This window comes from Ixodes scapularis, unplaced genomic scaffold, assembly GCF_016920785.2.
Source record: "Ixodes scapularis isolate PalLabHiFi unplaced genomic scaffold, ASM1692078v2 PGA_scaffold8__174_contigs__length_109621045, whole genome shotgun sequence".
Lineage (NCBI taxonomy): Eukaryota > Metazoa > Arthropoda > Arachnida > Ixodida > Ixodidae > Ixodes > Ixodes scapularis.
Genome location: NW_024609883.1, coordinates 29,534,774 through 29,606,862, shown reverse-complemented (window position 1 = coordinate 29,606,862; position 72,089 = coordinate 29,534,774). Strand labels below are relative to the sequence as shown.

At 45.6% G+C, this 72,089-nt stretch overlaps 1 protein-coding gene across 1 annotated transcript; it reads right to left on the bottom strand.

Annotated features, from left to right (window-relative positions):
* Positions 1 to 42,031: 42,031 nt before the first annotated feature.
* LOC120837920 (adiponectin receptor protein) lies at positions 42,032 to 71,088 on the bottom strand. Its single transcript, XM_040207565.3, has 8 exons — positions 70,915 to 71,088; positions 67,449 to 67,681; positions 63,353 to 63,487; positions 52,461 to 52,611; positions 50,830 to 51,010; positions 49,377 to 49,564; positions 44,844 to 45,037; positions 42,032 to 42,287 (listed from the first exon to the last, which is right to left on the bottom strand). Exons 2-8 carry the CDS (start codon positions 67,617 to 67,619, stop codon positions 42,156 to 42,158), a joined length of 1,152 nt encoding a protein of 383 aa, XP_040063499.1. The 5' UTR covers positions 67,620 to 67,681; positions 70,915 to 71,088; the 3' UTR covers positions 42,032 to 42,155.
* Positions 71,089 to 72,089: the final 1,001 nt, after the last annotated feature.

Genomic DNA, 72,089 nt, shown 5'->3' with positions numbered 1-72,089 from the left:
AAATACAGAAGCGGCCAAACTCTCTGGGACTGTACGAGGAAGGAATTCGCAGGCGTGCTCCGAGAGGTAAATGGATTCTCGAAAGGAAATCTCTCTGGGCCTTCAACAGGTTTGAGGTCATGAGGGGCCTGTGGTAGATGGTGGTGGTTCCGGGAATCACATTCGGGAATGGAGTGACTTGCCTGTCATTGGCCGCTCGCAACTTTCTTGATACAAGGCAGTACGAAGCTGGGAGGATGGCCGTCGGGGCCCTGTCGAACAGCCCCAATGAAACAGTCCAGGGAGACCTGGGCTGGTCGGGCTTTGAGGGCAGAGGGACGACGGCTAAGACAGGACACGAGAGATGCCTGGCTCGAATGGACCGCGCCAGATGGGTCACACAATTGGCCCTCCCCTCCTCCTCCTCTTCCCCCCCCCCTTTCATTTACAACGCTTAGAAGAAGAAGAAAAGACGGTGAGTGTGCAGGCGAGCTGGTGGTAGCTAATCATGTCGTATTACACCTGAGACTGCGGTGGAAGAAATTGGAAGAACTTTCAGTAGAAGGAACAGACACAGAGAACGTCTCAAGAAGAAGCCACAGAGAACGTTTCAAGAAGATGCCGCCTATTTGTCGTCGCGATTGGCCAGCGCCGGCCCTCCCGCCTTCCTTGGGGAAGTGGAGGGGCGCCTCAATTGGAGTGAGTGAGGTGTGTGAATTGACCCCGTAAGTGACTACGTCACAACATGGCGTCTGGGTCCAAACAAACCGTTGCTAGGGACTAATGCGTGGGGACTCCAGAACCTCCCCCCCCCCCCCCCCCCCCGGGTCATGGTCCTTACAGAGACGCTGTTTACGTGCCATGTAACGAGCTTCTAGTATTGGCATGTAAACACAATAACGCACACAGCAACAGACACATGCCGAGAAACATACGCTGTAAAATGTACCCCCTAAAATAAACTACTGAAAATTGCGGTATAAAGAAAATTGCGCGGAAAAGCACCCCCCCTCAACAACGTATAAGAAATCCCTCGAGTCCATACTGCGGAGGGCAGCCCTTACACTGTACCGACGATATTCCCCCTCGTCACACCACACTGCCGCCAGAGATGTTTTCACTACCAGACTCCTGCAGCACGCCCAGTGGCGGACTCTGCAAAACCGCAGAGACGTAGCCTCGATCAGGCTCTTCTGCCTAATGATGGGTGCTGGCCACCCTGACGTGCCTTCCCTACCTCGCCTCAACAAGCGAACTGGCCGGCTACAACCTCCACTGTCACGAACTTTGCGCCACAATACATCGTGCCTAATGCGTACTGCAGAAATTTGGAGGTCACTCCCATACCACCTCACAGAGTCAATCCCCTGCAACCGAGACGACATCCACGAGTTGTGTAGGAAAGTTACTCGGACCATAGCATAAGCTGTGTTCCTAATCTTAACCGAGTAACCTGCCTCCTACGTTAGCGGGTAATTGTTAAATACGAGATGTAGACCTTCGATGGTTGTCTAATCGATTTATTCCGATGGAGCCTCCGATTGAGCCTGGCGCAACGTTCCTAGCCTGGCGTTGTCTGCTCGTGCCACGCGGCTCTCAAGCGCTCGGTGCGAGCGCAGCCGATGGTCACGAGCCGATGGGCGCCAGCTTGCCAGCGTATACATAACAGTAATAATATCAAGTGACATCCTGACTAAACGATCCGCGACTCGATTTTGGAACGGCCGGAATAATCACCTGGATACTACGCGTATTGACTTCGTCTTGGGCTACGGCAAAAAGAAAAAAACAGCAATGCACGGGAGAAAATAGCAGACGATTCTTTTGATCTTGAAAAAAGCACTCGAAGAGACGATAATATCAATGACGATGCGGTGTTTTTTTAGGTGGATCCACCAGCTCCTTTTACACACCTTCCTTATGAGCTGTATATTGAGACAAAAATTACTTACTCCTTACAATTGGACATCAAAAGTGTGTTTTTATTAATCAGCGCGAGCGTCCTAAACATATATGCCACGCATTGTAATTTGTACCGATTATGTCTTGCAGAAATTGATTCCACACGGTGTAGTGGTACAGCGCGAAGGTGCTTTCTCAAGAATGATATGAAACTTACGTTCGCTTTGACGCGAATATAATTACAATAAAATCTTCGAAGCCTTTACTGATTTACAAGCGTTATCCTCTCATTACGAACACTCTGGAGGAAACAAAAATACTACCTTATCATTTACTGCGTTCAAACATTTTCAGCCTTGAACGTGAGGATACGGCATTCTTTCCAAGGCCGAGGACGAGAATACGGAGAAGCTCCCGTTTACGCTCGCACACTCATATTAACATGTATACCTTCCCGGGGAAGGTGCACGGTCTGGATGCAATGCAGTCAATTCATACGTAGAAAACAGCGAATCGCAATAACCACACATGCTGCACCTCATCCTTTCTAATTTCAAACGTCCGCCACCAAAACCAACGGAGCAAGCGAGCTTTGACGGCTGTCGGCGCAGAAAGCAGACGACGAACGTATTTACACGATTTGATCCGACGTTACCCACCGATCGAGGAGGGTAGCGTGAGTAATTACTCCGGAGTAAACAATCCGCTTCTGGAATGCGAGTTTTGACGTCATCGAGTAAGCTCGAGTAAGTTTTGGAACGCCACGGTACGAAACCTTTACTCCGGAATCACCTCCCTGCCCCCCCCCCCCCCCCCGCCCCCGCGCGTGTGTGTGTGTGCATGCGTGTGTGTGTGTGTGTGTATTTTCCTTTTCTTTTTTGTCTAGACTAGTCCTCCTCATAGCGCCGTCCGGTTGGTGAAAGGGACACAATATGTGTATGAGCGCATGCCTTTCCCTCCTCACGTGCACACCGAACGGCACCACAAACTTTTAAGTGCAATAAAATACTATCACTACCACTATTACTCTGGCAAGCGCTCGGAGAATAGCCAGCGGCAGCACTTGACATCCAACGCAATCGTCTCGGGACGAGCAAAGCTACGGCGAGGCTGACGTCGAGAGGATGGCCTAGTCGTTCCTCTGAGTCGTTCCAGCCACCGAAGCGGCTGCTTTTGTACGAATTTTGAGTGACGGGTTAATCTTCTATAATCTTGTAGAGGGACATTAGCGACTTCTGCGACACACAAAAGGGATTCTCGGGGAAGAGGGGAGCTCCTCCTTCCCCTCTTCCCTTCTGGTAGCCGGAGGAGAGACAAGCATCGTCGCTACTACAAACGAGGCGTTAAACGTGTTAAAATTCCTTTTCGTGACTTGTTTAACAAGATATTGGTGTGTTCGATGTGATACTGTTCCTTTGAACGCATGTAGACCAAAAAATAAGAGCCAAAATTTCGTTGTAGTATGTCTTTAAATGGATGCTGAACCGAAATCTGGATTCCACAAAACACGGCGGCAAAAGCGTGCAACAGGATGCTACAAACACCATAACATCACTCATACAGCGATATATCCAACGAATAACCGTATTTTTCAACAAAAAAAAAAGGAGGCGCATTTGACAGAAATGTTTACGTCATGTTTCTCCGGGAGAGAGAGAGAGAACGGCCTCGCGTCTTCTCCGCCTCGCCGCCTATAGCCTATAGTTCACATGCAGCGATTTTGGCCCTAGAGCGGCGCGATTTCTGCCGTCGCGGCGCTCGTGCCACTGAATTGCTGGTGCTGGCCAGAGCGCCGCGACGGCAGAAATCGCGCCGCTCTAGGGCCAAAATCGCTGCATGTGAACTAAGCTTATGAGGGGGCAAAGCGAAGAGAAGAGGAAACTAAGTATCGTCACGACACGCGCCTCGTCGGCCTGGTTCAATCTCGATCTCTTTTTCCAAAAATACGGCCGTCCATTTGAGATATCGCCTTACGAGTAGTGTTGTAGGGATTTTAGCGTCCCGCCTACATCTCTTGCATTGCTTTTTTTTTTTTTTTTTTCCTTTGAAATTTAAATTTCGGTTTATCATCCCTTTAAGGTGTGTTCACACGAAGGACTTTGTCCGCGGACTAGTTCCTACGAAAGGCGTGACGTCACCCCTTCTGGGGTATGCAATCGGCCATGTTTCTGGCGAAAACAGCAGGCAAACCAAGGGACATGTCCACGGACCTGAAGAACATGTCTTCGGACCTGATGTATCTTGCGTGTCACGTGGGCGAACGTCACCGAATATGTCCGCGGACCTGTCGGACCACGATTATAGGGGTTTTGAACGCGATGCAATTCTGACTTTTTTCGAGTCCTCTGTGTTCCGCGGACAAGCCCGGGAACCGATTGCGTGGAACTGCTCGTGGAACAATTAGTTGCACGAGCGGTTTTCTCTTTTTTTTTTATATGTCTCTCACGGTTCTCGTACACGTGTGGGCCGTGGCTCATTTTCCAGTACGATTATTACCAGGGTGTCGAACCGAAATGTTTTTCGTTCCGGTTTTCGTCCCGGTTCAGATAAAACGGTTCAGCTCCATTTCAACTCCGGAGTGAAAAAATAAAGGTTCAAACCGGTTCATACTCATACGTTACAAAAGCAGTTGACGGCACCAAAAGATAAACTACTAATTTTTAAAAAAAATGTTACATATAAAAAGGAAACGTTGACATTACTGAATGGAACAAACGAGCTAGTGCTGGGGCACCTCGGGACGTGGGTGATTCTCCAGATGTTTCGCTGGCGCCCTCGTTCGGTTACCTTTCGTGACGTTATTACCTTGTGAACAACAAGTTCGATGGTGTTTGTAACGGATATGGTGGAAGCCTGAAATCATAGCGCTCTCAAAGCAACACTGCCAACACCGTCAAAATTGAAGTCCTTACATTCCTCTTATTTTCGTCGATGAGACATCCTTTGCTGACGTCGTAGTCAGCATTCGGCCAATCGTGGTGGGTCGACCACAGCGACGCTTTCGTTCGCTCACGTCGCCAATAGCACAGTTTAATGTCAGTCAACTGATTGAAGAAGCAGGACGTCGTCAAGGATATTCGGGGAAAGACGGCTCCTCTGAGAGAATTAAATGAAGTTCAGTGCACAAAAGGCTCGCTCCACGCTTACCTGGGTCGTAGGCACTCCCACATCTACTTTGCGCCGATGCCTAGAACTCTGGATGGTGTTCTCTTCTCCCCGCCCAAAAGTGCAACGCATTAGCGTCCCTTGAAAGCCGCCGGCGCCAGCCTCATCCTTTCTTTCCTTGACGAGCGTTTCCAGGGCGTTTTCCGAATAATCTGGAGCCGCCGCACATCCAGAAGAAACGGTAGGATCTTGCTCGCATTGCAGAGCTGTGATTCGCCTCCAAGTCTTTTTCAAGTGCAACGTGGCTCGGTACTTTTGCTCATGGAAGAGAAGAAGGCGGTAGCGGGGATCCATGTACACTGCTGCACAGAAGATATCTTTGTCAGGAAGTTGTCGCTCCGTCTTTTTCATTGAATGAACCAATTCCTTTGTTAACGGCGACGATATCTTGGAAGTGTCCATGGAACATCTCAGCCATGCCCCGTATAAATCTTCTACAGTGAGCTGTTCCTTCTGCAATGTCTTCGTCGCCACTTCTGACGGGTGAAGCGATACTGCGAGCATTTCGACTTCCGCCCATGCGCCTTCAGCCAACCAGGAGCTTTCTTATTTTTAGAGGAACCATCCAGCGAAACCTCTTAGTTCAAGTAGCCTGGTGAGCATATACTGCGTGGACATCCACCGCGTTGGACGCTCAATCACTGTTTTCTTCAACCCTAGCTTCAACGCGAACCAGCCGAACCGCCGAGCCGAGGGCTTCGCAGAAAAGCAAGTAGAAAAAACACTGGCACAGAATTTCTCGCTAAGGTGGACTGCAGCGAACGCTAGCAGCTCGCCCAGCATATCCAGTGCTAAGAGCCCATATTCCCGGTTGAGCAGCGACGCGCGGAACGTGAAGTCTCTTTGTCCAATCATAGCGCTGAATTGCGAGGATGGCACGAAGGATTGGCCGCTGTCCATATTAGGTTGAAGCTGAGCATAACCAACGAGAGTCGTCATGTGTCTGAACGCTCCTGAGAGTGTGGACAGAGTACGGCAACTCGCCTGGCCCGCGTCGGCCTCCCGCCGTTGGTTAAAAGAAACAAAACACAAAAACGCACTTGGAGGGTGGAAAGAAAGCAATGCTCAGAAGAGCTGTGCGTATTGAAGTTTGTGTTCCTGAGGAGAAAACGTTTTGGTCCTTGATGTTTCTGCTACCGGAGATCGAAGCTGTTTTGCTGTTTTCTGTAGCTGTAACGGTTAATTGAATCCCACCTTTCCTTCCCCGCCCTAGACTTTCATTTTGGCCAGATTAATAAATCCGCTCAGTTATTTTAAAAGCAGATTAGATGCGCCAGAGTGTGGCAACTGGTGCAGGTTCTGAAATATCCATCGGCCTTTGTATCGCTTTATTATCTGATCAGTTCTACAATGAACTCAAGGCGTTTAAAGTAAATTGCACACAGCACTACAAAGTTAGACAAAAAAAAAAAACACCCACCAAATCTTGAGCTGAACGTCAAAAAACTGGACAAAGACAGGTATGGACAACACTAGGTGTGTTGTCTATACCGCTCTTTGTCCTTGTTTTTTTGTGTTTTTTTTTTTTCACGTTCAGTTTGAGACGAAAACCCCAGGTCACCGTTTTGCCGTCAAACAGGCTCATTAATTGGTCCCATTTGCTGACGTACAATTTGGATATGTTCTAGTGATAAATTTTCTCTGATTAACCATTTCTGGTCCCCAAGAAAAGGTTGGAACGAATGTGGGCATTTGTTAAAGAAATAGGTAAGACCAGAAATCTTGGATAATTTATAGTTATTGGGCTCATTTCGTTTGACTTCTCGAGACAAACTTTATAAATTATGAAGACAGCCATTATGTAACAACTTGATAATGGAACGTTATAGAGCTTCGCGCTACCTATTTTTCTCGTTCTTAGACTTCCCACATGAATGACACACCGCAAAAATAATTTATCAGTTTTGCCCAGGAACCAAAAAAGGAATATTTCGGTCCGGTTCAACTCCGGTTTGCGTGAAAATAATACTTTGTTGTTGCATTTTTTTTGTTTTGTTTAATATTTAGGTTACTGAGTTTTTCGCCACGCACTTTTCACGTGACCTGACTTCGCGTAGGAACCGAAAACCGCGTGGAGAACATAGCGGTTTTTGCCCCCTGAACGAAAAAAATTATTTCGTTCCGGTTCAACTCCGGTTCGCGCGAAAATAACGGTTTTTTCCGCTTTTCGGTTCACGGTTTGGGTTCGGTTGAATACCCTGATTATTACACGCAAGCTACAGCTGTGGAAGATGCTCCAGGGCTCCTGCGCATAGTGAAAAGAGGAGCCGAAAAGAAAAAAGAAAGAAAACGACTGGAAATTGTTTTCGATTCGAACATGGAGGCCAACAAGGCTTGACGAGTTGTTGTGGCTTGTGCCGTCATACTGGCGGATGAGGAAGTGGCGGAAGCACCTAATACCGACGCAAAAAACATGGATTAAGACGTGGATGTCCAAGAAAAAACTGGTTATACAAAATCTACCCTATCAAGAACTGAAATACGTCCAGCCATCCCAGCCAAAGACATACTTCAACTGACGCTGCGGTTTCTTGCCTCAGCTGTGTGATTATTCTGCTTACTTGTGTCCTTGTTTTAGCATATTTGAGAACTACGCTCGACTTAAAGGGGCAGTCAAGTGGTTTTTGAGTTCGTGTTTTGATAATGACAGCTGAATTTAGACGCCTTAAGTATCCCTAAAAACCAAAAAGTATAGTCATACGGTGATTATTTCTTTAATAAGAATGTAATTGAAGGCCGCCAAACCTCGGATCCATCCGAAAACGAAACCACTCTCATTGGTCGTCGCACGCTTATCAAAAGGATCTCGGGCCAATGGCGTTGGACGACGTTCCGTCGCGCAGTGATCCCGAGGTAGCCGCATCGGCCGAACCGCTTTGTCATTCGAGCTTCGATCATGGCGGAGTTCTCTGCGCTCGAGGACCTGACGCCGTTAGAGGTTGAAGTTCTTCGGCGGACAGCCGACCGGGGATGATTTCCTATGACGCCACTCCGACGTGCGATGTGGACGATAGCAGCGCTTCGGAGTCATGTTCGGGTTCCGAGGACGACGAAACGCAGACCTTTTCGGGCGTTCTTCGATTTGCGGTTGGGGCAAGTCGTAACCAAACCAACGTTTGACATCGCAGCGTTACCTCTGGTACGTGATGTCAAACGATGTCGCCACGCTGACTTTCGCCTCGGGAGAACGGGGGGAAGGCTGGTTCAGACATGTGCAACGAGCGCGTACCTACGACTGCGTTCGTTGCAACCGGAACGACCGCACTGCGCCGCGCGTACACACACCTGTAACCACTACAACAAGCGCAGCGGGTCGCCAGCACGGCGACCGCTTCTGTACGCCGCCGTCAGCTGTGTCAGCGGCCCCTCTAAAAAAGGGGACGCACTGCTACTCAATGCCGTAACAGAATATAGACAGACAGTTTTCTAGTCTAAAGCTTTATTATTTTTTCTTGATAGACTTGCAGGGTACAGCGAATGAAAAAAATAAAAAGATGCAGCGCCGTCTTGGACGATCACGACTCTAATACACGACATTGCAATAGTACAAATACACGCCTTTTCTACGATTATAAAAGACAATGTAATCTTAGCAGCGATATAGCAACGTAGAAATATGATTTCGTGATCAGATAGACGTTGCGAGCGTTCAGGATTGCTAACACTAATCACTTTTCTCCGGTGATGAAAACGTGTGAAAATTCGTATCCTTTATACGGTACGCGCCAGTAATACCTTGAACTTGAGCACACGCATGAAATGCGCCAAATCAGAAATCCGGGCGATGTTCGAGGACACAAATGCTTAGGAAGCACCACTGTAGTCGAAGTAAACAAACACGACGGCACGGGCGTTTCTGCTATCTTGAGAGTGCCGCCACGACATCGCCGCACGAGTAGGTGGATGTTCCCTTCTAGTACGTGCTGGGTTATCATAGCGAAACACGACGAAAATTCACAGTCAAGGATAGCGCTCTTACGCGGAACGATGAGCTTTCACCAGGCCGTCCATTCCGACGATCACCACCGACGCCACGTTTGCGGATAGAAGGAGCCGACCGGCCCGCGGGCCGCGACCGGCACGACCGGCCTGCAACGCGCGGAGATACGTGCGCTTCCGCGCATCCCTGGGGAACGGGAAATTCACCCCCCGCGGAGGAAGGCAAATAGAAAACGTAGTCCCTTGTTTGTGAAACGATAATTGCGCTATCGCGTATTCTAAACTAGAAATATTTTACGTCTTGTGAAATTATCATGCACAACATATTTAAATGAACTGAAAATTGTTTTTTTAGCGAAACTTTAAAAAGACCGCCAAAATTTTCAAACCTACGATAATTTCATTGGTCCTCGCAAGTACAAAAAAGAGTCCGCACGTATTTTATTCCTGCGTGATTAATAGGCGTTTCTGCCTCCTAAAACTGAAGATACTCATTCACTGACACTTCCTTAACACCATCACACCAAAAAGTAGCTTCTCCAAAAACTGCTTGAGTGTCCCTTTAAGCGCGGTTCAAACAGACTCGCAATACGGAACCCGGGAGCCGGAACCAGTACTGACGTAATCACTTCCGGCTCCCGTTTACGGGAGCTGACGTCACGGTTTGATTTGAACGGCGCGTTAGCCGTGTTTCTTGTGTCTTGCGAATTTTCAGGGGAAAGTCAACATTCTTTAAGCAGGCAATTCCGCATTAGCCACCGCGCCGTCAACTGGTTCCTCGTTGAAATTTGCGACACCATTTACAAGATGCTGGGACCAAAATATCTGGTGTCCCCGCGGACGAAATACGAGTGGCTTGCAGTAATGAAGAACTTTTACGAAAGATGGCAATTTCCGTAATGTATTGGAGCTCTGGACGAAAAACATGTCACAATTATCAAACCTCCAAACTCTGAATCTGTGTTTTTTAATTACAAGACCACCTTCAGTATCGTGCTTTTTACTCTTGTGGACGCAGACAGCAGGCTTTTGTACATTGATGTCGGCGCACCTGCGTCTGATGGAGATGTAGGTATTTGGAGGATGACACCACTGCGGAACGCCATCGAGAACGGAACAGCCGGACTGCCGATCTCCATGGACCTGGACCGGTCGGCCTCCCACCCGTCATCGGGGGAGACGACGCCTTTCCCTTGTCTAAAAACTTAGCTAAAGGTGTGTTGCCTACATCGTGTCAGTTCTAAACATCGTTTTCCTTATAGTTTTTTTTTATTATTTAAGATTAAACCGAGCCAGACGGGTAGCAGACAATGCGTTTGGCATTCAGGAAAACCGTTTTAGATTTTTGCACACGACTATTGATGCCGAACCAGGAAGGGCCACCTCATTCGTCAAGGCAGCGTGTGTGCTGCACAACTATTTGCGAGCTGCACCTGTGCTTTTACAAAGTGTGGAGGGAGGACCACCAGCGAAAAAGGACAATCTACTTCGGGCTACGAAGTTCCAAAGGGCGCTCCGGGGCAAGAGCTCTAGACGTGCGTGAGCGCCTACGGAGGTACTTTAATGACTAAGGCGCCGTCGCGTGGCAGAGGGAACAGGCGGTACTTAATCTGCAGATAAATAACAAAATTTAACCTTATTTGCATGTGCAGACAAGTGCGGAAGCAAAGAACGAGGAATACATATATATATAGATACCTTTTCATGGCCTGTATATTGTAACTTCCTTTACTTAACAATCGTTGATGCATGTGTTGGCACTTTGACCACCAAAACTTTTTGTGTTATACTCTAATTGTTCAACTTTATGCGGATATACTTCCAAGACCTAAAACGAAAGAAACACACAAGAGGACGAAACAGACGACACATCTTTGTCGTCTGTTTTGTCTTCTTGTGTGTTTCTTTCGAGTCAATGTAGATCACCAACACGCTCAAGTCTTTAATTACTCCCAAGAATCTTCAATGTTTCCTCATTTTTTTTTTATTTCGTCAGGCTATAATAATGGTCAAAATATAATTAACTGGCTTATTCCAACAAAAACAGCCATCAGTTGCGAATGTAATAAATACAAAAGGCAAAGGACACAAACACTCGTTTGTTTTCAAGTATCCCTTTCACTTACGAATGCGAAATGCTAATTTTGGTTTATCATTCTTTGGTTTAAATAGGGTTCGTCGTTTTAAATCTTACTGTTGGTCTAGGTAACGCTTGACTAGTTCCAATACCTGAATCTGACACCGAATAAAATTGGTTCCGTTCAGGTTTCTCATGTGGCCCGCCACTACTCTTCCGAAATTGTCAGGGTCGTCGCCATTTTTTTAGTTGCGAAACGTTCGGCATATTTAGTTAAAGCTACCGTGCGCTCTTTCCACCCAGAGCTGGAGCAGTCATCTGCATTCTTTTTTCCTTCATCGCACTTTGGACAATTCACAGGAGTGCCAGACGCTTCCGCACTGGGACTCGTTGTTCCGCGCGGTATGTGTGTGGAAGGCGTGCCAAGGACGGGTTCCCTCATCTCGGTCGTAACAGACGCCAATTCTGTCTCACTGTCCATCTGGAAAGGCAAAAGAAATGCGAATGCGTTATGATGGAGGAACTATATGTAAAGCACCGCTTGCACGGCAGAATATCGCTAGTGTCGATAACTTACTGTTCAGAGTATTGAATGAGAAATAAAGAGAGAGAGAGAGACAGAGCTTTAGTAGTGAAGGGAGGAGGGCGATTGGTTGCGTAACCAAGAGATAAATGTCACCATAGTATTGCGGGAGAACCGAGAGTTGTTTTTTAAAGAGATGCCGCAGGTCGGACCCATCGAAGGCTCACCGGCGGTCAGCCGTTTTACTTTCAAAATTTAAGAAAAAAAAAGGCTTACTCAATGGTGGACCCTGTATACACTCCATTTGAGGTCAAAACTGTTGCATGGCCGTGAAACTTGTATGAAACTGCATTGTGGCCAGGACCCAACGCGCGGGCCGTCGGTTGTCAAACCCTAGGATAGTGTCTCGCAGCTTCATCCAGCGACTACCGGCGCTTCAACAGACCTTGGCTAACCCGAGTGAACGAAAAAAATGCTGAAACGTGTAGAGCAAAGCCAAAGCTCGGACGTCAGCCAAGCTAATGGGATTCAGTGAGCTCCATTAACGAACGCTCGCCAATGTTTCATTCGATAGGTCTGAAACATCAAGTCGAACGAATCGGTGAACCCGCCAAACGTTACTCACTCCATTGGGATCCTGATGTTGGTAAGACTCGTTACACTCCCGGGAAAAAACAGGTTTGCTCCGATCCAAGAACAGGAGACTGCGGCAGAACCTCCATCTACCGTTGTACGTGTACTCCGCAGCTTGTCCACTCTTCGTCTTTATAGTCTTTTCCTTCTCTTGTCTGAAGACCGCGTTGCTCATTTTGAAAAAAAAGCCCCTCACCCCCTCTGAAGTATCAGACAACAATAAGCGGTCAAATTCAACTCGGAGTCGACACTAACTAGTCTGCGGTCAATGAACATACCTTCCGTGTAAGGCCCATACTGGGAGTATATAGCGCCGTTCCATATCATTGGCCATTTGTTTCGAGAGCTCTGATTTTATGCCGTTGCTGCGGTACTCGTCGTCTTGAGGGCAGCAAGGCTTTGGAAACTCTTCTACGAGTGATATTAAACATAGCGTCCTTTCATCGCTGAGGGCCTTCATCGTTGTCGTCTTCAATGCCAGGTTCGTCAGACGCTGGCGGGATTGGAATCGACCGTCACGTGCGTTGCGTGGCCGTTCTCTTGTAGCTTGGAACTCACCGAAGCACAGCAAAGACTCTCGGCGCGAGGTGAGAGCGTTGGGAAATACCGATCCTGAACAGTATAGCTCGTGCAGCGAAGGCAGCGAGAAAGGTACGAGCTCGGACTCGCAGTTCTCGCCTTGGTTCACGGCAACCATGGAGTATTAATTCGCATGTGCTCGGACTTGCACAAGTCCGCGGACTTGTCCGTTGTGACGTCGAAGCCACGTGATACCCATATTTCACAGGTCCGCGGACATCGTTCCCGGGATTTGTCCGCCGTGTGAATACACCTTATGAGTTCATCACGGGGCAAAGAATAATATAACTCTTCAACGTCTATACTGAAAGCGCTGCATCCTACTGGGTTATCACTTTTTAGGTATTCAATTACCGACGTTGAGTTAGGAATGCAAAATGGGTCATCTATTTGTAGCGAGTTAAAGGGGCACTGACACCCCAAAGGTCTTATTTTTTTATTGTCTAAAACGATGCAAGTTGTAGTCATAGGCACGCAAAAAAAAAAAATACCGCATCGCAAAAAAAAAAAAAAAAATTACGCGCGCGCGCCATTTTATTTATGGCGTTCTTCTCTCCCGCTTCTGAACTCCTCGCTTCTTTTGATTGTGACGTCACAAATCACGAAATTTGGAAGCCTTGTAGGCGACATTTCTATAAAATTTAATAACGGCAATCGCAAACTATGTTTTTTAACGCATTTGCGAATGCACTACGGCCCTTCTTTTCGGAATACCAAAAGTCGGAGTCCGGTGTGATGTCGCCTCCTGGATTTGTATCCTCCCTCGGAAAACATGGCGGCGCTCGACGCACATTGCAGAGGATGATCGGCGAGTTGGGAAATCGAACGAAGTGGTCTTTTTTAGGTGCCCGACGACCTCTGACTTGGAAAAGGAAATCATCAAACGGTTTGTTTTGACCGCTTGATTGTGACTTGGCCGGGGCAGCCTTTCAGACGTCAAGCGTCGTCTGCTCGCAGCGATAGACAGGCGGCACAGCACGCACGGAGGAAACCAAACCGGTTTTTCCCGGTAAGACGGCGCCCTTATCTCCCGCTCCTCAGAGCCGCTCCTCACCTCCTTGCTTCGGGTCGCGGTGGCAACGGCGCGGTTTGGACAAGTTTGGAACGGAGGCGTGAAAGTCGACTCGCACGACTCCGCAATATTCGACGTCACCGCACTAGCGCGGATCGCGCGGAAAGTTCAAATTCGGCATTTGAAATTTTTTTTTTTTTTTTTACTTCACAAATACTGAATTCCCAAGTTTCGAATTTTGAGGGTTTATGTCCCGGCATGGGTTTTCAATCGTTTCGGATAATAAAAAAAAAATGATTTTGATGTGTCAGTGCCCCTTATTGTAGATATGTCGAAACCGCCTAAAGCCACTCTTGTACGAGCTACCTGGCTACACGCGGTTTCGCTCTAGGGCACCTGAAGCCACCCTAGAGCGATATACCTGGCTTCCATCATACTCTATGGAACATAGTTTTGAAACTTCAAACGACGGGAGGCAGACTGAAGCGAGTGAAAGGGTTGTGAAACTCCCCTTCTGTGGGAGCTCCACAACTGAGGTTGTCAAGTTGTTCAATTTCTCGTGCAACAATTTCTATCTTACTGAAAAAGTCATACTTTGTAACAACTTAATTTTGCAAAAAAATAAAAAAAAATTAAAAATTGGTTTACATGATCCTATTTATTCGTGGAATGAAGTGAGCATGTTAATTATTCCAGACAACAAAATTTCGGTACATCAAAATATCCCTAAGAGCAGCATTCTGACAAAGTCGCCAAACATCAAGTCCACAATCATAAAATCGCTTACTGTATTCTAATGACAACAGGACTGGTTAAGAACCCCCTAGATTTCTCCTCGAGGTTTCTGCCCTTGACGACACTTCGTCGTGCGCCCAGCCAAAGCCCGGAAGAATACGATGAGCGTGCGCTAAAGCTTATGCGCTGCAGGTTCTTAATATCAAAACAGTGACAAATACAATAACATATTAATGTTTAGCGTAATGTGATAATGACTTCTATCAGTTTAGTTTTGATTAGTTTCAGCGCCACACTTTAAACTTACGGTAATGCAAGCACAGTAAACACTTTGTCATGCAAACCGGATTCTGAGTCTCACGAGTAAAAAAGATAAAACGAAACTCCAGGTCCTTTTGGAATGTTCCTGCCACGTGAGAAGCAGGAGGTTGGCACCACAACAGACGTCGCTAACTGTTTCCTAACCAGTTCATCAGCTTATCTTATTCCAAATAGTGTACCTTACCATCAGCGCCTGATTGGTTTAGGGAAGCCGAAACCGTACCCGCGAGATAGGTTGCGTGTGCTGAAGTTATCAGTTATGAAAATCCGTCTTAACTTCTCGGTTTATATCAAGTGTTTTGCATTATGCATAAATACAATGTTTTTCCTCACAATAACAGTGCAATGTCTTTCCTCGCAATAACATATCACAACTCTTTGTTCACCAAATACGGCAATATATTTAGGGTGACCACCCGTCCCGCGACTCGCGGGACTGTCCCGCATTGAGGGCTCGTGTCCCGCGTCCCGCGAGAAATTCCAAGATCTTTAAAATGTCCCGCATTTCACATTGTCGTAGCATTCGACCACGCAAATTGTGGCGCTTCCGAAGGACGGGCCACGGGGTAGCGTGAAGGTCATTAATAAACGTGTGAATCTCGATGGTGTGCCATTTCCTATACAAGCACTGCGGAAAGCGACCATCGTTCTTGCAGGAGACGGACGCGCATGTGCCGTTGCGCCTCTCCCCTTGATGGCAAAATATTGCGAGCGAAAATTGCCCCCTTGGAGTTGAAAAATAATTATTGTAATTATTGGCAAATCATACTGTGCAATGAGAAAGAGTTGTTCCGGAAAACTTTTTTTTTTGTGAAGACGGCCACACAAGGCAAAGACCCTGCAATTCACAAAGGTCGAGAAAACAATATAAGGTTCTGATTTTATACAAGAGCATGCTAGTATAAGACTAAGTATCGTCAGAAAACAATAAGCCGGCAAAAAATTTACTGTGTCTTATTTCGCCTTCATGCATTGGGGTCTGCTGCAGTCGATTTTTATGTTTTCGACTTAGACACACTAATGTCTAAGTTGTATGTCTTAGACATACAACTTAGTCTTACAACTTAGACATACAACCGTAATAAAATATTTTTCATTACAATTGCACACAAAATGTATCACTGCGACTGAAAATAATTTTAGCTTAAGGCCACGGTCCCACTGAATGTGGCAGTTTAGGTACTTTTTGGCAGGTCATTACTCATCTCCTTTTAAATACTGTTTTATGGCATTGATGTCATTCGAAAGGCAATGCAATCCTCTTTCATTTGATATTATGTGTGTGTTGGTGTTTACTGTTCATGCGCATTTGTAGCGTTGCGAATATGATGGCGCGGACCCTAACTTGCTCCGCTAGTTCATGTTTTATGAACGATCCATTAAAGATAACACAGTTCCAATATAGCAGTTTTGTTAAGATGATGTCGGAGCAAAATGTAACGATACACGTTTTTGGTATTTGCACTACTTTGTTTTTTTCATCCCTCCAAATATTGCCCTAAAATTGACATTTTTCAGCTCAAATATGTTTTTAATGACAAGAGCTAGGACAATGAAATTAGCTACAGATGTAGTGCTTATAATTGGTAATGTGCAAAAAAAAATTTAATGTTGTGCAAATTTTGTTTTTTTTTGTTTAGATATTTTATATCAAGCGTAGCACTTTTTTTGTGATTCGAGTCATGGTACTTCAAATGCCGCTGAGGAAATAATTAAACTACGATAATATCTTTTATACCATTTAGATCTACAATGGTTGCCCAAGAGGTGGACGATGGCTTTTTTTCATTTTCAAAGTCATAACGCTCCGGGGGCCCTTCAAACTTCCCTGTTTTTGACGCATATCTTTTTTGGACATCAAACAGATTTATTGGCATCTAATAACATTTATTGTTTGGAATAGATATACATTGCGATGTCTTAGATTCTCAGAATGATCTTGCTTTGGTTTTTTATTAGGTGTACAGCTTAGCTAATTTTAAAAAACAATTAAAACTGTTAGGGTGTTTTGTTGCGCTACCTGGCGGATGGCAGACAAACTGCTGATTTTTAATGTTCAAAAAATTTCCGAGGGCGGCGTTGGCGTCTGTATCATCATCAATCTCAGTGTCTTTTTACCTTCACATCTAAAAAATATATTGGAAGATTTACTATCGATAAATGAATGGTTTAAGTACTGGGTCAGGTTAATAAACCTAATACAAATAATTACACAAGCGTAGCGTGATATAATGTGTTCATCATTCGATATGATTGAAATTAATAAACAATAAAGACGAAGAAGAAAAGAATACACCTGTGTTCACTTCATGCCTAGAGTCACTAAATGAGCTCTAAAGTATCGGCACTCCGTTCCCCAAAATTGTTTTGGGCGCCGCCATTTTGGGTCTTGCTCAGAGCAAACGCAACTGCCGATCATCATGATCCAAAAGTACGACTTCCTCAGCATTCGATGCGGTGTTAGGAAGCTGGTGCAATATTGCAATGCTCTATCGCGGGTTGTTTAAACATTTGTGAGGGACGGAACAGCGTTTCCTGTGATTTTAGATAAAGCTTCAGATAACTGGCCACCATGATTTTAAGCCACAATATGGCCAAGTGTCGTTACTCTGAACCGTAGATAATTAACTGGCACAAGCGGGAACAATGAGGAAGAGGCAGGTGTCAAAAGGTAGTGGCTTGTGGAATCCACGGGGCTTACGTCATGGCCCCTCCAGGTATTACAAGCCTCTTGAACAAGAGCATGAATAGTGCCATTAAATAAGCTACGCGTCAGAGTAGTGACACCTGCCATATTTTGGCTTAATATCATGGTTGCCAGTTATTTGAAGCTTTATCTGAAATCACAAGAAACGCTATTCCGTCCTCCACTTACAACAGTTTGCGACAAAGCATAGCAACATTACATGAGCTTCCTAACACCGAATCTAATGCTGAGGATGTCGCACTTTTGAATCATGACGATCGGCAGTTGCGCCTGCTCTGCTCAAGCACCAGAATGGCGGCGTTCACAATACTGTCGGGGAAGAGAGTGCCGATACTCTAAGCGCAGCTCATTTATTGGCTCTACTTCCCTCAAATCTTCTTTCCCCTGACTGAAACTGAAACTAAATATGAATAATACGCTATTATTATACCTTATTTAGTTATAACCAACTACACATGATGAGAGGAGGAAGCGGCCGGGTAGGAAAAACGCGGGTTTTATGTGCAACCGTTCTTAACGTCTCAAAAGAAAGAACGCGCGAGCTTGCGCTGGTTTAAAAAAATACGATCCAAAGAAAAAAGGCGGCATACTGTGTTCTTTGTGATGGTGCGTCTAATTGCTAATTGTTGTGGGTATGTTTATACAACCGGAAGTTAGTCTGCCTTAGTGGGCGTCTGCTGTCTCAGCTGTAGATGAAGAGTTTAGCCAGTGCGGTACAACCGCAAACCTGGGGTGTTTAACGTGCACCACGCCGTAGTGATACACGACCACACGCCGGTACGATGTTCTTCCAGATCAAAACGGGCAGGGGCGGGGAAAGTTCTGCAGTGCGAGCTTTCGCTCCACGTGCTCCGAGCTGGCGTGCGCTATAGACGCTTTGCAGCAGCTGTGCATGGACGCCGCCATAACTGACCTTCACTTTTTGTTTCCTCTTATTCCGTTTATTTCACTTCATCATTACCATAGCAGGCCAGGTAATTGCCATATTAGATTCAAATGTGTCCTTTTCTAAGGCATCGGCCTTTGTAGAGTATCGTCAACTACCGTTTCAGTTGCTCGGCATCTCGGTAAGACAAGAGAAGGTCAGCAATGGCGGCTGTAATTTGGCGCGTGTGTAAAGCATCTATACTCCGTTTCACCTTATGTTGTACCGCAGAGAAGGCTAGAAGCGCGAGCTCGTAGCGTTGCTAGCTGCTCTTAACATACGAGAGCTTGTGCCGCCGAGGAGCAAGGAGCTCGCGCTTGTACCTTTTACTGCGGTGCATCATAAAGTGAAACAGAGTATAGACCATGCACTCGGCCACCGATCCCCCCCCCCCCCCCCCCCTTTTGTGCGTCTAATTTTTATACAGGTAGAAGTATTTGAAGATCGACGATGGGCGTCGATCGTCTCAAGGTATAATATAACGTAATAACATTATATAAACGATAAACATATTGAAGGACTGAACGACTCAATTTTTTAATTCTTGGATTGTAATAAAGCGGTAGCCTATTGCACTTACTGTTGATGAAGAGCAATATGAGGTGACGAGGTAATAATTAAATGATGAGGCTCTATAAGGACGACGACATTAGTGGGTGTCGAACCACAACGTACATTGTTAGACTTGCTTCAAGTATCGTGTACCCAAAGACCTTTCTTCACCCGCAATAGAATATGGTAGAATCAATGACGATGCTGCTTTACAACTGTATGTGGAACAGGAAAACTGCACTGTGCAGAAGTGCGGCTTATTTGTTAATATGAGAGACGGATTTCTAGCAGCACTCTCTGATTGACTGCTTGGAACAAATGGCTTCGTTGACGTAAAGTGTCCCCGTTCCAAAAGATTCTTGAAGGCTGCTGAAACCGCAAAGGAGTATGAGGCGAAAAATAAGAAAAATGAGCCTGGTGTGAAAGGTCCAAATCACCACTATAGCTTCTACTACCAAATACAAGGGCAGTTACACAATACACAAAGAGGGTTTGTGATTTCTTTATATTTACAAGGGAGGGCATTGATATCCAACGTATTCAGAGGGATGACACCTTCTGGTCAACCAACAAAGAGCCTTTTCTACTCAAGTTTTACATGGAAGGCCCGACTTCCGCTGAAATTCTTCAGGTAGACGAGTTGTCCGACCGAATAAACTGCCCTTACTCCCGATCTGGGAATCTCTCGATCTTCGTTCGTAGGCCATAGTATCATGAGATCGAGGGGTGTGGCTCTTTGTCCGCCGAACATTGCTTCGGCGGGTGTTTTTACCGTATAAGATGAGACCTTCGCGTGCTGCTGGAACAAGAACCTGGCGATTCTTCACTGAGCTGCTTCTTCCGTAAGCTTCAAGGGGGCTTTCTTCGTTTCGCACAACATCTGTTCTGCTTGCCCGTTAGTTGGAGGATGGTATGGTGCACTAAGGTGATGCCTGATGCCGGTTTTCTTCTTTTTTTCTTTTTTTTTTTCAAAAACTTGTTTATTTTATTTGGAGCAAGATTTGGCGCTTTATCAGAGAAAAGTATTTTTGGTAGGGCAAAATTAGGAAAAACAGAGCGTAGAACGACAATGACGCCTTTGGACGTCGTGGCAGGCATCGTGTAAACTTCCAACCACTTAGAGTACGCATCGACAATGACTCCGCAAATGCGGATACGTTTCGCCACCCACCGACTGAATAATGAATCGTTTTCAATTAATTTTTATGATGGCGCTGGACTTGAGGAAGACTTCGAGTCTTTCCACAAAGTTAGTCCGGGTGCCAGCAGTGTTCGAAAAGTCGACAACGTCGGTAGCCACGTGCTGTGCTTCATACTGGACGCTTACCATTCGCTGAGAAGAAACTTGCTCGTTCGTCTGCCACGAGTCGTCCGATATCAGGTCATCACCGCTACTCCATCGCCTGACAGAACAGATCTTCATTGTCCGCATGTCCATAGTTAGGAATCACGTGAACTTACAAATCACCGAACGCTCATAACTTGCCGTCGCTAACGCCGTTCATTCATAGCCTCTTCATTGCAAATAAACGTCTCCCTATTCATTCTGATGGTTTTCATCATAATCCTCCTAAGCTGTACTTACAACATTATGTGTGTCGGTACTTCCGAATATATTGGAACGGCGTTTGTTTTCTGGGAACCCTATAATGTAACAACCTTTACAACATCGTCCGGATCCCGTGAAACACAATATTTTGTGATGTTACTTTTCAGTCGTCATTATAATGATGAGGTAAGTACCCTAAATCGCGGAGCAGTTTACTTGACGTCCGCTTCCACTGGTATTTTGGAAGATTGAGTCTACTGAGCGTGCATTCCTGCAGAAGAAGTTTTCAATGATATAATATTGATACGTCAATCAACAAGTGAGTCCTTCTTGGTAAGATTTATTGCGAAAACCCGTGTCGACCGCCGAACCACATTTATACCCAGCCTGACGTTTTCGCACAGAGGAGTTTGCTAGGCCACGCTACTTGAACCAGTTGAGCACAGCTGGCAGCGGCGCGAGCAAGGCCACGAGGGGAACGTGATGGTGCTCGAGCCATCACTCCGTGAACCGATGTTTCGACCACCCCACTAGGGTGCCTGCATGTCTGTCTGTCTCAGGGTGAAGACATCCATTGTTGCGCTGAATGCCAGCGCGTGACGCTCTCGCGCACTCGGTGCATGACTTGGGCGGTAAAATGGCGTCTATGCATCAGCCAAAGCTACGCGCTCGAGCTGAGTGACACCGGATTGCGCGCACTTCAAAAGGCATGAAAAACAATTGAGCGGAAAAATGGCTGAGATGTCACCACTCAAGCAAAAGCGCGTGTGTATGAAGGCACTCTACATGCTCTACACCCCACGGGTGCGTGTCGCCATCTATTGGTTGAACTAACGCTTTGTTCAAGATGGCTGCCGTGGGACCGCAGCCTTATAGCGAGTTCGTTTCACACGCACTGGCACCGTTCGAGTTCTCTCCCAGAATGCATCGCACTCACAGAGTGTTGCACGGAAAACTGGACTCAAACGAACTCGCCAAATGCACCGAGTGCACAAGGCTGATGCTGCCGCCATCTATGTGGAAGAAAAGGTACCGACTTCAAACCGAAACTAGCGCCTTTCTGTTCCGAGCGATGCGTGGGAATGCGAGAATGCAGTCGCTACCAACGTTTATCTACAAACGTTGGCAACTGCAACCTGTAGTTTATAGTTGCGATGTCTTCAAGCAGCTCGACTTCCGTAGAGATAGTTACAGACGGCGTAAATTTCCGCAACCAGCTGTCCACAAAGCAGCTGGTTGCGATCTTTCAATCCTTATAACCGTTTACACTGAAGAAAACTGATGATGCTGTCCGAGCAGAAGCTTGATCCGTTTGAGCATGGTATTATGCGTGAACCACTGAAAGGGTACGGCTTAAAGCTAGCCTGTTGGAATATCCAGCAAAACTGGGACTTTCGATTTGGATCGTCATTGTGGATTAGATATTAGCCTTGGTGAAGGCGTCGAGAACGAGAGCTCTCGAACAAAATACGACGGGGCAAGTTAGCTGCGTAGGTAAATGTTAAACATGATGATGTTGCCCAATCCTCGGGTAAAGTCACCATCTTTAGCTTTCTCTTACAGTTGAAAACGAGCGTGTTGGTTAATAGATACAAAACTTGAAAGTATAAAACAGAGAGGACGAGGACGGGAACAGGACATATTTTTCATTTAGCAACAACATAGAATGGCACAACGATAAAACCGCCCCCCAAGGGTCTCAAGACCCTTGGGGGGCGGTTTTATCGTTGTGCCATTCTATGTTGTTGCTAAATGAAAGATGTCCTGTTCCCGTCCTCGTCCTCTCTGTTTTATACTTTCAAGTTTTGTAGCTTTCTCTGCTGCTTATTGGGCAGTCAGAGGTTTCTGCTGGGGGAGTTTTATCGAAAAATGTTAAATTTTTCACCCGCACACGGATGGTGATAGACATCTCGGGCGCCGCTGTTGCGTTTGTTCTGAGCATTTCTTTACACACTGGTATATTTCAGCGTTTGTACGGCAACAGAGCGATTTAAAACCTGCAAATAAATCACGGGTTGTCAATTGCTTTCTTCGTGAAATAGCCGACGCTCACAATTCAAGCTCGCGTTTGATTTCGTTGCCCGCGGGACGCGATTTCTATCAGAAAATCTACTCTTTTTTTCCGTTCGGTTCCGCGACACATCGTAGCAAACGAACCCTCGTCGTCTGCTCCCGCTCCTCGCCGGCCCCGCCGGAGCGAGGCATGACGGGATTGCATTTTGGCGCACTCCCGATTTTCTCGGTGCAGCGAGTGCATGCACGCGTGGGGTGTCAGCGCTGAAACGAACTCGGAGAGTGCAACCACTCGTGGAGCGCCGGCCGAAACGAACCCGTTCCACGCTGCGAGTGGGCACGCGTGGGCACGAGTGCCGTGAAACGAACTCGCTATTAATTGCCACCACACAAGTTTAGGTGTATAATATGCTTTCGGGCATCACAGGATATGGGGGTGTGCGTGATGGTGAATTTTTTTAATAAGTTTATCTTGAGTCGTGAAAATACCGTCGTCCTCTTCCTCTTTCCCTCTCCCTCCCTTCCTTCCTTCCTTCCTTCCTCCCTCCCTCCCTCCTCCTCCTCCTCCTCCTCCACCCCCCCCCCCCCGCCCCCCCCGGTCACGGTGTCCCGCATTTCGCCTGCAGGAAGGTGGTCACCCTAAATATATTGTTTGCAGCTCGAGCTAGTATGTTGGCAACAAACATTCCTTTTCAACTTCAAGTTCCCCTGCTGCCCCCTGCTGGGAAAAAGTTGGACCGGATAGACGTATCTCTATGGGATAGACCATTCCATTTAGCGCTCTCTGGGCAGCACCATTTTGTTCGACAGCAGCGCCCTCTCCATACATCCGGGAAATTCAGCGGGTTTGGCGGCGTAAAACGAGAGAGAGGGCACTCGCCCGACTGCGCTAGCAGACGACAAAACGGGAGGTTGCCATTCTCCATCTTTGGGCTGTATCGGCGGGCTGTACGGAACATGGAACTCTCGCTCGTGGCCGCCGTTGTGAAGTGGTTCGCGTTCTTAGAATAGTTATGGCTACTCCAAAATCAGCCTATAGCTCTCTGTCGTTCTATATCGGTAAATTATCAACTGACATATCTTTTTTCCGTTACTTAAATAGCAGTTGAGTCAGCCGGCAGTACTACCCTCAACTACTGCGTGTAATGCGGCAGGAGAGCACGTTTTTATTTATTATTTCAGACATCCACTCATGGTCGCTAAAGGCCTACACCAGTACGAACTTTGTATAACAAAAAAGGTATAGCCACCGGATTCACTTTTCGCCGGAGACCGGCCAGTCTCCGGCGAAAAGTTTTTATTTGCACGCAGATAACAGCGCAATTGGATTCTGTTAGTCTTTTTGATCTAGCATAGTAATACACGATAACTGGCATACCAAAATCTGCGCATCTGCGCTTGAAATTCCCAAAATGACGCGATTTTAAGCTGAGTTCGTACGCCAGCCGGATGCTAGGTACTGCCCACTCGGCGGAGCAGACGAAATGCGGGCAAAAGGGGGAGGGCATTTTTTCTAAAAAAAAAAATAGTCAGAGTGCTGGCGATCTGGTGTAAGTTGAATATGATTGAACATGATGACAAAAGAGGAGACAACACAACAGAAGGTAGTAAAAGAGGAGACGTTGCCTCCTCTTTTACTACCTTCTGTTGTGTTCTTTTCTGCCCCAGTCTCAGGTTTACAATCATGTGCATTTTTTCTCTTGTTACCCTCTCTGCTATGACCCTAATGGAACTGTCTATACACACTGGATCTACAATGGACTTCTTCCAAAACCGACGCGCCCTATCGCGGCGAAATATAACGCAATGCACTCTGGGAACTAGTTGGCCACTCAGCTTCAGTCAACGTTACTAAAACACTCAGTTGGGAAACTCGCCGTCGAAACCTGGGCCGCTGGCGTCCACCGAGACCGAGCTAAATGCGACAACAGCGCCACTCTTTTTCGTTTGTCTGTACTATGGTCACCTCGAGCTTTTGAAAGCCTGTTTTTGCGTAAAATCAAACGGAAAAGATTCTTTTTGTATGAAATTTATTGGAGTTTAGTACCAAATGATGGGCGCGTGATGTTTTTACGATCTTTAGTTCGCAGGGTTTTGCGGAACAATTAGTATTGTTTTCATACAACCATGCCTCAGCGGGCCTTTCAGGTAGCGCGTCCCGCCCTAGGTGCATTTTAACTTCGGTAGCTCAACGCGGCGCGTCCGCCAGGGAGACGGGGGTGGCACCCCTGTAACCTCTACCGCTATACCTGTTCTTAACGCCGAAATAGAAGTCACGTGCAGTTCCTCGAGTGGCCGCTGCGGGAGAAATGGTGTCGTTGTGTTCGTCATTAGCTCGGTGCTCGGAGACAGATTGGGGCCACTTTTTCAAAGCTGTCTCTATGGGAGTTTCCCAACTGAGTGTTTTAGTAACGTTGGTTTCAGTTTTGACTGAGCAGCTTCATCTCATGCTATCACGCCGCGACCGAACGCGCTGCTTGCGTTTTCGATTATCGGACTTTTTACCAGTGTGTCGAACCGAAAACAATACGGGTTCGGTTACGGTTCAGGTAAATTTATTTTGTTCCGGTTCAGTTCCGGTTCGATTAATTCGATCCGCGAACCGGTTCGCGAACCGGTTCGGGGCGCTGAACCGGTTCGCGAACCGGTTCGGAAATTATAAATGACAAATTGCAACATCAAAATAAATGACAAATTGCAACATCAAAATAAATGACAAATTGCAACATCAAAATAAATGACAAATTGCAACATCAAAATAAATTAGAAATAAAACATTTGAAATCGGCACATACGAAACGGGATACATCGTAGTGTAAGGCTCAGGGATTTCTACCAGGAATGGTTTCTTTATGTACACTCAAAGATTACCTCACCGACGTTTACGCATTCAGACGACGCAGTAGCTGTAAAATCCGCGACCTCCTTACAAACCCACTTACAAGTAGAACTCGCTAACTATCCCGCCACCTCGGCGTGTAAGCAATTGAAGGAACAGTGGGGAGAAAATACAGCTTTCTTTATTTGAACTAGCCTTCTTATGACACGAAAACTAAACGGTTAGATTATGCTTGAAATGGAATGATCATAGGCCATTTAGTATATACACCAAGTTTCGCGATTTTCTGGTGACCCGGCAACACTGCCCAAGTTAGTCACACCATGGTGTCCATAAACCACGTGATCATGAACACTCTCTCATTCTAGGCGCCCCCCTGATCGCCCAAGCTCTCCTCGTCGAGGCACGATCAAAACCGCTCACACAACTCGGTAACCCGAAAGCTACTTTAGCTCTCGCCCCCGGCCCGTTGACCTTCCACCCTGCCTGCGCCTGCGAGATATTCCCGGACGACGGTGACCACGGCGAGTTCGTCCGTAACTCGTCGTCTATGTAGCTGGTCGCCAGCTGGTCGCAGTCAAAATGAACAGCTTCCAACATCTCTTGGTAGCAATCACTCTCATCGCTGCTGCGATCAATGTCGAACACTTCGAAAAGGCGGGCGATGCCGTAGACGTGATCGTCACGGACCGCATGCTTGAAACGTGGAAGGTAAACGAGCAAGCTGAAGCTCGATGGGCCAAGAGAGCCAAGTCCGTGAGTGCGTGTAAGGAGACACCGCGCTGGAGGCTGGCTACGTAGCCAACCTCCAGCTCCGCCCGGATCTGCCCCTCCGAGGGGCCCGCATATAAATCGACTTATCCACGAAACTATCGCGCCATTTTCAAAACAAATTTAGCAGGATTATAGGAACATAAAATGGGTCCTAGCAGCATAGTTATGTCATCATTTATTTTTGGCGTGTTATAACCCCTTTAAAGAAGTTTTCATTAAACAAGATAAGGAATATGAAAAACACTTCACCGAACGCAACGCCAGAAGGACGTAATAGGATAAATATTAAAATAGAAGAGTTCGCTGTCTCATAAATATGTTAGCTTCTAAGTGCATATACGAAACCGGATGCATTATTATCAAACTCCACAGCCTCTTCTTTTCTCATTCCGATGGAAGCTAGAGCACTATATAGCTCCTTCGGAGCCATAGAGATCATATACTAAATCTAGAGGAAAAGGTCCGCCATTTTCCCATACATTCTGGCTGCCGCAAGCGGCGGACCATGCAGGCAGACCCTCTGGGTCCCAAACACGGTTACATCATCAGAGCAGTTTCGTGAACTTCAACAATCCACGAACTTACCGGTGGAAAGATACTCGCGTTCTTTTCGAAGGTTTCTTTTTGCATAGCGCGCAGATGTACGGCCTCGCGTTAACGCTAAACTAAACCATATACCCGGCTTCGCTGGTGGGGCGCGGCTGGGCGCGGTTGAGGAATACGAAACTGCGCAACCACCAGGTTTCCGAGATTTCGACTGAAGGGAAGTTAATGCAGCGTAATGACTTTATTGCTTTTTATAAGCGTTAGAATAGCTCAGAATTTAGTTTACAACGTTAAATTATCACTGTTTATATTGCTGAGAGTTTTCACTCTCCGTGTTTACCATGGCAACGTTGCTTTCTTTCTCTTGTGTTCTGTCGCTCTCTTTTGCGATCGTTCACTCGGGACCCAGGATGTCGGCGCACGGGATTTGCCACTCCTCCTCACCCACCTTTACCCCCCTGTTCGGAGCAGAGTAGCGCAATCTAGAACGCCGCCTCTCGGCGACTAGCGGCGAACGCCCGGAGGTTCCAACTGCGGTCAGAAATGCATGGAGAACGTGAGACAATCGCTGTTTCTTCAGTATTGTGGGGGTGTACGGAGTGGCAATTGTTTTTGACATAATAATGGAACATTTTAGAATAATTTGCGCTAAGTTTTGTGCCCCGCAAGGACCTGACTTTTTTTTAAAAATTGCTTGAGCGGCATCATGCAGCAGACGACACGGCGACGTCACACCATTCACGTGACCCGCTCCGGCCAACCCGAAAAGCCCATCTCCGCTGCGAGCAAAAGCGTCTGCTTCAAACGCCATTGCCTTGGAAATTGCCTTCTCAAAATTTGCACACGCATCCGATATTATTAAAACTTTGATAAAGTGTTTAGTGCTTTACTAACTTCACGGCAGACTAGTTTTGAAAAGTGTGAACTCGCCGTTCATTTTTTAATCAGCCGTGTTGTATCGATCTCCATGTATTCTCCCATAGGGCGGGCCGCCTCCTGGAACCCTGAGTACCACGTGACTCGCGCCGAGCCGCTCTGTCGGCCATGTTGTCGGCAAAACACGGGGTTCAAAGGATTGCGCTACTCTGCTCCGTAGGAGCTATATAGTGCTCTAATGGAAGCAAGCTTCAAGAACTCGCGCGTTCTAGAAACGTGTTATGAAATGAGCACACAGCAGCATTTAGGATTTACGAGATTGTAAAAAAATAAAATCCCGTGACGCATTTTTTTTTTTTTTTTTTGCACAGCTTTTTAATTTTTTTTCTTCCGTGCAAGCCGGGAACAGGCTGGTTCCTATGTCAAGATTCATGGATGCAGCGTTTGTCAAGATTCATGGATGCAGCGTTTATAAGACTGGGTGGAGAAGAAAAATATGTAAGCGAGGTGTGTGTCAGTTGACGGCACTTAAAAAACAAATGGCATTGATAGCACATTCATTGTCAACAGCGCGTAGCCGAACCGTTTTGACATGAGCCGGTAACCCTTATTTTTTTCCGGTTCAGTTCCGGTTCGGGTTCATCGCGATAACAATATAACGGTTCGGGTTCGGGTTCAGTTCCGGAAAAAATACCGGTTCGGTTCCGGTTTTCGGTTCGGTTCGATTCCGGTTCGACACCCTGCTTTTTACGAATGTACAATACACTCATTCTCGAGCAATACAAAACGAAGACCGGGGCACTTTCCTTCGTTCCCGGAACACCGGATATTGTGCGTGCGTCGCCCCACGAGTGCATCTTTCAGCACGATTTCAATAATCCCGTCTAGTACCAGTGAACTACAACTGGAAATTGGTCACCTTGAGCCTTGCACGTATTTTGTTTGCCAAACGTCCGCTTCTTGTTACTTCATTGGGCGAAAAGCAAGCCGCATCCTCACAGGAGTATCAACGTTGAGTCCAGCGTTGACGCATAAACTTTTCAGGAAACGCAATAAATTCGACCTCACTACTGCACAAAAGTTACTTTGATGTCTTCTTTGTGTCATCATATATCTCCCACTCAAATTTTATGCATCAGCATAAAGGTTAAGTTTTCGCAAACACTGAGATCGGCTAGGTACGACAGAGGATAGCAAGTGTCCCCTACTCCTCGCTAAGCCTTGTTGGACGAGGTTTTACTGACGGCGTGACGCCTAAGATCTGTGCCTGAATCGTGTCTGAAATTATCTCGGCATACTCAGTCAGGGAGAAAGCAAACACTTAACAAATACAAATGCGCTTTGAATATTTTCGTTCGTTTGGCACACCGTATAAGGGTTCATGCCCGTCCGGCGCACTTCAGACGAACGGTGCGACATTTTTCACACAAGTGCTTTTGCTTTCTTAAAATTGTCTGTATGTGCGAATGGTGCCTCTACGATTGCAGGATAACTTTATGCGCATACGCGATGTTGAATATTAATGGAATGCAAGCGGGTGGGGACTTCGGTTCGTGCAATGCTGCGGGTCAGTACAGGAGAGATAAGAAGTGTGTTAAAATTGAGCTTTTCAATGGCGCCTCCGAGTTTTATCTCGCGTACTCACGCGTATTAAGAAAACCAGTAATTGCAAAAAGTTACATTTCGTTCATGGACGCACGAAACAAACTTCTTGATCAACAGCACTAATGTAAAGGCGGGAGCTCGGTGTATGCATACTTATTGGTTGCTACAGCTTGTTGATTCGTACACGAGCATGATCCCCGAGCTTCGATGCGTCGAGAACCGCTAACAGAAATGCTCAAGCACAAAAATACAACAAGCATGTGTTAAGACAGCTACAAGCTATAAATACGTCTTGGGCTTGCGCTAAAGCTTCGAGGTCTGACCATTTAGGTTAGTTTAGAGACCACAAATGACGCTCTCGGGACCAGAAAGCATGAGATAACGGCCGTTAATAGTCCACGCTCTGTGTATAATCTCTTGTCGACGTGTCGATCGAAACCGAAACCATGTCACTCTCCTCCCTGGCCAACTAGTTCCCAGAGTGTAACGCGTGCCGTGTTGCTTGCAGGGCTTTATGGAAATAGTCTATTGGGTAGGAAGAAACTTCCAATCTGAAAACAGACAAAGAATTCCCGCCGAATTAAACCCAACGTTTTTTTTTTTCACACCCAATTTCAGGTCTGGACCGGATCCAACATTTTCCATTTCAGTTTTGATTTGACATTTTCATACAAGTGCACACGCAACTTGAAAGACGGTGTAGATGTGCAACATACCCAAAACTTCAACCAGTTTTTTTTTTTTTTTTTTTTTTTTTAATATAAATTAGGGCACACCAAGTGGTTTTTTCTTCTTCAGCCTGCTGATGAGACAGACACTAACTCTCATTAAATATGCTACGCTTTGAGTGTTGGCACTCTGTTCGCTGTTGAGGGCACTGCCACTTGGGCGATTTGTGCGATAGTTACAATTACAATATGATCCAATTATTGATTCACCACACAGACTAATGAGGTGAATGGGAGGCCGAAGAAAAAGCTGCCCAAACGCACCTTGACCTTCCATTCAGCAGCTGTGACGGAGTACGCAACAAAACGCGTTCAGTAAAATGTGTGCATGTATTCATACCCTGCTGGAAATGGCAGGCCTTTTCCAATTGAAATGCACAGCCAAAACCTATGAGCATGAATGTGCAATTGGCGCCGATGAGAAAATCCGATGTTTTGCACATTGGTGCAACTGGAAATGCTGCAGAGAAGCCGCAGCACGGGGGAAGGCAAAAGAATAGGTCGAGGGAAAGTCAACTTTAGGGGGCAAGCGCCACGATGCCAATTGTGTCAATGTGCACGACAATCAATTTGCTCATTGCCGCTCATTGCAGCCTGTGGCGCTATGTGGCAGAGCCATTGTGCGGGAGACAGCAATGAGCCATGCACTGCAGAGAAGCGAAGTTGGCGCAGTATGGCAGTGGCAATGCTCAATTGCCAAATTAGCACACACTAGCAAAAAGTTTCTATGGGACCGATAGAGATTTTAATGGGATCAATAGGATTTCATCGTACCAATGGGCATTTCTACTGGGCCGATAAAAAGTGTCGTACCAATACAGACTTCTCTTGTACCATTAGGAACTTCTTTGGGACACGTAAAAACTTCTATGGGAACAACACGAATGCCTTCCGGTCCAATACAAGTGCCTATTGGTCCTTCAATAGGAGCAATAAGAAGTTGTAATGGTTAAACTGAAAGCTTCATTGGTCAAATGAAATGCATTTCAAATCGAGAACTTTTAATGGTCGACTGGGAATTTCTATTGGACCATTTGAGATGAGGATCATAGGGAACATGAAATCCATTAAGTGGGCACCTATCAAGTTAAACAGTATGCTTAGTGGAGAAATTAAAGGTGCTATATACTAAAGTTTTATGTTTTGTGCACAGGAAAATACTTTTTTCCGCAAACATACCCGATGGCAGGCACACAGCCAGGATTTTGATTCGCCCATGACAAAATGCTATATGAGGGGGAGGGGGGAGAGGAGGCCGCACCAAATGGAAGGTTTGGGAGGAGGGGGGCAGGCCCCATGGGTCCCCCTCCCCCCTGCAGATACGTGCCGTGCCGGCCCGATGGGTTCCTCTCTGCCAAATAAACATTTTCTTTTTAGCTATATAACTTGGGTTGGGCCATATAGACACTAATTAAACAAAACTTTCAGTTAATAAAGTGAAGTTGAACTCTTTTTGGCACGTGTTTTAGAATTTCCTGATCAAATATTTATTTTGTCCTCTTTCGTATTATAAAACATGTGGCTGCCAGTAAAACGTAAAAAAAAAAAAAAGACTATGGGGAACGGGAACATTGTGTGTGCACATAGTATGCACAAGATTCATGAATAATTATATATAGGCAAACCACAAAATTCAGTTATCATCGGAACTTTGCAGTTTTAGCGGTGTATTCTGTCCTCTTGTTTTCCAGGATGTCTCAGTAACAGTAATAGCGTAAACGATTGCACTAACTGGATTATGTATTCACATTCGACTTTGCTCCGTTTTATTCAGTTCTACCTGGTTCCGGAGTGGAACCTTCTCGTTTTTGTATAAATTTCGCTCCAGAACCGAGCAAGTCAGAGTAAAACAGGGTCAAAAGCAGAATAACACTGACTCAAAAATCCTATTATCATCTTCCACGATTGGCCCAAAGCTCTCCGACTTCCGACATCAGACCTTTATAACTTTGGCGGAGTTGGCGAAAAAATGCGATACTTCAGGCTTCCATTTTGCCATGTGAACGTATCCTGTTCGAGCCCTAGCAGAGGCTACGCGCTCGTTCGGGGGCGGCAGATCACGTGCACATTCTATCGTGGACATGCTTTTTATTAACAGAAAAGAAAAGCCGGTGGTGTCGAATAACATCGAATAATTATTAACACCGTAGACGTCATAAAAAAAGCACATAAAATTCACACACACTCACAAAATAAGGATGACCTTCCCAAAATTATGATTGCACCTTGTTTCACGCAAAGTAAGTGTCAGGCAGCGCTTTCCACTTCGTAGTCGAGCAAGGAAGTTCCTTTTTGAAAGGCAATTTACGCGCTTGTTAGCAGTTTGGGCCTTTAGTTTGACTTCTGGCTTCCCAATGCTGTACTTTTCCTTGGTGCCGGGAAGAGTGTACACTCCAGCAATGAAGTTTTCGAGATTCAAAAGCCCTTCAACCTGCGTCCAATTAAAATTAAGGTCAGCCGAAACAGGGCACGTCTGACTCGTTACATTCGTCTTTGGCAGTAACCGTTTCGGAAACTTGGACAGGAAATTGTCTTCAAATCTCCCGTCGCCTTTCACAATTTTATCACTTGTGTCTCCACTAACTGGCCCAGCACTGTGACCGCTTCCGATTTCATTGGTACTACTTAGTCCACGGGGACTTTTTGTCTCACCGTACTCCGAGACAACCGAGCTTACAGAAACTGCTGTCGGCAACGTCGGTTGGGTCCCTCACCTGTTGTAGCATTTTTCAGGACACAACTTCGTCTCATGACTGTTGTCCTTGGCAAGCTGGGTATACTTCGTGGCTCCAAATATTTATTTTGTTTTGGTTCATGGTCGCACAGCGCGACACCCTACGTGTCTCAAATTGAAATTTTAGAATTCGCGCCGACGTCATCCCGCAGCAAATGCAAGTTTCTACTTAAAATGACAAATAAAAAATTATTTTGTTATAAGTTTAATATATATTTAGTATTTAAATTTGACAATTAATTAATACTATAATTTTTAGAAACGTTTATTATTTTCTTTAGTGCATCAGTCCGAGCTTGCGGGACTTGCGGGCTTGCGGGTTGCACCACGTGACAATATAGTGTGAGCTGGAGTCATTAGAGTGAGCAGTAGGGTCACCCGCATGACACATAAAACAAAAATAAGTTTTCAAAGTGCAATTTATGCAAATGTTTTGCTAAATTAAAATCAATAAATAAATCTTTTAAGTATTTGTTTACTTTAGCAAACAAAAACAAGGGTTAAAATACGAAGTAATAGAGTCACGTGATACATCCCCTGCATCAGGAAGTCTGACGTGATAAACTGAACGTTCCGGCCGGAGGACAAGGAAGCGGGAAGCGTGGAAGCTGTGGAAGCACGTGGATCCGTGGATGAACCGAAGCGGCCGAAGCAACGTTCGCGGGAAGTCTAACGGTCTAACCGCCTGAAGCACGTTGCAGAGTCGAGAGACTCGAGCTACCGGAATTTTACGAACGATTATGCAAGCGTGCGTCTTGAGGACGACCATGAGCCACATATCATCTCAATTTCTGATATGGAGAATTTCTGCCCGTCAAGCTGGTGTGACGAAACGGAATCGGACTTCAAGGCGCGGATCCTAAAGCTGTTTGGTAAGTTCTAGTCCCCCTACGCGTTAGGCCCAGTCTAGTGACCATCTCTTTTAAGCTAAAATTTGAAGCTTTAAGCACAATATGTGGGAGTAACTCTCGGCGCCGGTCGTTTCAGGATCGCCGAGTGACGCGGAAACCCAGTGACAGCAAGCGGGTGCTAGTACCGAAAGTTTCCTCCGTCGAGATGAGTGACTGCCCGGGAGGGCTGGAGGAAGCTTGTATGAAACAGGTAATCGTCATTTCATTTTCAATTCATAAGACTTATTTTAAATTTGAGATTTTCTTTAGTTATACCGCCACAAGTACAAGGAACTTCATTGATAGGGGTGCCGAGTGTTTGTGTTCATATGCCCAGAAACTAGGTAAAGTTTATGTGTCTTATGATTTTTTCTGTGCTGATAAGTTTAAGCTTAGAATGAATTATATGTGTCAAGGCGTGGCGCGGTCTGTGTCTATTTGGAGAAGAGGTGTGTGTGTGTGTGTGTGTGTGTGTGTGTGTGTGTGTGTGTGTGTGTGTGTGTGTGTGTGTGTGCGTGTGCGTGCGTGCGTGCGTGTGCGTGTGTGTGTGTTTGGGGGGGGTAAAGAAAGAGAGAGAGAAGAGATGAAGAATTGGAGGATGAGGGATTATGTCGAATCATTTAAATCGTTAACTCCGGCAGTTATAAGGTAAGAAGGATAACTGCTAGTTACACCGGTTCGGTTTTGTGCCAAACTCAAATTGTGTTTTGCCGCGTAAATATTGCTACAATTTTTTTTTCATCAACAAAATTAATTTTGAGGCATGCCGTTGACAAATAGAATCCTGTTTTAAATCCAAGTACAGGTTATATTGTGCTGGCAAATTTCCTGTACATAGTGCTGCTTTAAAGATAACTGAAGTTTATGTCTTCTATGTGTGCATTGGTAATGGCATCTGGCTCAACAAGACTTTACGCAACACTCAAATAGAAGAGGGAATCAATGTTCATCAACTAAGGTTCGGTAATGATCTTCACCACAGATGGCCCTTGGCGAATTGTAACCGGCAGACCTTTAAACCGCACAAAGGCTAAGCAAAGCCACAACTGGTTGTGGCAAGACTAAAAGCTTTATAATATACTATAAAGGCTATAACTTTATAGTCTTTTATAGCTAAACATACTGATCTGAAAAGCATTGTTTTTGGTTATTCTGAAGTGGTATACGAAAACTTCATCATATTCTATTACTTCTGGTTCACTGCACATTTAAAAGGTTTGTCTACGTTGCTGCCAGAGCAATATAGCTTGCGATAAACTAAATCAAAGTTATGACTGCTGGTGTCATGTACATATTGAGAACATTTTTATTAAAATAATTGTAGTCAAGTGTTTTTATGGGTTTTAGCACTGTGATTAAGATACAGCAATGTGTTTTGTAAGAAAGACTACTAATTTGCAGTTTGTATCTTCTAAAATATTTTGTAGATCTAGTGAGCATGTATTCATACTTGAATATGTGCCAGGCATTCCCCAGTATGTGTATAATTGTCTACTAGGTCTGTAAGCTTCCCCACTACATCATTGCCGCTATGTTAGCACTCCCCAGCTATTATTAGAGAGAGATAAGTGTTTCTCATGATGAATTAGGTTGAGATTGTTTAGCGTTAATGTTTGTGAGTCCCCTATTTTAAATTCCTGACAGAGCGCTTTAATGTTCCTTTATTTTTGGTTTGCCGCTATTTATCACCACAAGCTAAAACATCACGTGACTGGGATTAACCTGAAGCTCACCTCATGATTAACGTTGCTGCCGTCCACTGTCTTGAGGTGGGCCTACGTTCATGGGTACTTGTCTAGTGGTTCTGGAGTTGATGTTGCTGAGATAACCGAGACGCCGATTTCTACGATGGCCTCCTTTGGCATCACGGTCAGTTACAGCTGGCCTGAGACCGAACCAGGCCAACCAACGTGCTGGCTCGAGCCCAGGCTTTCGGGTAAGCCCGTGCCTAGTGGTCTAATCTTGAGTCCAATTGCCATATTGAGATAAAGACATCAAAATTCCTCAGTTTAAAGGGACCATGAAATGATTTTAAAATCGAATTTCATCCACCGCACGTCGTAAAAGGTGTGAAAAAAAACACAAAAACACAAAATTGGGAGCCAAAAAAAAATTGTTTGCTATAGAACTTTTAAAAGAAAACTGGACTCTTTTGCACCTCTTTCTTTCGCCTTTTCACTACGATGCATCCGCGGAAACGGGGCACGTCAGCCGAATCCACGTCGCCTACTGGGTAAGAGCCTACCTCACCAGCACCGCGATCGTAAACAATAAATAGCCGGCGAATGTTTCCTAAAAGTTTTGTTAAATAATATTCAGATCCACATTTTGTAGCATAATTAGAGATGTGTGGCAAAAATTGCCAAATTTGATAATGCTGAGAGCCAAGCGCCATCTATCGTGTGGTAAACGAAGCAACTACTGCGCGTGCGCAGTAGCGCAGGGCCGAGTTCAGTTACTTGGGTTGCGACGGCCGACGAACGTTTATTTCTTTATTTCCTTTGATTTCCTTCCTCTCAAAACTCTGACTGACTGAACGTTTATTTTTCTATGTGTTCTTCTCGCGCGTGCCGACTTCAAGCAGCAAGAAAAAAAGTACTTAAAACAGACCACGACGAACAAGAACGCTGGCCACGAATCGACCGACTCCGACGAAGCGAGCTGCTTAGAATATAGGCCTAGCAGGCACTCCGACTCGGCGCAGCGTTGCTTCGTCGCAAGACCGTCTGACTACGACCGGCTGGCGTGCTGAATGGAATATACCTGTGCTACCCTTGTGGACCCTTCCCGCATTATAGTTTGATTTCTGACCTCAATTTTAGATTAAGAGGTGAGGTCAATCTCTTCCCCTTGTTTTCCGAGGCAGTGTTGACGAACACTCGTTGAAAAGGGACTCTCGTCGATTCTGTCTTCTTGTTTTGTGTGATATAGAGCTGAAATAAACGCCGTATGGATTACCTCCGTAACACGGTATGTACACTTTGTTATTGGTATGCCATTTTATTCTGACAGACTGCACGTCACTGTCGAGCTATAACAGTTCGTGGGAGGTATACGTGCAATGCCGGTCCAACCTTTCTTTGCCGAGTGTCGCGTCAGTGTCGAGTTGCAATCGTAAAAGATCGGTCCCGAAGCGCTTAACAACAGCGTGAATACAGCACTTCCATCAAACGCGCGCGTCCGCTCCAAATGTGAACAGATATTTACGTGTCTCTTGCTGACACTTGTAGTTCAAACGTATCTTTTTTAACGTCGGCTTGCTACTGCATCTCCGAGGCCGCGAAAAACGCCGCGGCAATTTGTTTCCATCTACGTCGCTTTGCAAACGACTGACACGGGCTGCCTTTTACCAGCAATGACAGTTGGGTTGACTTCTGGAGTCTTCACCGGAAGACTCGCTGCACTTAGGCGCCGATTCAGAAAATACGTCGGGTGACATCAGCGCAGGAAAGCCTACCGGCGCACCCCAACTCGTCGCCGCTAACGCTCCCATTCTCCTACTGCCGAGAGAACTTCCGGTTCCGGAAACGGCGTACGTCGCGGCTTGTTTTGCGGTCAGTTGGAGAGAAAGAAAAAGTCTATATTTCATTAATTTTTTGTGTAGAAGTTAATAAACCAATACGAAAACGGATGCCTGTTCGGCATTCAGTGAACATTGACGGTTTAATGTAAAAGTTATCTGGAAAAAGTAAAAAGGTCATTTCATGGTCCCTTTAAATGTCGAAAGTGCATCAGTAAGAGCAGGTATAATTATTAATAGCAAATTTAATGAAGATATGGATGCTGATAAACACCTGCCAAATTTGACTAAAAATAAACAAAGATTTAATCCCTAGTTATGGTTGAACTAAGCGGCTGCTATGTGGATTTTTTTTATGTTCGACAGCTCAGCAAAGTCGCCGGATCTGGTTATGCCTCCTGTACGAGACGGATCACAATGCGGTTCCTGACTGACCAGTTGGGGCGAAAATTTTTGTGGGAAGGTCGTAAAGGAAAGTTGACATTCAGGAATCTTCATTCTGCTGAGTGCATCATAAGTAAGTTATCTCTGGAAAAGTACTGCAGATTGCTTCACATGGAATCATATTTATGGAACTGTTGGTGTCATATGTCTGTTGCTTTTTTTTTTTTTTTTTATCAGACGCAGTGCGGAGCTGCCATAAATGTGAAGACTTCAAGGTAGAAACCGTAGTCCGTCACGCCTGCCTGACATCAGTCATCTCAAAAGGTAAGCTAACGTCAGCACATACAAAGCATAATTTCTATGTGAGAGTATTTGAATGCTTTTAATGTTAAGCCAGCAGCGATGTGATTGCTTCGCCAATTGCGCCAAACAGTGCCAAGGGGCTAACCCTGCTACATCCTGCTACATTTTGCCAAAATATAGGTAATCTGTGCCAAGCCTGCGCCCAATGACTAATTTCGGTCGCCTTTCAAAACTGAAACTAAGCTGAGAACGTAATTGAGCATGCATGAGCTAGGTGGCGCAAGCAACCGCCCGACACAAGGTGCCCTGCCTTCATCCGGTCTTGCAATGTTTTTGCCGCCGTCTCCCGCTTCGCACCTCGTCGTCTCGCGAATCTCGTCTCGCCTCTTTTTTAAATTTTTTCAACGATAGACGCGGGCGTGTGCGGATGCTCCGACGCTAGTGTGCCGGGTGCCAGACATGCCGTCATGCTGTGAAACAAAACCACGTTTTTGCGCGACAAGAGTTGCTTTGTGAGCTGAAACGCTGGTCGCGCGATGTCGGGTGTTGCCGTCCCCACGTCGCTGCAGATATGGTGCTTTCTAAACTTCTTCATTGACATTCCTGTTCTTGTTTAAATCATACTCTACTACAAAAATCTCCCTTTAAAGGGATACTACGACCAAATTTAGACACTTATCTCCTGGTCTATTCGTGTTCAAGGGCTCCAAAGGCCACTTTTGCTTCTCCAAAACACTGTTTTGGCTGCTCCAAGAGGTGCTCCAAAATGCTTAGGCCAATCACATCACTGAGCTAGTGACACCTCTTTTGGTTCAATTTGATATCAAATACTACAGGTGTGAACAGCATTGAATAATTTTAAATTGAAAAATTTTCTTTGGAGTGTTTTCCAAAGAGGAAAAATTTAATAATATAATAGTACCTTATTTTGTATTAAAAAGAATGCATAGAAAACGAATTTCAAGAACACTGTGATATTTGATGTAAATCTAACAAACAAAAGTTGGCAATACAGTACACACATCCAGCATGAATGTGCTGTAAAAACAAGGCGTAAAATAATGGTGGTTTATCTACATCAGCTCCAATTCTTGCATATTTGAGTCACTTCACTTTGAACTTCACTGTTTTATTAGTTTTGCTTCAAAGCATGGTAAACCACTGCTCACATATTTTAACATAACATTTTTCGTTGCTTTTTCAGGAACATTCTGCACCACAGGAGAGAGCGATGTGAACTGCTTTAAGTGAGCCTTGAATGCACTGAGCTTTTTATTATGTTTATCAGAAATTTTTTTAACCTGCATTGTTCAGTAAGTATACTTTATTTTGAAAACCTTATGCTATGTATGCTGCATTGTTCAAATATTATACTTTATTTTAAAAACATCAAGCACTGCTCGTATGTCTAACAGTAATAATAAAGAGTTAATGGCAATTTGTTTGGCACTGCGACTTTTTTTACAGAATGGATGCGCATGCCTGACAGGCTGGGCAGAAATTTAGTGCGCTACTCACGTTCAAAGTTACGCTGCAAGACTGCAGCGGTATCTTTCGCCATGCAGTCGGTACTATAGCTGTCATGGGATTCTGGTGTCCTCGTCACTAGAGCACATGTCCTCGCCTTACTTCAGTAAATTCCTCAGGGTCGTTGTCATAGCATGTGACAATGTTTGTGTCCAGTATTTCACAGTTCTCTCGCATGTGGCGGAGTCCACCTCACTATAAAGAGTCAGTATCACCAGTGTCGCCTTCCTTGTCAGTGTCATCTGCATTGATCCTGCGGTAAAGCTTCTGAGCTTGATGGTGAAAAAAAACTTCAAAATAGAGAATGTCTGCTGCGGGCCTGATTGCTACATTATTCACCTGTAATGCGCCATTTGGGTATACATTGAGAGCATGCACGGGCTATACAGCAAATCTGCCCTCTGAGCTCTTGTTTTGTAATGAATTGGACTCATATCTGTTTAAAGTTTTTTGTAATGCAGTTCACACGCTATATGCTAGCATAAAAAGGAGGCTGCTTAGACACTGGCAGTACTATTGTGTTGCCTTCTGGCATAGGGCTGGTCCCTATACCAGGGAGAGTAATATTTCTGAGGTATGTACATAGTACATCTACAGGATCAGGCTGAACATCCTACAATGGTCCTGAATGTCCAGCTGCATCATCCAGATTGCGTTAGTGGTACGTTTTCTGGGGAATCATTTTGCACTGTACACTACATACTTTCAGTGTTAGATGGATCATAGCAGATATCTACTGAATATGTTAAATGTCCGGACAACACATCTCTCAGATGTTTAATAGACGGTTGCTGGTTGACTGGGTACCATGAAATCAATGTGCACCGGGGCACCTGTTGCCAATTATCGCTCATTGGCTTTCGCCCCCTAAACGCCATCAACCCAATGTGCACAGGGGTGTCTGTCGTCAATCGCCGCTTATTGGTTTTCGCCCCGTATATACAATCAATCCTATGTGCACAGGGGGGCCTGTTGCCAATAGCTGCTCATTAGGTTTTTCCCCATAAATACCATCAACCCAATGTGCGCAGGAGCACCTGTTGCCAATCACTGCTCATTGGTTTTTGCCCCATAAATGCCCTCAATGCAATGTGCACCGGGGTACCTGTTGCCAATTGCTGCTCATTGGTTTTTGTTTCATAAATGCAATCAGCCCAACGTGAATTCCCTAAAGGATTACCAATTGGTGCACATAGGTTTTTGCCCCATAAATGCCCTCAATGCAATGTGCACCGGGGTACCTGCTGCCAATTGCTGCTCATTGGTTTTTGTTTCATAAATGCAATCAGCCCAATGTGAATTCCCTAAAGGATTGCCAATTGGTGCACATAGGTTTTTGTTTCATAAATGCATATTGCTCAGTGTGTCTGGACCTACAGTTGCACATTGGTTCAATGTGAATTTTGGCCTCATTTCACTTCGCCCATTTCCAGCAGGGTATATATTAAATGAACAATTTAAGGATGCAGTTGTTAGACATTCATATGACATATAAAAAAAAAAGTATACCGTAGAATACCGCGCATCCTCTAAAATCCGCATTAAGCGCCCATTCCCAAATTTTTAAGATTTGAGAAAATATGCACAGTAGATTGATATGTAAAATTGATGACCGGACAAGCGCACATCTCCCATTTTTTCGCAATTATCTCTAAATTTTAAATGGACGCTTGTCCGGTATTTTACGGTAGCTTATTTTCTGTTTCTCAGTTTGTTCGGCACTTTGGAAGATGCGACAGCTGATGATGTCTAGACGAACAATGTTCAGTTTTTTTCTTTAAATCAGATAACTCAAGTTTTGTACTAGAGAATCCATATGCCACATACTTGTGAGCAATTGTCAAATAATTATAAATTTGGTGTATGTTAAGTATTTTGTATAATTTAAACAATGATTGTGTATGATGAGTGTAGGAAACATTTGCAACTATTCTTATCACCTTCTTTTGTAGTAAAAGTATTTAATTTAAATTGAAGTAAGATATTCATCCCCAGACTAGGTGGCAATAACACAAATCTGAAAAAAATTATATAAAACCTTTCTTACGCTTGTTGGAAGAACACATCTGTGCTTGTTAACAATTCCTACAGATCTGCCCAGCCTAGAGCAAGGGTATTTAACATATTCCCAGAGCATATCACCAGGACAAATAACCCAAAGCATTTTAATGCTCTTTACAAATTCAATGTTGAATGACCCAAATTTCAAGGGACTGTAGAGTCCCTATCACTCACACCATGGGGGTGAAACACTATTGCTTTTGTTTTTGATAGATCGATTTTCCAACAATTTACATCAGCCCAAGCTTTTAATTTAAAACAAATGCACAGACTGTTTATAAGGTCTTCTTCAGATTCGTCTGCAAAGAATATACTCGAGTCATCAGCGTAGATGATTATATTTGCAATATGAATCAATGCTCACTATATCAATAATATATAATGAAAATTTAAAAAATGACTTACGAAGTTTTAGACACAGTTTCGAGAAGTCCAGGTGATGTAGTTTTGCTCTGTCGTGGACCATTTCAAGTTTTCTGGAGAACTGTTTTAAGATCAAGATGGCCGAAATGTCATTACTCTGAAGCGTAGCTTATTTAGTGGTCCCAACTCCCACAGTTATTGGGTCCCAAAATCGTTTCAAGGTCCCTCTAAGGAAAGGTACACCAGAAACATTAATGGGAGCGACACACATACGAGCGGAAAGAAGCGCGAAAGAAACCACCTGCTTTATTGCATATTACTAGCGACTGTAGAAAACACTGCTGCCCCTGGAATACTGATTGAAGTAGTGCTAGGCCGGCGCCCGTTGCCGCCTTCAGTCGAATGGTGGACCCTCCTCGTGGCACTCCCCCATGGTTAGCCGCTTCATGGCCATCTCTGTGATGCCGTGGTAGTGAACAAACGCCGCAGCAATCACCAGGATGTGGAAGATCTGGTGGCTGTGGAACTGCGAACAAAGCGACATGGCAGACGTCACTCTCATAAACCTGCTTTTGAAATATTGTTAATATGTTTACAGAATACAGTAAAGTAGATTAAAGGGCAACTCCGGCCAAAACTCAAAATCAAATAAATTACTGGTATTGCTGTAGTGACACAAAATTCTACCCCAGCCAAAATATTACGTCCGAGGGACGCCGCATTCTCAACTAATGCCGATAATAAAAATGCGACCCGCCGCGAGCCGCTGCTCCTTAGCGGGCGGCCAGCAGGTTGCCAATCGCTAAAGCAACATTGGGCTGTGATGTCAGTATCATTCTCTCTTTTTTTTTTTTTTCCTCCGGTCCGGGCTTTGCGCGCTTCTTTGAGGCACTACCACTGCTACCTCGGCTTGTGATTGGCGTGTTTAGCCGTTGCTTTTATCTGCAGCCCGCGTAGCATCGGTATAGCCTTTTGTTCATTTGCTTGTGAGGACTCCAAGAGTCGTTTTAGCGAGTGACTCGGTGCACCCAAGACTGCCCAGCTGTTCCTCGAAAGATGCCGAGTACAACTTGTAGCGCTGTGGGCTGTTCACACAACCCGCTGCGCAACCCGGAGGTGTTTTTCACGAGTTTCCAACGGACCGGAAATTGGAGAAGGTGTGGGTGAACGCTGTTCGACGAGCAGACTTTGGACTTCGGCTTTTAAGCGCCCGAGAAAAAAAGAACGAAAAAACAGACGTGTACAGCCCAACACACGTGTGTTCGGGCGCCGCGGCTCACGCCGGAGAGCCTTGAAGCTTCATGTCTGGGACTGACCTGCAATGGGAAAGCGAGAGGGCCCCCAGTACTGTCCGTCACTGGCAGCACGGCGTAGAGCAACGCCGCTCCATCCACGGAGCCCCGATGATAATTTAGGCCTAGCGCCGAGTACGGAAGACCATACGCACGGTGACAGTCGCCGAGCACAGCACCGAACGAGTTCACTCGCTTTCCAGTCACTAGCGACGAGTACGGCATAGCGCACACACGGCGGCGGCCGCCGAGTACGGCACCGAACGAGTTCACGGGTTTTCCAGTCACTAGCTTTTGGGTACACGCGCTAACTCATGCTACGTATGCTGGATAACTGCCACGTATACAGAATTAAAATAAAATCAGCTTACCTCTTAACTTTAGACGGCTAGCGCAACAAAGTTAAGTGCCGCTCGGCCTGCGTACTCGTTGAATGAGAACGATCCTGACGTCACGTTCACATTGCGGCTGATTTCCAGTGTTGCCAGGGCCTCGAGCGGCTAGTTTCGGTTTTGTTGGCCGCGCCCCAAACAAAACTTTGAGGCATCATATCTTTAAAACTACGCACAATAACGAGAAAAAAATTACACCTTGCAATTCAGAGACGCTGACTGCACTAAAAACTGTCATTATCCCAAAATCGAAAGTATGGACCGGAGTTGCCCTTTAAGAAATATATAGTAAATCAGTTTACAAAATACAGTAAACAAGTGTTGGGAAAAACATAATCCAAACAGTAAACTTGTTTATCGAATACAATAAACAAGTTATCTTTTGCCAAGACCTAAAGATGCGATGAAGAGGTTTCCCACTCCATTGTTTCAGTGTGTCATCTTGATCCACTACGTGCCCTAGCACAGAAACGACCTGTGGTTTTTACATTATTTGTAGCACATACCACGGATCAGTTGCGATATCAAATGGAGAGATGAATTTATATATCTTGAGTTCAAAAATTCGGTAAATGAATTTAGTTTCTTTTCCTGAAAACCTTGTTAAAACATTCGTTGTGGAGAGAATTTTTATACACACTCATTTATAAACTGACCAGAAATTGTAAACACTTTGTTGCCGCAGAAATTATGTTGAAGTGGCGTTTGCTCTAGAGGAATTCAACTGGATGTGGTGAGCTAGTTCGTCTGCTTCTCACACACAGGGTACACTGACGAGAGAGTGCTGGGCTCTGATTGGAATGATAGTGAGTAGACGAAAGGGTCAGCTGTCTTTGCCTCCACCCACTGTCTTCCTCCAATCATAGCGAGCAAGTCCGTCGTCTGCTCCACGTGAAGAGGGACTAGAGGCGTCTGCATCTGGCGTTTGAATGCTGAAGGCCAGCATAGTCTGCTACTCCTAGCCACGGTTGTCTTACCTTTACTTTGAGTTTCAGAAACCCACCAGTTCTTTACGAGCAAGGAGTTAGCCTTTGAGAAAGGAGACAGGAAACAACTCTAAGGGTACGTCATTTTTGTCTACTAACAACTTCCAAACGCGCTTCAACGAACAAGGAAGCCCCATGGCCGAGAAGCCTCGGGTTACTCGCTTGTCGTCTGCTCCAGACCGAGGAGCAGACGGCTGCGGGGACGGAGCCTTGTCACACACAAGACCACTTCCTTTCACTGTGCCTCATTACCTTCTTCCCAAGGCGAGGTTACCCCTCTCATGCACAAAGAGACCACATTAGAACGACTCGCTCTGCAAACAGGGTCGCAAAAACAGAAAGGCGAAATGTTTTACCGAAGGCGTGGCTTAGTGCTGTGTGTCACCTCGCGAGAGTTAGAGATGCGTCTCACCAGGAGGTCGCACTTGCCCGGGAACCAGCGCTCGGGCACCCGCAGGGCATAGAAGAGTGCCCCCGCGATATAGAGGGAGCCCATGAGGCAGAGCCAGCCGAAAGACGCATGGTACACTGCACTCAGGAAGCCCTCTGCCACCAGGTAGTGCAGTGCAGGTACCACTCCGCTCAGGCCGAAGGTCATAAACACCCCTGGCAGAAGGAAAGGGACGAGACACCCTCTACATTTCCGAACCGGATGAGACACCAACACTTTAAGGCCAGATGAGACATCCTCAACACATTAAGTCCATACAAGACGCTCTATACTCTTCAAGGCCGAACAAGACACAATCTACACTTTAAGGCCGGACGAGACACTATCCTTCAAGGCTGGACAAGACACCTACAACAGTTCAAGACCGGAATAGACACCCTAACACTTCAAGGCTAGATGAGACACCCACCACACCTAAAAGTACAAGAAGGCAATTTCGGATATGTTTTTGGCGACTAAACTGGGTTCTAGGCACGTCCCAAGCCCCGTTGCCCAAATTTCAGCCGAAACCAGCACTTGTGTGCCGCACAAATCAATCAAACTGTTGCGGAAATAATAGTCGTCCCAGGATTGACTGCAGCGACGCCCCGAGAGTTGCGGGAGAAGCGGAGCTCACGTGACCAATGTGCGGCCAAGAAGCGCGATGTCACAAGAGACACGTCGGCTATTGGTCGAAACGAGAGACGTGCCCTCGGTCACGTTTTGGTTCGCGATTTTTAGTAATACTGTTCTAATTTCCACTTGAATAACCATGAAAAGTATAAATCGGACCGGAAATGATTACTAAACCATATATAAAATAGCATAATCTTTTTCTCTTTGCTAAGCTGGACGCGAAACGGGCAACGAGCAACTATGGGTAAACAAAATAAAATAAAAAAAGCACCCGGAAGATGTTTGGTTTTGGTTTCAGATGTCGGTGTCGTGTTTACTTTGGGAACACCGTAGTCATGCCGAATTTGTGCGCTGCAGATGACTGTTCTAACGGTCGACTAAAGACTAGTATTCGTTCGGGCGACGCTAGTTTTCACGTGTGGGTTGCTATTCGTGTTCTTTGACGACGAAAAGAAAGGACGTCCGAATTCGGTGAAAACCAAAAATGGTGCTGTTTATTTTCTCCTTTTTGGGGAGCATCCCCCGCAAAGGAACCGGTTCCCGAAACAGGTTCGCTGCCGCTTTCCCCTTGCCATCTCCTCCGCGTCCCTGTCCTTTGGCAACGCACCGCTCTCGTCTCGCCCGCACGAATGCTGCTCACTGCTTCCCTGCTCGGAGCCTGCGGGCCGCTCGTTGCTGGCTGGGCGCGCCGGGTGACGGCGGAGGACGCCACACACATACTCCTGTTCCGTTGGTGTTAGGTCACTGAACGGAAGCCTGAACTCGCTTGCGACAGCGGCATTGTCGTCCATGTAGACAGATACGACGAAACGACCGTGCCACCGCGCTGCTATAACCCACCGCCGTAACTAGTCTCCATCTATTAAATACTACCGATACAGACTATTCACACTTGATATCACTCCCCACGTCACCTCCGTTTTCGGAGGCCCAGAAATGAGGATGGAGACAGTTTAGTTTCGGTTTCTTCAGTTCTTTCGTAGGCACAGAAATATGTGTCATGAATGTCTACACAAAATTAGGCAGCGTGCTAGCTTCCTAAGAAGCCTAAAAACGCCACAAAAGAAGGAAATAAAATCGTCTTCATTGTTCCTTTAAGGCCAGACAAGCCACTATACCCTTCAAGGCCGGAGACACCTTCTACACTTTAAAGCCGGATGAAACAACTTCTGCAATTTCAGGCCAGACGAGGCACTTCACACTTTATGGCCAGACAAGTAACCCTCTACTCCTCAAGGCTGGATGAGACACGCTCTACACATGAAAGCCAGATGAGCACCCATTACACTTCAAGGCCAGATAGACAACTTCTACATTCCAAGGCCGGACGAGACACCCTCGTTAGAAAAGTGGCCGTTAATTTGCTATAAGTGCCAACAGCCAGAATGTACACTTCAAGGCAGGACAAGACACCCTTTGCAGTTCAAGGTGGGACGAAACGCCCTCTACACTTCAAAGCTGGGGGAGACACCCTTCTCACTTCAAGGTCGGAGGAGACACCTGGTGCAAAGGGGGCGTAACTGGCGACAGTTAAGATTCAAAAGTGAAATTTCCTGAGCAGCAAGATGGCATCGTCTGGCCTGAAGCACAGACGATGCCGTCTTGCTGTGTTGCGGACAGCTTTGACATTTCTGGGGGACAGAAGAGCATTTCCTGCAATTTTAGACAAAGTTTCAGGCAACTGGCAACAAGGATTTTAACCAACAAGATAGCTGAAGTGTCGTTACTCTGAAGCGTAGCTTATCTCGGGGCTCTACGTTGAATTACGTTGGTGGGCACAAAAAGATTAGGACACTCTGCTATATTCGTCGGCACAATAAAATTGCATCACCATGCTCGTCAATCCATAATATTGATCCAAGTATTGCGGAAGGTGACTATTGCTCTTGCAGATGCAGCGGAGCGCAATCCTGATTAACGTTGGCGTGGTGGTAACTCTTTCAGAAAGCTGCATAGTTGTTTGTCGACATTGGCTTTAAAATGCTGCTAACGTTGCAGAAAGAATGAGATTACAGACTATCTAACTGGAACACATAACATTCAAAGGTTCAAGAGGCGTCCTGCTCGTGTAAGCTCCACATTTCGTGAATGCGAAGCGAAAAACATGTTCCGCCCAAAACTCGGGGCTCTGCAAGGCCGGTTTTCCTCAAGCACATTGGATCATTTTTCTGGATGTCTCCTCTTCTCTGCCAATGAGAAGCTGAAGGCAAAAAGAAAAGGAATGCACTGCTTTCCATTTAGTTACTCTAGGTCATACTGCCTCGCTCATCAATGGAGTGAGACTACGCTGCTAGGCCTGTCGACACAAGATTGCTAAACTACTCTAGTTCATACATCAGCAAAATACCGTGATTACTGCTAGAGCAAGTGTGTGTGGTTTCGTGTAGCGATTCATTATCATGCGCTCTTCTGCGAATGAGTGAAAGATAAAGCCATGCACTCGAGTGAGTAGTTTTGAAGGAGCTGTACACTGCGTCTGAAAAGAAGTGTAACCTGCTCACCAACACGGGATTACACCACTGCACTTTTCAATGCGGACATTTAGACTGTCCCATTTGTAATTGACCTGCAATCAAACTGTGCCACTCACTAGTGTAACGACAGCACACAACCATGATAGTAAAAGAAGTCCAGTTTCACCACGACGCTCGCCGAAGTAATAAAATTAGGCCTCTACACACATTCGAGCTGCAAGATAACAGTGTCACAGTAACTAGTAACTAAAGAAAAGAATAAACTGCTGTAACAAAACAAGATTTAGCTGAATCAATGTCACGAGACTAGACTGCCATGCCCGTCAATACTAGGCTTACTCATAACGGACGTTCAATCGTGCCTCCATTGCGTGTCAGGCAGCAGTGATCAACGTCACATGAATAAAGTCAAGGTGTGATGATAAACCGTCAAGAATGATACCCATAAAACCAAATTATGAATTATCTGTAATTACAAAAACTCAAAATTGTTCTTGAATAATTAAAAAAATAAACTAGAAAAATCCTTTCAATATTGGCTTTGATAGAATTTCTGAGTTTACCAGCATTGGCTTTGGTTAACTTATGATTTTATCTGAACTGCATTCTGCTAAATTTAGCAGGTTGCGACTTGATTTCTTCATTAAATTTATCTGGGAAATGCTTCCTGCTAATGAACCATTTCCCAGATAAATTTAATGAAGAAATCAGGTCGCAACTCACGAGGGATACCCTCCCAAAAGTTGGTTAAAAAATATTGCGAGGAGTTCAACGGACGTGCACGTGCGTGTGCAAACAAAAGATGCTCGCTCGTTGACAGCACATAATCAATGCTGATTCCGAGTGTCATTTCTCGTGTTCACTCAAGTGATTGAGAGTTACTAAAACCCGTCGTCCCGTGACAATAAAAATAAAGCATCAACTATGGAGTAGGTGAATGTGAGTCACTCCAGCAAGTAAAATTCGAATCGCGTGACAACACAGATGGTGCAGCAATGCTGGACGTAGGTACGTTTTCAAATTTCGGAATGCAGCCGCGAGCGTCACGCGATTGCACAACGTGTATCTAGAAAGAACACTACAATTGTCGTAGCCGAGTGATGCTGCCCTAAAGGATGTGTAAATGTCGTGGATCATCGTTCCTATGATCCACCACAACCCGAGAAAGCATTTGGACTATCCCGAAACATAATCCATTACTCTTAAGGGACTCTGGCCGGGGATTTTGAAAAATTCGTATCATTCCGAAATTCGGATGAACTGTGATCATATCATCGAGATTCTACCGTAACTGTTGGCAACTCTCGCGTAATTTTTCAGTTAGGAAACCCAAAATGCTACCTCTTCCCCTCCGGTCATATGCACTGTTTCAAACGGCTTGCAAAGACACGAAAGAAATCCTCACCTGCGCGGAGGGGCCGGTACCGGGGTTCCCCAAACTTGTCCCAGAGCGAGACGACTACGGCGGCGATGCCGAGTACGATGACCACCGTGAGGTAGACCAGCTTGGGCTGGTAGTCGCAGTAAAACCCGTAGTAGAGCCAGGGCACAAACGAACCGATGATCAGCAGGGCAATGCCGCAGTAGTCCAGCCTGAAACACCGCCACATGCAGTGAGACGGGGGGCACCAACGCCGGTTCATGACCATCGTCCGAGGGAAGACGGCGGCTTCTGTGGCAAATTGATTACCATAATTTCCGGTGTAAAAGTCACATTTGTTTTCTCAGCATTTTTTGGCGGCGCATCTTATGTAATGGTGAGACCCATGTGCATTTTCTTTATAGGTATGAACCTTAACTGTGCAAGATGTAAGTTACATCAACATTCACGACTAAAGGGAAATGGCACAGCACCCCTCCAATGGCCTGCCCTTCTGGCAGTGCGGTCCAAAACCTTGCGAAATGGGTCTGAGGCTGTGTCTATACAAAAAAGTCTGACGTATACAAAGACGTGACTTATAGACCGGAAAATACGGTGACTAAACACAAGGGCTGTGAAGATGCCGCCTGCCACAAGCTTTTTATCGGAGTGATCCACAGACAACTATGAATGTTGCAAACCTCCATGTATATGCGACATCCTTCTTCCTTCTGTGACTCAGGTTTAGTTATGTGGAGTAAGTAGTTACTCATTTTAAGTTAATGGTAATTAGCTACTTTAAATAAAAAATTGCATTCTAACAAAAGCTAATTCAGATTGTGCGTGCACTTCTGGCATGGCATCGCTCCCCCTAAAGGTAGGTTCAAGTGCACTGCCACACTGGCACCATCTCTTAGGTAGCCCTGCAACTGCGCACATCTAGATCGAGGTATTGCAGTATTTGCAAGATAAAATCCATGCACCATCTATGAGAAATCATAGCTAACATCGTCGAGAAGTATTTAGAGCCCATGGTGAAAAAATGACGCGAAAAGAAAACGAGAAAAAGCCTGGAAATGTTTCGGGCTGCTCACAAAAGGTAAAAGAAAACGACACACACGCGCTGTCTCAACTTGCATGCGTCATTGCAAGAAAGAAAAGGTAGGAAAGAAGGACAAAGTGACGTTTCAGAAAGGCACTTGTCAAGAAGGCCGAGGTGGAACGTGAGAGTCGGCCCTGCTTCTCATAAAATGCAACTCTGCACATGGCAGCTTGATTGATAGATAGCTGCAAACTTTTTCAGTAACTCACAATGTAACACTATATTTTGCAATAAAAATAACAGCGTAAATATAGCTTCACTTAATTTTTCCTTTCATTTCCTCCGGGAAAATGGATTTTGAGATGGCATTTTAAAAGAAATGTTTTTTGGGGAGTGCAGCGTCCCCCGAACGAAGGCGGCAAAGAGACGAGGGGGCTTTGGGAGCCAGGCACTCACTTGCTGAAGAGCTTGCCGACCTTCTCCGAGTGGCAGCTGACCGTGTGGAAGGTGAAGGACATGCCCATGCACATGATGGCTCCCGCAAAGAAGCTGGCAAACACCACCTTCTCCTGCCACTGGATCTCGGCCGAGGGCCGCGTCAGGAAGTACAGCGCCATCCCCGTGAAGGCCAAGCACCCTAGTGGGGGGGGGAAGGGTCGAAAACTCTGTCAGACGCCATCCGCCATTTTGAGGCCAGGGTACGGCCGCCCGCAACCCCGCCAGACTGTGGAATACCTGCTATGAGCCTAGAGTGCTGTAACCTGTCCATCGTTTTTTTTTACAGCATCAGCTGTATTCAACTTGCTGTACAGGGCAAAGTATATGTTGGTCAGTCTGGCCACTGCATGAACACCAGGTTACGTGAACATGCTTCGTCACTAAAATCAACACCATCGGGTCATATCGCGGTGCACGCAAGACAAACCGATTCTTACAGCGACAAAGGTCCTTCGAAGTTTCCGTGAGAAGAAATCAAGGGAAATTTACGAGGCAATGAGCACCAAAAAAGGAAAACTCGTGTGTCAGTGCACCATCAGTGACATTAAGTGACAAACAACTTCATTACCTTATCTTTCCTACTTGAAGTTGTTTCATTGGCTTACCGTCAGCTTTTTTTTCTTTTTCTTTCCGTTATTTCTCATGTTTTGACGTAACGTCCTCCTTTCTTTTTTTATGTTATTTCTCAGTTCTTTCAACGCAACTTCCTCTTCCCATCAAGGCAATTTCATTTTGGGAATTCTTCATGCCGAAAAGAAAGACGAGAAAGAAACGCTTCCTCTTTCTCGTCTTCTGTGTAAATATTAAAAAGACAGTTGTGAATTAGCCCTTGTTCCCTCAGTTTGTATTTGACCTTCGCGCTATTTATTTCTACAATAAACCGGAATCTGTCGAATAGATACAACGCCACCTACGAGTCTAAGGAAATGGGGACAGTGCTCAGAAATAAAACAAGCGTGCCCCATAGACCCTCGAGATGGGGACAATATCTCATAAGGCCCTTGAAAATTGAGACAATAGGGTTTTAATAGATAGTTTGGATATCCACAACAATGATACGATGCATGCGCAAAGCAGCGGCGGAGTATCGGAGTCAATGGAACTATCTACTAAAACTCTCTAGTGCTGCCTAAAGGCCCCTAGAAATAGAGAAGCACAATCCATAGTGCTTAAAAAGGGGACAATAACCTCGAAAAGTTCTTAGAAATTAGAACAACACTACCTACACGTCCTCACAAAAAGACAAATCTGACTTTAACACCTGGAAATGGGAACAATACCTCATAAAAATCCCTAGAAATAGGAATTTTTTACATATAGTGCCTAGAATGAGGACAGCACAACCTAAAAATCTTATAAATGGGAACAGTCTCTCTCTAAAAGTCTTTAGAAGTTGGGACATCACTGCTTAAAAGCCCTTCGCAATAGAGAAGCGTGACCCAAAGCACCAAGAAATGGGGACAACAGTCCCTAAAAGTCACTAGAAATTGATAAACATCAATAAAAGTTGCTAGAAATTGGGATGGCACTACTTAAAAGTCTCTGAAGACAAGGACCGACCCCCCCCAAAACTCTTCAGACATGCGCACCCAGGAGGTGCGTCCAGATGTTCCCTGTCTCGGTGTGGATGCGGAAGATGGAGCGGAAGCAGGCCGAGAAGGAGGGCAGGGGCGGACGGTGGCCCTTGTGCAGGAAATCGTTGTCCTGCAGCCACTGGGGCAGTGACGTGAAGTGGCACACCTGCAGACCACCAAGGCACAGTCCTTTGAGGTCACCTGTTTCCCTGACTGTCTCATTTCTGTTTTCTGGTCAACTGTTGCGAGCGCCCCAACAATTTCGATTTGCACCACCTATATCATTGGGAGTGTAACTTTTTAGCTTTACACAGCATGGCGTAAGTAACAACGCTTCTTTCTACTTTGTTTTTTTCTGGACGAGCAGAATTTTGCACATACATTCACGCATTGTTTATCGTGGCATCTTTTTCTCCATTCATTTTTAGATTCAAGTGACAGTAAAAGTGATTCTACAGGACAAGACAACCTTACAGAGAGTTCGGAAAGTTTCTGTGATGTCTGCTTAAGAAGGAGCAACCTTCCTAGCAATTTTGGTGTTGCTGGCGAGTTGTTCCCTAGCTTTCCCTAGATCCTGATGCTGCGACACACAGCTTGGATCGCGTCCACCTTGAAACGGATGAGCAACTCGGACAACTCTCGAGACATTTGGATCGGCAGCAGCCATCAGGGATGCAATATTTTCATGTGACACCTCGTGCCGGTGATGATGACGACTAAGGACTTGGTTCAGGTTTGAAATGGATCGTTTTTGGGAATAAACCGTTTCAGAAAGATAAGTTAGTATTTTCAACACCATTTAAGGGTATAAGAACATGTTTATAGCGTGTAACCGTGTGTCTAAATCGTGATAGAAAAATAAAATTGATGATGATGATGGCAAATCGCAGAAATTTAGTTGCTGCGTGTGAACACGGGCAGCCCGTGTTGCTGGTGTTATGAAGTTAAGTTGCTGGGAGAAATTGCCCCGTTTGAAGCAGGCCTGATGAATACTCACTCAGAGAAAAGTTGTAACAATTCTGCGTCGCAACGGACATTCTCATTTCTCAAAGCTGGACACCCACACGGATGCAGACCAAGATTCTTAAACTCCTTGTTGTACAATCCAAGATCCACCATTTTCAACTGTTTTTCGTGGATGCTTCGATGATGAATTTTATATTATGACCCCTACGTGACTGCATTCTTTTTAGTGTAAACTCATTCTGACCTGAGGTGCCGACAAAGTGAACAGTCACAGGACCCCGAAAGGTTAATGGAGGCATGCAATATCCGTACTTGCAGCAAATACTGCTTGGAATGTATTCTTGACGTCCAAAACCTATGAAACAGACAACAGTTTTTGTCTACACACGATAGAAGATGTAAATAAATTAGGTTGGCACAGCCCAAAGCATTAAGAGCCAGAGATATTGCAAGCATTTAGCTGTTCCCGTCGCCGCAGCAATTTTAAACGGGCCTCTACCCAAACGCTCGCTGAGATGTTGATTGTCACGAGCCAAAGCCAAGTGTTCACGCAGTGCTCGTGAATCTATGAGCTACATTCGAATACCATAAAATCCCGAGAGATAGCCCCCCTAAAATCGAGAGAAAATGGGGTAAAAATGAGGAGTGGGCTAACTTTCAATGTGCAATAAAGAAAAGTTTAAAAAAAAAAAATGCTATTTTTAGATTTTGTGTTTCCGTCAAACTTCTTGTCGCGGTGAGGGACAGTGAAGCAAAGATGACTACTTCCCCATCAGCAATGTTCGCTTATATTCCGCCATGGCTAACTAGCCGCAGTTACACCAAGCTCATCATGGATACCAACACTAGGATTACTAGGAGTGGGCTGTCTTTCGGTGTTTAAAAGAAAATAGCAAATCGAGCCAAAAATAGGGGGCCAGTTACATTTCAGGTGTGGTTCATCTCTCCGGATTTTACGGTGATGTCATAATGTGGAAATTCTCTATGACTGTGACAACAATTGGTTCTCCGTTACTATGCGGTGTTAGAGAGAAATTGACTGACATAAATGACGAGGACAAAACGACACGTTTATGCAATTCTCCTCTAACACCTCAACTTTACCAGCCCGCACCATTTCCACAAGCCGTTACTATGCCATCAAGTTTTGCAAACTGATGGGAAAAATCTGCGTTTATGCCCGAAATTACACCGCGACAGAAAAGCATCCCAGTCACTGGCGTGGCGTGCAAGTAAACTTGGGTCACAGTAAGCTTCTGTAAGGTGGACAATGTTTTGAACCCAATACTCTCAAGACCAGTTATAACGAAGTCAACGGGAATCGAAAATCACTTCGATATATCCGCTATTTCGTTATAACCGATTTCGGTTATAGCGAAGTGCAAAAGGAAATGGGAAATTGTGATCGCTTCGCTGTAGCCGCTATTTCGTTATAACCGGTCTCGACAGTATCGTTGCATGGCCCCTTCATTACCGTAAAATACCGAGCATGCGCTCACGACACAATAAGTACCCGTCCCATACTTTTGAAACATTTCAAAAACCGCCAAAGGACATACCAAACGCCCGCTGCCCTATTTGAAACAAGTTTAAAAATATGTGAAACTCATAGAGTGCCCAGTCATCGTGGACGGCCGTTATCTCCACGACCGGAGATGCCAATACAGCCTTCGCAATGCTAACAAACATACAAGCTCCATGATGCGTGCACACACTTGATGCTTTTGATGCTGACGCTGGCTTTGAAGAAACGTCACCTTGCAGAGCTCCAGAGAAGCTGTGCTATAAGCGCCAAGAATCTCAAAGCCACGCAAGGCCACCCATGCCGTGCCCTCACGCACATTTCTGCACCACTCTTGTCATTCATTTTTTCCGACTTAACCGAATTTGTGACGATTTCCACGACACCTCCAGGCTTTTCAGTTTAGCAGATACCACAGTGATATACAAATTTGATTGCAGAAGCAAAGCAACCACTGCCAATGTTTTGAAGGAACAAGCAAGGTTCGTGATGCGGTCGTGACAAAGAACCTTGAGGCATGCGGGGAAAGACGGTGGTGCTCTCTATGTGAGAACTTTTGTTCAGTGCAAAGGCAATGAGATGTGGTCAGCAATTCTAGTTGATTCCAGAAACGTTTGAGCCCACGCAGTACAGCTCTTATTTCCCACCTTTTTCCCAGCTCGTTAAAATAGTGATCCAGTCATGTCTCAATAATACAAACACCTCTATTCCCCCAAAAATTGTCCATAATGAGAATATTTTGCAAGAAAGACAAAATGCAAAAATTAACCCTGTCTGTCCCCCTAAATGTTGCTTATATAGTGAGATATTCATATTAATCGGGTTCATATTATTGAAACATGACATTAATCATGTTTTCCACTACATTGGAGATGGCGACCAGATATCTTGAGATGACTGGTTTGCTTGTCTTGTCCCCGTATTTTTTTTTGTGTTCTTTCAAACTTCAATGTGAACTAACTGACCCAATTAACCACCTTGTTATGTAACTATTTATCTCTACCAACCTCCGCACCACCTCCCCGCAAAATGCACAAACAAACAAAGTCTAACAGGACCAGCATCACCGGGCCCCGCGTTCCAATTACAGCGGGGTTCGCTGCAGTTTTGTATTCCGAAACCCCATTTTTATCAGCTATATGATTAGTCTAATCTTGGACGACCCTCTCAAACGCACAGGTCATCCCGCATCCCGTTGCAAGCGTTCAGATTACAAACACAAACACGCCTGGCTCACTGGACGCCAGAAGACCCGACCATCTCAACGTGCAGCTCAAAAAACATTGCTCTCATTTTTTCCTCTTTCTAACTTTGGTTGCAATGAGAGGACACCCACAGGAAATGGCATTCTCAAGAATCCTCCTGTTTCAAGTTCGGTTGTGTCATTACAAGTGTCTTGGTATTTACATAACATCTGAGCTTTCGTGGAACATTTACGCAGAGCACCTAGGCACGTCATTGACGATGCTAACCGCACACTTCATTTTCCGAGAATAAATTTTTGTCCTGTTATGTTAAACTTCTCAACGTCTGAGACTTTGCCATAGAATATCTATCGTCGATAGAATCTGTTCAAAGCAAATCCACATGTTTCATACTTTCTACCTATTATCACACTGCTAGTAATGTAACCTCCGTAAAACTTTCCCTATCATTGCCGAACCTTGCCTTATGTAAACGGTATTCTCTTTTACCCCTCTTTCACAAAAATTTATCATCATTCTTCCCCACGTCATGACTAACTAATTACCCCCTTCACACATATCCTGTCCCTTAGATCTCTAAAACAGGTTTGGGGTTTTCCCATGCAATGCAAATGCACATTCTTCTCAGTTCATCCTTTGCACTTCTGTAGAATGGAACCACCTTTCCCACCAAAATTGCAACCGTTCGTGACCCAACTTTAAAAATGCTCCTCATTTCTTATAACCCAAAGAACCATAATTGTGTTAATATTGATTTTATGTTCTTGGCATAATATGTACCACCACCCCTGTAATGTTGTACAATCCTGAGGGTAAATACCAAACATATGTGTGAGATGGCCGCAGGTTTTCCCCCCTGAAATTTAGAGGGAAAAAGCATTATCCACTCGGTGTACGCAAGGTGAACTTCACACTTGAATGGCCGGTTTATGGCCACATTAACTGGTTGAAGCATTCCGGTCATTTCTCCAGGTATGACGGCCAAGTCTATTTCAGATGCGCAAAGTTGCTCCCGCACATTTTCCATCAAGTGTCCTGGAAACCTATCGAGAGCGAGAAGCGAGCATGTGCCGTGGTCTGCTACTGGCAACTTTTCCCAAATGCATGTCAACCAGGCTTTCACCGGATCGTCCGTCACCTACCCTTTCAAACGCAACAACTTTTAAAGGGATACTGAACCAAGGAGTTTAGAGTCCATAATAAGTGGCGCACATTCTTTCAACGAGCCAGCAGCTGCCGGTGTGCGCGAGCACACGCAACAAAAATGACGTCAAAGACCTCCTCCATTCGCGGTTAAGATGACAGCGAAATGTATGGGCTTCGGGCCAAACGAGAATAAAGACAACTTTTTCATCTACACAGTGGTGTCTGGTGTAAAAGGTAAGCGATTAATAGATCTAATAAGCACGTAGCTCTCAGTTGTAGAGATGAAAAGCCTGTCTTTAGTCTTCTTTGGCCCGAAGCCCATGCATTTCACATTCCTCTTAAGCGCGAATGGAGGTCTTTGACGTCATTTCCGTTGCTTGTGCTCGCGCACACAGGTGGCTGTTGGCCCGTGGAAAGAGCGTGCGCCACTTATTATGGACACTGAATTCTTTGGTTCAGTATCCCTTTTAGGTGAGCAAGTATAGACGTTTGCAAGTGGAGACCCAGCATAGCTTCAGACCACACGGCATGGCGGGAAAGAGTCGCCCACACCCTCCAAACAGGGTGATCGCTTCCTGCTGGCGTGCATTGCATGCCGGTCATGACTACACATATTTAGTTTTCCCCCTCATTTACCCTTTTATCATTGCAATCGTCCAATACCTTCCCCTCCCTAGTGGTGGTTGGGGTCTTCCATCACTTCTGTCGATCCAGAAGTGGTCCTTGAAACATCAATGTTTTAGAGCCGCTACCGTAAACGCTCCAAAAGCCAGCCAGCACGAATAAAAAGAAATGTTTTAGTGCTCGGCTTGGCTGACAGTCTAAACACCAGGAGCCCAAAAAGATTTTGTCTCAGCCTTAAACGTCGCAAGTTTCTTATTTTGCGGATATATGTGTGCTCATCATCATGCTATTACCGGTGCATACTCTTTTTCTGCGTGCGTGTGTGCATGCGTGCGTGGCTGTGTCCGACAAGCGCGAAGTTTCTTTCGGTTCAGACATCTCATCGAACGGATTAGGGCTAGCATTCCTGAATGTTTATTTGCTCTGTGACTTTGAAAGAATAAAGCTTCGTTACTGTCTCTCGGCGAGACTCGTGTCGGCTTCTATCATTGCAGCAGAAGAATGTGGTGAGATTTGTACTGGCAGCAAGATTGTGTAGCGTTGAAGTCGACATAGTCGCGCAACAATCGTCTTTTTTTATTCAGCCCTGCATGACGGATATCTTGCAAGCAAAAAATAAAGCTTGTGTCAATCAAAAGTCGCCTGTCCGCTCACTTCCATGCCAGAGAACTACAATGCCCCTTATGTTACGGACGCATGACAAAAACAGCTGCCGGCAGTGGGGAAGCTGCTGTTGCGACACATGCTATTTCTGTTTTGTTTTGCACTCGTCGTGGGAGCATGTATGCACCGCACGGGGGGGGGTTTGTGGTCGCAAATGATGCAGCCATACATAAGGCACCTGACATAAATGTAGACTAACAATGCTAGCCGGTTGAGACATAAATGTCTCAACCGGCTAGAAGTGCGGGTCATTGTCGCAATATTTTGCGTGTGACAGTTCCATTTCACAATCCGAGCTAGGCATTGAGTGTGGCCGCAACCATGTTCAAAACAATCAAATGAAAGTTGGAATCCACAGAAACCCGGTCAAAGGAAAAAAAAAAGAGTACAGGGAATATAAAAAGAATAAAAATCAATGTCACAGGCAGCACTAGGTTAAGCTCGGCATGGTGGAAACATGCTGCGTGCCAGGCGGCGCTAGCATCGTCCAAAATGGAAGTTTCCTGGAGACTCTCTTGCAAACGTCGCCTATGCGCTGAGGAAGTGAGGGAGAGAAGGAGACGAGAGAGCGCACAGACGAGAGCGCACGGACGTTAGGACACCGACCTCTGGTTGGAATGATTAGGTTATGATTGTCGAACAAGTTAGAACGCGAGAGCCAAATGCAGGACGCTGGCATTTTGTGTTTAAGCACATTTGACGGGTGCAGTGGAGACAAAAGCAGCTAGCTTTAGGTTCATCCACTAATCATTTGAATCAAAGCTCAGCATTCCAACGTCCCTGGCTCCGATTTTGAGTGCGAAAATGTGTGAGATGATGGACAAATGAATTACAAACAAAAGAACTCAAAGTGGGAATGTGAGTAAGCAAAGGGGGGGGGAGATGGCACAAAGAGTGCGGAGAAGACATTAAATTTTTGCGCGCTATCCGGCAGTAGTTGTAAGATTGTTGTAGAGCCTTTGCAGCCCAAGGCTGATGGCACTTCAGCCTTTTAAAATCACTAGGCCTATGCAAGAGTAATAAATTTCCTTTCGGGCTATTTTCAAACTTAGGAGTGTGGCTGTTACATGGTTGCGGCCATTAAATGCCTATATACAGTAAATAAATTAATAAATATATGTTTGTGAGCTCACGGCCAACATTTGATTGAGATATTGCAACATTAAAAGTAGGTCTATAAGACCTGTTTGCTTGCAATATCGACATAACCATGACAATCGTCAGCTCATGAGCTTTCACCATTTCATGAAAGCGTTTAATAATAAAACCAACATTAAAAAAAGGTAGGTGGGGGAATTAGACATGATTCTATGAAAATGATTTGATGGAAAAAAAAGCCAGAACAGCCCAAACAGAAAAACTTAGGAGAGTCTTGGTTTGCCTCACCCTTTCTAAACGTCTCGACAAGATTTAAAGGAAACCTCACATGGCAACAGGAAGGGAGCATCTCACACTTTGCGGTCTGCTGCTAAAGGACAAAGCCTTTGGCACTCTGCCAAAAGGAAATCCCAACATTGTGACGCACGCAAGCTGTGCTCATGCGGCAGGAACAACACGGAACAACACTCCTGCCACGCATAAAATGAATGGGAATCTACATTATCACCATACACTAAATCCACAAAAATGCTCCTACGCCAGACTTAGCTAAGACACTTGTAAGTTATGCATAGATGAAGAAGGGGAGAAATATGTCGTACAGCAAATTGTATAAATAGAAAGTGGTGAAATCAGTAGATGGAGCTACATTTTTTGGACTTTAATTCTCACCCAACCAGGCAGATTTCTGCCCAAATATGTTTACTTTCATTACTTATAATTGCGCTCTCGCTCTCAAAAAAAAAAAAGTTTAATTGTTTAATTTGAACACGTGTTTAAAAAACGCTTTTGGAAAACAAACTTTTTTATTGCAATATTTACATTAGACACAATTTAGGTGCAGGTAGCCCTGCTCTAAGCCCCGCCCAATGGCAAAAGGAGCATAGCTAGCTATGCTCCGTTTGCCGGATTTCATTCGTTGGAGATGATTGACTTGTGGAATGTTCATTATGAAATTGTTTCTCCATATTCGACATTGTTTTATGTTTGAGAAACAAACGATCTAGATAGTCATAATTGTTGTTAGAATATCATGCTATCACCTTTTTCCTTTCAGTTCTAAACGATAACAAACGTGCCTACCAGCATTAGCGAGGAGCAGTTTCATACACTGCATAGCTTGTTGAGCTCATCCATTTTGATGCGTATGAGTCGTTTCGTGTTCACTGAGGTGTTTAGAGGACGACCTCCTCAACCGATGTAGCTTGCAGCAACCACTGGTGCTGTTTGCTGTGCGGATGCTCGTTTTGGCGACGGGACTGGCGCAAGCCTAGCATCATGACTATTTCACTTGATCTGACTTAATTAATTTGTTCACACGTGTTCATGCTCCATAAAGTCGTCGGTTCCCGTAAAAACAGCCCTGCTGCCCAGTGAATCATGCTACCGTCTTGACTGTGACCACGGTTTCAATACTGAGAGGACACTTACTCAGGTAAAAATTTGCGAGCCATTTGGCTCAAGCAATCGGATTTTTGCCTTGCACGAGGTTTGTCGATGTATGTTCCCATCGTTTCGTTCCAGAAGGCCCGTAGCTCTGAAGTTGTGAGCGGCGCACCCGACTTGCCGAAGTGAACATTTGTAGGTCGCGTTTTAATTGTGCGTCGTGACGCGCCCCCGCCTTGCTCGTGGACGCTATGCAAGAGAACAGCAAAAAAGCTGAAGGGAGTGTATATTTATTTCATCAATTTTTTTAGACCTTTTGGTCGCCTTTTAGCGCACATTGACAGACGCTGACAGATACCTGTATTGAATCATTGCTCACGCGTGATGGAACGCTCGAGCACTGCTTTCATGGTCGTGTCTTGTGGGTGTTGCAGACGGTGGTATACGGTGGCGGTATAGCAGACGGACGCAGGCGATGGCGGACTCTTAAGTGCCGCTTTCATTCGAGCGTGTCAGACGTTGGTAGTGTGTGTTCTAATAGCAGACGATGCCAAACCCTGCCGTGTGTCTGCTCGCAGGACTAGCAGGCAGTGTCGGACGGCAGACTAGACGCACAGGACAATGCGACAGGGAGACGTTAGGTTCGCGTACATGCTTGGCCACCATTCTTTGGCAGGGCATAAAGAGGATCATGACCTCCACCTAAATTTCATATAGCGGCGTAAATATTGTGCTAAAATAGTTTTATTTAATCAAATCTTTTTTTTGCAAAATGTTTTATTAGCATTAAAAAAAAGGTGTTTTTTTTTCAGTACTTTTTTAAGCAAAGACAATATTGTTTTGTTAAAGGAAAGCAAAACGTTCTATGTCCCACAAGTTCGCAAACGTTGTAAAAGCAGAGCTTGGTCTGTTTTGAATCCCGCATTTGAACCACAATGAACACGGTTAGCAGCGATAACTAGCTATAGCTTGCGCTTTCGGCACCTCTTGTTGGGAGGCTACAACCGTGCAGCAAGACGTTAACACCACCATATCATTTGGTGATTTTCAGGTAAAGTACTTCCAATGCCCAACATTACTGAGGCCAGGACAATTGCTTTAGCTGATGGTGACGAAGGTAACGTCATTGCAAAAAGAGACGGCAATCACGAACCAACTTTACACTGCGTCGATTATTTTGTGTAAGTGGTAAAGGGTAGCGCACCTTCTGCAGTGCTCTATCGCTCTCAAAGGTACTTGCACGTGGCCAAACAAAGCAACGCGTTTGTGTGATTGTCACCTCCTTTGCACAAGAGCGTGTGCAAATGAGGTGCAATACAAAGCATTACGCTTCCACTGCAGTGCACGGATGCAGCACCACAGAAATTATGCTAGCCTCGACAGCGTAGCACAAAATAGTTGACGCAGTGTATAGATCAATTCAAAGTTCTCATTCCTAAGAGCTTTTGAGCTGTCATAGGATTCCGTCATAAGGTAGGCAGAACTTTAAACACTTTATTTTCATGAACCTGGATTTTTTTGTAGGTCCTGGAAGGTTGGTCTAAAATCCTGACCCCGGGCCATTGGTAACTCGCGAGGAGAACGCAGCTCTGCGACACTGAAAACATACTTCCCTCGGTGATCAGAAAGGCAGATTATCAAACCGACGCTTTCGTTTGAAAAAACCTAGGATGCAGGGCAGAACTCTACGGTCTGTTGCGGCGAGTCCTGCATGCATGTTCCCGAGATGCGAACACCAGTAAAGAATACACCTTCGGACGAAGACACGCTAATCGGTGAATGTCTAAAAAGCAAAGTAGTTTCTTTCATCTTGCACTTAATCTCTGGTGTGCATAAAATGCCAGTTTGGGAGTTACCTGGGTGCTGAAGATCTTGCACTTAATCTCTGGTGTGCATAAAATGCCAGTTTGGGAGTTACCTGGGTGCTGAAGGGTACCTTGCATAAATAAATATAACCTCACTAACTTCTTTCGAGACCATCCCATTTTCTGGTCACGCATACACGTCGAGCTACACGTGGTCTATGCACCGCTTCAATTTACAACATACCGCAGCGGATGCGAAGAGTCGCCAATGCCAATCCACAACTCTCAGTATATCCCGCGACCTTCCGGTCGGGCAGAGTGGCAGAGTGACGCACAGCGACGTCACAGCATCCGCTGCAATACGTCGTAAAGTGAAGGAGAGTATAGTTGTGCTACAAAGCAGAGCAGTTGCGTCGTCAAAAAACAGGCGGTGGAGCCTCGGAGATTTTTACACTCCAGCGGCTCGGAACGTGAAGTATCAGAGCCACGCACCTTCCAGGCCTCTTCCCAGACCTTGCGTACAAGCTGCTCCGCCTGCTCCGCTTCCTCCAGCACCTTGCGCACCAGGTGCTCCGCCTGCTCCGCTGCACGGGCAGGGAGCGACAGCTCATCCTCGTCATCGTCGTCCTGCAAAAACATGCGCCTTCAGTCGGAGGAAAAAATTTGCCGACACTTTGGCCTTTCCCAAAGACGTTCTAAATGCATCACATTGACAGAACCTCTTTGCACTCCTTCTGCAGGCACAATAAGGAGGGCCCTCAAGGGCACACTGCGAGGGTCTTGCAAATGTATGATGTCGTCACAGTCCCACATGACACTAGTAAGTCATAGAGGCTACATACCACAGACACAAGATCCCCAAGGCTGACCCTAGAAATGCTACGCATTTAAAAGCTACATATATCTAGGTAGACGACACAGACTGACCACACAAACCGATCCATATCTTGAGACGTGAAGGAAAAATAACATACTGTAGAATACCGCACATCTGCCCATTCCACATTAAGGACCCATTATGAAAATTTGTAAGATCTCAGAAAATACGCACAGTACATTTATATGTAAAATTGAGCCGTCCGACATAAAATGTTGGCTGCTCTCATGAAACTGCCTACAACGTCACGCATGAATAGCTGGAATTTCAGGAATACTTTTTATATCTCGCTTTGTTACTAATGTGTTGACTAACCCTCATATTTATTTTTCGTAGCAAATTGTATATCACTGGAGAAGGCCCAGCTTGCCATCGGCAATTCGGCTTGTCACCGAGCACATTACACCCAAATCTATGCAGCATTTGGATCCCCGGTCAACAGGTTTGAACCATGGCCGAGGTGCCCGCGATTTGAGAGAAACTCGACGCACAACTGAGGTATCAGTCCCAGGTCAAAATATGCCCGGGTGGTCAAATTTAATCTGAGCCCTTCCTCGGTTTGGCATGGAAACCCCAAAATTTACTCTAGAAGAGAAAGATGAACTATCAAAGATGCAGTTGGCCAGCTATGTTCTAGCGATTCTATGTTGTGAGTAACCTGGGCCCATGCATCCAGAGTGCGCTACCATTCGGTGCTGTCACGCCTTGTCGTTGACGTAAGACGAGAAGACATTCGGTACCACATCTCTCTTCATGCTGCAGCTTAAAATACTGACCATCACCATTAGTTGAGTCTCTACTCAAGTTACGAACTGTATCTATGGCATGGTATTTTTTTTATCGGAAATGCAAGCAAAATAATAATGAAAATATTCTATTTTTACTAACAATTGTCTCATGATAGTTGAAGCCATTGTTTGATAGGAGGGTAGCATTGCTTTTCTGTACAATCTTACAAAAAAAAACTAAACTGCACTCCAACCTCCTATCAAATGAGCACACCCATAGATAACAATTCGCTTTTATGCAATACATTGCTATTCTTGTTCCTATTTGTTTGACTAGGCATCAGACCACGTTCATGTCTATAGCTCCAGAAAACCTGTACCTTTGTCACGCATGTAATCTCTCCTTAGCTCCAATAAGCACGGGGGTTGACGTCACTACCATTATCAAAGGATCTACAGGCAATGCTTTAATCAATGCGATTGGATCACTTGGTTATTCAACTCCCATATAGATAGTGAAAATCACCCCCTTGATCACGAGTACACTGCAATACTGCCGGCACGTCATACTGAAATCAGTCATATTCCGTTCCATCTGGCAAGGCTGTCTACTTTAGGCTCTAAACGTTAAGTTATTGAAAAAATGAGCTCCCAAAAATGTTTTTGTTAAGGAGGACACATGCAGAGTGGGCTTTTAGGCTTCATAGTTTTTTTGTTTTTTTTTTAAGTTGTCTTTGCATGTTAGTTATACGGCCAGGGGGACACAACATACAGGGCTAATAGTAGCAATAAGCCAGATAATTAACTCAACTGTTTAAAAAAAATTTAATTACTGTACATAAACACGTGGTTCCAATTAGAAATTTGCCGAGCATCATTGAAAACCATTAAATCAAATTTTCGCAAGATTCGGAGTGCGTGAAAAGCACGGAGGTGCACTAGAGTTACTACTCCCGTCGCAAGCGCAAGGCTAATGAGTGATGACACCATCGCACACTTATTGTTCCCATTTCTGCACTGCCAACCTCAAGCTTTTTCCACAAGTGGTTGCTTCAGCAGACCACCTAACTTCCCAGGCTCTCCAAATATTTCTAAAGTATGGATTTAGCGGTTTTCAATGATGCTCAGCAAGTTTCTAATTAAAACCATATGCTTTGTTCTACTAACTAAAAGTTAATGAACAGATTTAGATAAATATTCGGCTTATTGCAACGATTAGCCCTATATATTACGATTGTAGTTTTTGTTGCTTGTTTTAAAAACAATCTGAAAAGCTTAAAGAAAAAAAAAGACACCCACTGTGCAAGCTTTATCTTTTGCGCCTCATTTGCATGAGCTCGTGCAACTAGTCTTCACAGAGTTGGAGCACTGTGGAAGCTAGGCCAGCTTTGACAGTGTAGCACAAAATAGTTGACGCCGGGTATAGATAGCAACGGGCAAAGGCGGAGGTTGAACCTTGGGTTCTGCAGCGTTAGCTTTCACACCGCAGAACCCGTGCTTTTGCCGATCCCCCCTTCCCGAATAGTGCAGCATGTATTCAAAGCCACACATTCCACCATTTGCACATTGGTAGGTTCGGAGGATGTCTGTGCCACCTAAAACAGCTTTGCGGTCGTCCACCACTACTCCAAGTTAAAGATCCCAGGAGAGCAGTTGTACTGCACTGGCTTAATTTCTCATCTACGGCAGAGACATGGACGGCGGGGCTGACCAACTTCCAGCTGTCTAAACATACAAAAAACGTAATTACCTTTACTACCTTGTGGGCTACTGGGGACCCACAAAAATATGCAGCAGAAATGAGGCTCTACTGCATGCTTTTACATGAGTTTCCAGTGGCCCTCCAGGTAGCGCAGCAAGCATAAACAGCCACGCACATAGGCATCTGCACTTTGTATAAAACGGTACGTTCACGGGAGATCTGTGCAACGTTGCAGGATCCAGAGAATGTGGAACTATGGTGCCTGAAATGCGCGTCCGACTGGCGTGTTTAAGGCATCGTCAAAAGCAGCTTTTTTTCCTGCATGACGATGTCTAAAAGTTTCATGCCATTGCGGTGGCACAGCAGTGGATGTAGATGTGGCAGACACCCGTTTTACTGCGGGTCTCTCCTACGCTATGCCCAGTCTGCACGTGTAATGTCACCAACTCGCCGCTTTACTGACGCTCTCCGGTTTCACGGTCCACGGAAGCTTCGGCAGCCACGAGTTGGGACGCCGCTACGAATGCGACGCTGGTATTTGCTCCATCTTTTGCCGGAACTTCTACGACCAATTGTCGTAACTACGACATCCGACAACGTGACACGCCGCTTCTTCCGACCTCGTTAGCCACCACTTCGAGACCACTTTCGAAGAATGGACGGTATAGGACGCTCCACGCTACGTAGTAGAACCCTTTGTGCAGCCAGGAAAGCCTAGGCGGTACGGGCCAAGCCCCTCTTTAGGGGCTCGACAAGAGCATAGTGCCCGAAACGAGTCTTAGACCGGCATGTCTACCATGCCGTCTTGCCCACGCAACCAAAGTAGTCCTGAAGCGGTGACAAAACGTGCCACGAGAGCCAGCATGCCACACCTTCGAAGCTCACGGTCTCCGCGGCCAGTCGTAGAAATGCTCGCAAAAAAAGGGGAGGAGTTGCGACGTCCCGTCTTGCGCTTGCTTTGGCTTCCATCGACCGTCTGGCTGCGGAGCGAACGACGCCAGAACGGGCACCTACCATATCCGCCTGTCTTTGTCTGTTTTGGTTTCCGTCGACGAGAGCCTACAGCGTAGCAACGAGAGCGCACAGCGGACGCTGTAGGCTCTCGTTGCCATGCCTACAACACTTGCCGCCGTCGCTGCGGCACTACCGAGATTGTGGCAGGCAACGGCCCGACGCTTTTAAGACGTCGTCGGGCGAAAATCGATGGACCGCTTTTGAGGATGCAGAAAACAAGCCAGCCGTGGACGAGCTGCGGGCACGGCAATGAGAGTGAGCCCTTGCCTCGTGGCGTCCCAGCAGGTGGTCCTCCTCAGGGGTGCCCGGCGGGGCGAAGGTGGGCGGCTCGCTCAGGCAGTCGTCGTCCACGTCCAGGAAGCCCGCATCGGCCGGCAGCTCGAGCTCTGGGGGCGGCCGCAGCACGGGGTTGCCACGCCGTCGCTCGCGGACCTCCATCGCGAACCTTGAAGGTGGACGAGCAGCGAAGGAGTGCTGGGGCTATCGGACACCTCTTCCGCCTGCACGGACATGTACGCACGAAGTGATATACAGGCCTTCTCGACGTGGGCGCCGCCATCTTGAATTGCGCAACTTCCGGTCCATGCCACTGGGAAGTGTTTACGTTTTAATTGCAGCTGTCACTAATGCTTCCGTGCTCTTCTCTATCCTTTGTACTTATTCCGGGTAGTAATGTCTCGCTTTTTTCTCGACACCCAGACTCGATGTGTCAACTATGTGTCTGGGGATGCGGGTAAACGGAAGAGGATTACGCACAAACCTGTGGAAGCTGGCGTGGACGTGTACTCTATAAACATACCTGCCAAGTTCGGAGAAACCAAATCCTTTAGATTTTCTAAGCCAAAGGGGAAGGAAGAGGGGGGTTTAAAAGAAATATTGATAATGAATTTACATAAAGACAACTTCATTTCATTTGAACTGGAGGAGGAGTTTGTGTTTTCCAGCAGATTTTCCTGTCAATAGCGCAACAGTACAAAATGAGGAAACTTTGGGAGTCTCCTAGGTAATACGGGAGACTTAGTGGGTAAGTATAAATTTAACTGCACTTCTGGTCAAACAACTTCATGAAAAGAGTCAACATTTTCAACGGAAGTTTTTTTTTTTTTTTATTTTTATGTCGCGCTGCTATACTCGAACTGCTATACTCTGCGACAATTTTTCTCGGTATTTCCGGGCAGAAAAGGAGAGCTTGCGCACAGCTTTATTCAGCACTTAAGATGGAAGAGAGAATGCGTGCCTGTACTTTCAATTGCACTGCCAAGAAAAATTGTCGCAGAGCAGTTGACTATTTGCAAAGTAGTTTCTCATCAATAATCACCACTGCCTCATTGCCAGCAAGAAAAACTTGAATTCAATTGAATTGACGAATCAAGAAAAGGCTCGACAATAATCATAAGATGAAGCATATTTAGATTTCACAAGGTAATAAAATATACATATTTTATGTAGGTCCCGAAACCCTTTCCTGTCATCATTGATGATATGGGCATTGTATCGTGGGTTTGGCGGCGTTTTCCCTTGTAAATGTGTATGTCCTTTGTATTTGAAAATGCTTTAAACAAAGGAGATCTCTGAATAGAAGGTGGCTGAGAGTGGCTGTGGGGGTACATACAGGATGCTTGAGAAATAAACCAGTTAGCCAAATTTGAGACATTCCCTTTCGCGTCTGCTCCCCACTAAAGATTTTTTTTTGTTTTCTGCACCACAGACTGAGGTATTAAACGACATGGTTGGACACATTTTTCCGTTGTCGTTACCTCCACCTCCACATCTATCATCATCATCCTCACCATGGTTACTGTTATCATAACAAGGGGCCTCATATCAGCCTTAGCACAGGGCCCCAAATGCCTTAATCCGGCACTGACTTTATCTAACTGTTTGTTGTTTTTTTTTTTTTTTTTTTTTGTTTCTTAAGGAAATGGGGGCGAAAAAAAAGTCACAATAAATGCAAAAAAAAAAAAAAAAAAAGACCTTGGGGAAGCTTAAAGGAGCTGTGCAACAATTTTTGTACTGTGCACAAATACCGCTTAAAACGAATCCCTAACGTTAATGACCTATGAAACACGCGTTCGTTTTTCACCCCACGCAATAGAAGTCCCAGAAAAAAATTTAAGAAAAACGAGCAGCGTTCACCCCCTCAACTCGCATCCAGAACAAGCGGCCACGTGATCTGGAGCCGATTATATGCCGCCAGTGTTGATCATAGCCACGCGCTGGGGTTGGCAAAGCGCAGGACACGCGCTGAGTTCCAGACATTGTTATGGCTCGGCTGTTGTCGTCGTTGCAGCGATTGGACACGGGTCACAACCCGAATGCTTCTCGAGCTAGCAATTATCACGAGCCCAAGTCGAGTGCCCACGCAATGCTCGGGTCCAATCTATGAACTGCATTCAAATATCGTCACTTGGGTGTACTGCGATCCCCGAGTTACGTCATCAAATTTTGCAAAGGAGAGATTGAATGAAAATGATCGCTTTTGTCCTTGAAATTACACCGCAACAAAGGAGTTTCTTGGCCGATGGCGTTGCGTGAGAGTATCCTTGAGTCCCAGGTGTGCCAGTAAGCTCGTGTAGAGAGAAAAACATTCCAATTGAATATCGTTGCACAGCTCCTTTAAGCTATGTCAGTAAAGCTCAATGCCAGCAGGATCTAGCTCTTGGTCGAAGGAGTGTCCGCGCTCGCTCGAGTTCCGGCTCACTCCATTTCACAAAATGACCTCCTGATCCGGCGTCTGAAACGGTCTATTACGTAGAGCGGAAAGCGGAAAAACACTCAAAAGCGTTTTTTGTTTTCCTCTTTCCTCATTTTAAGCGTGCACTCTCGAGATAAATCGCGTGAACGCGAGAGGCCCCCTAGAACGATATACCAGAAATGCCGTCTCTTATCAGGGGCCAGAGAAGGGACGAGCGATCGTCACTTAAAACTCGAGAAAGGTTTCGGTAATACAGTTTCGTGCGCCGGAGCACATGTAACATTGTTCCTCGAATCCACTTTGCCGCTAATCTGCTTTGCACGCGCTCGCAGGGGCGCGAAATTGTGTCCGCTGGAAACTGGAGCGAGTCGTGTCGAGTGCGGCTAGCGGAAGCCCACCGTTAGTTGCAAAACACAGTTCTAGCGCAAGTGCCGTTTACAATGGCGCACGTCGAAGGAGAAGGCAGCTGCGAGGATGCCGGCGCTAATACATCGACCGTTTTCGAATTTTCCTGTACCACTACATCGATAACCTGGGCAAGTTGTCGGCACCCACGACCGTCCCACGACGAAAATGAATGTAGGAGCTCCTTGCCTGACGTCAGACTGCTTGATTCCGTCGCGAGCGAGACAGCGTGACGGAAGAAAACAAAACAAACAGCCCCCTCCTATTCGCAGTTACAACACCGTCAATTGTTTCCTCCAACATCCGCGACTCCCGTTTTCCTCTGAATGAACAGAACCCGACAAACGAACGATTCTAACGAATCCGACAAACGAACGATATTCAACAGGTTCCGTTGACTGAGGCGATACGCGAGTCTAGAAAATGAATGGAAAGTGGATATTAACGGGGGTCAACGTTAGCTCACGGCCGCTCCAAGGAAGCCAGCGCGAAATCAGCTCCGTGAGTGTCAATAATCGAGGGATACTGTCGACTCCTCCGATCACAAACTGCTGGGAAGAAAACAATTTCCTTTCTGCCGTTGTGCCGCCCAAGCCCGTAAACGTAGAGAATACAATCGATTTTTCTACTCACGTCCGAAGGTGCGTCGCCTCGCCAATCCCACGTGAATATTTTATGAATGCTGGCCGAATGACTTCTCGGACGTCCCAGGAATCCTCTGAGGCAATTTTGTGGCGGCGGTAAATAAGGCGGGGATGGCGAAAGCTGGAATGGATTTTGCCGACCGAATAGGGGCAGCCGCCGCAACCACCGCAGCCAGCCACCGAGAGACTGGCAGACTGGCGACTGGCACAACTGGCATCTGACGCCTGACGCGACACACGTCACACGCGTTTGGACACCTACACAAACACACGAGCCCGTGACAGAAGCGTGCACAAACACAGCAAACGTCAAGCCGCGTAGCGTTAACCCCAGATGGCGCCAGTAAACATATGAGCTCTGTATGATCCCAATGAACGGCTCTGTTTGAGGCCATGCGCCCGTAGAAATTATCATAAACCCACCCAAGTACGCGATTCGTTATCACGGAAGGCATCCAAAGTGAGCTGATGCTAAAATGAGACGCCAGAATAATCGAGTCTCGTTCGGTCGTTAAAGTTGGAGTGCCTGCTACCTAACAAGCAAATGAGTTGAACAAGCACAGTAGATCAGCGGAAACTCTCGATTAAAATGAAGCGAATTAATAACTACGTGGTCATGTACATGTTAGTATTTTATTGTGAAGCCTCAGATTTTGAAATGCAAGATTTTCCACAATGCTCGCGCGGCTAGTAGTTAGCGCCATCTTTTGACAACCTCTTGAGTAACTCTCAACTTTTGCGTGACGTCATTATGCTGTCCGATCACTGGTCACGATTGTCACGGCCAGCCGGCGTAGGTCACGACGGCTAGCAATCACGCGGCTATGGTGGGCTTGTAGATTTTCAATGCATAGCAGCTTTAGGTTGTTGCTTGGCAAGTCATCTCATAGAATCCTTGCTAACAATTTCTCTTAAAAAAATGCTATTTTGGAATAAAATCAAACCGATTTTGGAATAAATGATACATGAAAGTACTGAATGCGGAGTGCACGTTCGTCGGCTTTTTTTTGCCGGGGTTGCGGTGACGTCAGAACGCCGAGCTCTGATTGAAGGATAGTGGGTAGACCTCAAGACATCTTGCTTCGAGTTCTACCCACTATATCCTTAAATGAGAGCCAATCAGAGCTCGGCATTCCGACGTCAACCGTAATCCTTGCAAAAGAA

Coding starts and splice junctions, on each gene's coding strand:
- LOC120837920 (XM_040207565.3), bottom strand. CDS start 67,619: ATGGAGGTCCGCGAGCGACGGCGTGGCAACCCCGTGCTGCGGCCGCCC. Junction 63,488..67,448: donor ACCTGCTGGGACGCCACGAG/GCAAGGGCTCAC, acceptor ATGTTTTTGCAG/GACGACGATGACGAGGATGA. Junction 51,011..52,460: donor CATCTGGACGCACCTCCTGG/GTGCGCATGTCT, acceptor CCCCCCCACTAG/GGTGCTTGGCCTTCACGGGG.